Here is a 72,089-nt window from a genome sequence, read left to right as displayed (position 1 = left end):
AAATTTTAAGATACCAAGTTACCTCTTCTTCTTAATAGTTATAATTAATTTCCAATACATAACTAAAGGAATAAGAAATTATTATCTTAAGAACTTATTTTCACTTTTAAGTTATTGAAGAATGTTGAAAAGTAATTTTATATAAACCTATCTCACAATCTAATTTTTGTTTACTAAATAAAAATAATAAAATAAGCTCTTTTTTTCATGCTATATCCTATCACATGTGAAAATTATGGATACTAAACGATTTTGTTCCATAATTTTGAAAATTAAATTAATATATTCAAAATTTATATATTTAATTATTTTTATTAATATAATATATATATATATATATATATATATTTATATTTGTTCTTAACTCCATCATATTCTTGAACTTATTGGACCAACTATGAACAAAATAAATAACAAGCCAAACAATAATTGTGGAATTAGTTGGGAAATACTCTATTCAAGAAGAAAATTTTTTAAACCAATTATATTGAAATTTCTTTTGAAAAATTATAGGTTTGAAGTTATATTTAATATGGACCCATTTAACTTCATTTATTTGACTCATTGGATATTCTGTTATTTGATAATATTTTTCTAGATCAAGTTTTAAAAAATTAATATATATATATATATATATATATATATATATATATATATATATATATATATATATATAACATACAAAATGCAAGGTAAGATAATATATAGAAAAATAAATTTTAATCTAAATATATTATATCTTTTTACAAATGTTGTGTAATTAAATATTTGAAATATATAAAATATCGAATAAAAGACTAAGGATCAAACATAGAACTACCATAGCACATTAGACTCTTGCTTCTGGAAGACTAATGTATTGAATGGGCTCATGAGACTCTGCACCTGTCATACTATGTCTCTTCTCCTCTTTCTCAACAACAATAATTAAATGGAACAATCATATAAGTCATCAAGTACTGACAGGGTTAACTTCACTAGCTTCTTGAGTATGATCATCTTTCATATAATAACATCTGTCATGTGAAGTCTCCTTCAACTCTTACCACCTAGTTATCATCCTTTATATGAGTCAAATACTAGTAGACTTAGATAGTCTCACATCACAAGTCCCTTTCAAAACACTTAAACTCATCATAGATTAGCATTTCCCCTTGGAAGTAGCTAACTTAATCATCCTAACACTAAAACATTCATCTCTACTAATACATTGTTAAACAAATGGGAAACAATCATAATTATGGAAGATAGCATACAATGGAAGTCATTTAGAAAGATATAAACCAATATAGTATGGAAGAATTCACAAAATTACAGCCTAGTGGCAATGCAGCAGATAAATTTGTTTTATACAATTTGAGCATTTTCTTAACATCATAAAATCACCACTTCTAACTCACATGTTATAACAATCATATAGGCATACCACAATCTAAAAATACAAATACCAAGTCACATTCAATAAAATTATTGTAATACAAACATCCAGTCAAACATGCTCATTCTTTTGCACCCACCTTCCAAATTCACATATTTCAATCTCTTTAAATCAATATGTTTTAAGTACTTAGGGACTTGTAAGGAAAATTATCATACAATATCAAATATCAATTCCTACAACCCTACAACTCCAAACGATAGCTTTACCACAATAACACCAATGTCACACACACTATTTTTCCATCATATAGGCTAATTCTTCCATATATAGTTAGAAATTTCACATTAATACATTATCAACCACATTTACTTTCTCGGTCCAGCAAGTTCCACCATACCATCATCAAACCACACTGATTTTGAATAACAGTACCAACCACAATCAATCTATCCAAATCAACAGTTTCTCATCACATTTATAAAAAATCACAATTCAAAGGAAATAACTCTCTCCAAGACTAATTAATTACATAAGTATCCAAATTATTATTGCAAGTAACAATATTCATCAAAATCTTCGTTATCCTAAAACTAATCTCAAATTACAGCAAGCAAATAATTACAATAATCATACTACATATTTTTCTTTTAAAATTCAACAATAAGATCCTAAAGTTTTAATTAGATTAGCTTCTCTTACCTCTTGACCTAGTATTGTTCTTTTCTCCCTAAATAGCTTTGCACGCACAGTAAAACACTTTATCTACATAACATTAGGGTCTCAACGGAAGGAAATTTCATCAAGGACGAATGGAGGCAACATACTAAACAAGAAGGAGCTTGAATGTAGGAGAAAACAAATTGTTACAAATAGAAAATGCACAAATTTTCAAAGCAAAATTTCAAACCCACCATTAAAAGAAATTGAATAGGGGTTTTGGTAGAACTCTTCATGTAGATTACTCTTGGTGGTGAATCTTCAAAAGTAGGGGTGACAATGTCTGCTTGGCTTAGCAGACCGGCCCGCAAGCCCACCAAAAAAATGTTGGGCAAGCTAAAATATTGAACTCGCTAGCATGTAAAAGCTCAGCCCGCATAACTTGCAGTCCACATAAAAAAAAAACTTGCATTTGTATATATTGTATATATTGGTTACTTTCCTTCTGAACTTTTGCATGTTAGTATCAATTATACTTTCTTAATGCATAAGAAGATTTGTGCAAAAAGTGAATAATGATTATTATTTTATATATAAAACTATATATTAATTATATTTTAATTTATATGTATATGCAATATTTTTATATTATCATAAATATATAATTAAAATAGTAAAATAATTTAATTTTTGGTATTAATATATTTTAATTTCTGACTTTAAATTTCTTCTTTAATACAAATTAAAATATTTTTTCTTCAAATACATTTTGATTTTAATTTATACATTTGAAATTATTTTATATATCAATTTATTTAATATTTTTTTATTTTATACTAATAATGGTATAAACTTTTTTTATTAATTTTAACATTTTTAATTTATCAAATATATCACTTGACTCACGAATTTTCATAAACTTTCATCTCAAATATTTTTATTTACCACAATTTTTTTTTTAATCCAAACAACTATTTTTTTTTCAAATTCATTCTTCTAAATCCATCTTTCGAAACAAACATCTGAAATCCATCTTTTAATTTTAAACATTTAAAAAAAAAATAGAGGGCCTTTAAATGATCTGCCCTTGATTAAATTAATTAATTGGGTTGGTTATATTTGCTTTTATTAAAATCATCTGAAAAATTGTAAAAATAACTTGTCTTTTATGAAATAAAAATGCATAGCCACTAGATATTTTAAAATATACAAATACATTGTAATTTAATAGGTGAAAAAATGTTTTAAACATATTAGCCACATTTAAGCTTTAGGATAAACAAACAAGTTACATTGTAATACAAAGTTGCTTTTTCAATTTTTGAAGACAAAATCAAATACTTTAAAAAATATGAAAATGGTAAATCGAAACAAAAAATGAGATTGATTTTTAAGAAATAAAATCAGCTGGAAGATAAAATCTTATTTGTGTTTTTGTTGAAAAATAAAAACAAAAATTCAACTCAAGATTTTGAAATTATATATAAAAAAGTGGGGTTTAGCTTGGTTTAAATTGAATGTGATATTAAAAAAGAATTGAATTAAATAGTTTGTTGTGATTTAGTTTTTTAAAATAATGTTATTAGTATGATTACTTATTATTTTTAGTCATTAGTTTTCGTTGAAATATTTAATTAACTATGTTAGATAAGATCTTTTTTTAAATCATATATGTTATTTCATAAATTCAAACTAATATAAAAATGATGAAGATTAGGGATGAACATGGGGAATCTAATATATTAAATTTGCGTACCTTTCAAATAACAATTTTTTTTAATAAATCATAACCAACCAGGTTTTATAACTTTGGATAAACTATTATTTAATATGCAAACATTTAAAAAAGTTGAATAATTAAAATGTTGAAAAAGTTACGTGACCCTTTATTTTAAAATATTATGTTTTTGAATAATGTCTATTTTAGACTTCTCGAAACCCTTTCCTCTTAAAAAACAAAAGAGAAATATAAAACGTACACGTGAGTCTAAGAAACTAGGGACTAATGGTTCGTAAATAAGGAAACATCATAGTTTGAAGATTTTCCTCGTTTAGTAATGTCAAAGTTCATAAGAAAACAAAACACCATATGAATCCACAAATAGGAAAAATAAAAATTTCTTCTACCATATCATCTCAACTATACCTGATTGTTAAGTAATTATAGCTACACACAAAACTTGAGTCTAATTTGTCTTCATTAAAATTAATTTTCAAGTCATAGTAATTTATATGTCAATTATCTGTTTAATATTAATTATGTTAAAAATCTCATGTTAACTAAATATAACAAAAAGTTATTTTCTGTAAATTTTACACTTTAATATAATATCCTAATCATCATCATCTAAAGTGTATCTTAATTGACTATTGGACATATGTTAATATCTACTGTCAGCTTAAGATTATTTTGATATGTGTTGAAAATCTCGTATAACTTATCATCTAAAAATTAAATAAATTTAAATTATATAAATATATAAAAACATCATTTTACACACTATTTTTTATAAAATAAACTCTTGATAATATCAACATATATTTTACATTGATAGAGATGCAATTTGATTTAAAATTTCCATTAAATTTAACATATACCTTTTGAACCTGACATAATGTTAGCTTTTGCTCCTTCTATCAAGCAAAAAGTCTCAAAAGAAATCAATATCCAAACATCTAACATGTGTTTGTCCTAAAACCAAGTTTGTCGGAGGCAAAATCGATTCTCAAGATTCCCACATGTTCATGCTATTAATCTCAGCTGGATTCTCCATAAATTATTATTCAGCAAAGTCAAAGATGGAACTCAAACCCCAACAAAACCCAAATCTAGTGGAACAATAACAACATATTACAAATTGCAACAATGTTATAAGCAAAAACTAAATAGAAACAATAAGAACACATATTCATTCATCAACATAATCCAGAAGGAACATAACCAATTCAGAAAAGAGAAAGAAAACTTACTAATTTTACAGCTAGTTAAAATTTAACAAAAAAATATTACACTAAATAAAATGTAACAAAATTAAGATTACTTTCATAATTAATAATTGTTAATTATTTGGCAGATCCTCTGCCAATCATTTCCTTGTACCTCATGATGGAATCCAGCCTCTGCAGTTTGAGCTGCTGCTTGAACTTGTTGATGAAGTCGTCGGCTTTCGCGTCCACCTCGTCGTCGACGGCGGCGGCACTCACCTTCGCCTCCTTCACGGTGGCCGGGCGGCGGCTCTCCACGATATCCTCCTCCTTGAAGTGCGCGAACGCCGACTTGCTGCTGGCCGACTTCTTCATCTTCCGCGGCAGCTTCACCGGAACCTCGCCGGAAGAAGGCTTGGTGTCGGAGTGCGTCCTCGTGAAATGACCATCCTGCCCCTGCTGCTGCAATTTGCTGTAAATCTCGTCCAACGAAGAACCCTCCTCGCGCTCTCCGAGGCTGTAGTCGTAGCCGCCGTTCACGACAGGAAAGTCGTCGTCTTCCTCTTTTTCCTCGTCGGTTTCGACCACCTGGGGCGGCGGCACGTGGGGCTTGTCGGGCGCGTGGGAAAGCGTGGCGGCGTGCGGAGCGAGTTTTGAAGTGAAGGGTTCGGTGGGGAGGTAAGTGTAGAGGTTGATGGATTTGAGTCTTTGAAGGAGTGAGGGAGATCTAGCAAGTTGGAAGCTTTCATTTTCATGGGTATGGGTTTGGGTGTGGGATTCATGAAAGTGTGGGTATGGAGGGTCTTGGGAGGGGTAGAAGTTGATGGATTTGAGTCTCTGCAAGATTGAAGGGGATCTTGGGAGGTGGGGATGTGGAAAGTCATTTGCTTGATGATGTTGGGCATGGGGGTCATGGTGGTGGTGGTGTTTGGCAAGGTTGGAGATGATGAAGATGGTTCCGATGACTAGTTGGAGGAGGAGGAAGAAGACGGTGGGTGTGAACCAGCTGTAGATGGTGGCCAAGAATGTTGGGGAAGATGAAACTGCTTCCTCAAGCATGGTTTTGGTTTGAAGGTGAAGAAGGTGAAGAACAGAGGAAAAGGTTGTTGGTTGGTTGGGTTTGATTTGGTTATGTAGAGTGTGTGTACTTCTATGATGTTTTTGATATTTAGCTTAGTATGTGTGGATGGGTCACTCGGGTGTTATTGAGGGGTCAGACAGGGTAAATTATATGTACGGTCGTGAGGGGTCACTTGCATGTTGTTTAAATTTATGTGCTTTATTCGATCACCAAATATATAAATAGAAAGAAATTAACTTTTTACATAATATGAGAATATTGGAAAGGGTAAAAAGTATTTTTATTTATTTATTTATTTGTTTATTTTGTGTGTATTGAATGCTGTATGTATGAAGAGGCATGTGTGAAATAAAAGGATTGGTTGAGAGAACTCGAAGATCGAGAAAAGCGTGGTGGCATATGATGGGTCTGCAGCTAAGGGACAAAATTAGAGGGTAGATTTGTGAAACGTGGGACACTTGTTGGTTGAATTTTTGGATATTCATTTCGACCTTGACTTCAACAAAAGGGACATATTTTCTTTTTTCTGAATTCAATTTCAACCCATCTTATTAATCTAAAGGTATGGGTTATCACACCAACCACTCTTCACCTTCATTATTTTCTTTCATGATTTTTCACTTCTCTCTGAAAAAAAATTAATTTTTCAATACTCATATATTAATTTCTATCATTAAACTCTATATACAAGTATAGGTTAAATGATATATATATATATATATATATATATATATATATTATTCCGATAGTAAATATGGTAGTATAGTTAAAAATAACTACTAAAGGTATTGTGCTTTTTAAAACGTTCATTTTATTATAACTTTATTTTTAAAAAATGTCTCAGATAATGAAAAAAAATTATTTAAATATTAATTTTTAAATTATGTGAGACTATTTCGATTAAAAATATATATAAGTTGATATATATGATATAATTTGAATGTTTGGAAATTTCTATTTTGAGCATAAGGATCTGAACTTACCGAATTTAGATAAATGCATGTTACACTCTGAGTCTATTGTCTTCTGCTTTTGAAATCGAAATCATCAAAACCTTTCCTAAACACCAACTCCACATTTTTCATCCCCATTTCAAATTCTTGTTCTTCCATTATGTCACTTATAAAGATAAAAGGCAAAACTAAAATAAAATTATATTTTCTCAATATATGTTTATCTTTTTACTATTACAATCAACACTGCACATATAATGTTTTTAAAAGTTAAGAGAGCACATGTATAATGTAGAAAGAAAAAAAAGGTTAATAACTTATTGTTTTTTAAAATACATTAAAAGTTAACATGGAATTTTAAAAATACTGATAACATTATTAGAAAAATATCTCAAGAAAAGTGCAAGCGTGATTTATTAATATGGACAATTCTATTAATTTGTGCACATGCAAATCCTTATATGGTGGACTTAACAGGTGTGAAACGGTTGAATGATATAACTATTTTGGTATTAACTAATGGGTTGGTACAGTAGTGCCTTTCTATTTTAATCTAATTCTCAATTTTTTATTCATTTACTTACTCATGAATTTATGCCTTAGGTTTGTGTCGGTTTATCCTTACTACCACTTAGTTGTCACAAAATTAGAATACAAGTATACTTATTACCTTTTTTATGCTTCTATCTGTTTCCAGTTATTTAGATTAATCACATGACAGAGTTTATATATATATATATATATATATATATATATATATATATATATATATATATATATATAAAAGGAGTAACAATATAAAGGAAGCTAATAAAAATAGATGTGACATCAATAAGAACAAGCATCAGTGTATTAAGGGTTTTTTCTCCGGTTATTTTTTTTATTTTACTCGGATCTAGAACCGAGACATATTGGGGTGAGGCCAAAAGGTACTTTTGACCTCGGTTGTTACCCGAAGTCATAGATATAGTCCCTTTTCTGTCCCGGGTCCATGAGAACCGAAGCCATAAGATAAATTTTTTTTTTTTAATTAAATTTTTCGCGGCACAGATCTGAAAGCCAGCTAACATCGGACCAAAACCAGAATCCTTTCATCCCTTCAACACCAGAATCAGAACGCGAACGCGAACCAGAACGCGAACCAGATCAGAACCCCCATCCCAACAATGAACGCTAACCAGAATCCCCCATCGACGAACCACCATTGTCGCAGCGATGAACGCGAACCACCACTGCAAGCCATCATCGGCGCAGCTGCGACGAACGACGAGAAGACAGATCCGGTGACGGTGCAGATTCACAACCTCTATTGCGGTGACGGTGGCTTTCTGCAGCGGCGGAGATCTCGACGGAGGTTCCTCTAGTGGAGCGCGATGGTGATCTCGCGAAAGGTGCTGCCATGGTGGATCGCGTCGCCGCGTTGCAGATCTGGTGCCCTGTTTTCGCGTCGCAGTGGTGGTTCGCGTTCGCAATGGAGTTTCACGGTGGCTAGGGTTTAGGGTTCCCATATGGTTCTGTGCGCGCGAGGAAGAAGATGGAAAAGATGGAGAAGATGCAACAGCGTGCGAGGAAGAAATAGAGGGGTTTGCGTTTTTGTGCCCTGATTAAACTATTTGGCCCCGGTTCAGTGCCACCCGAGGCCAAAGACGTAACCTTTTGGCTTTGGGTTTGTTCAATAGAATCATATAAGCACCTTTAGGCACCGGTTTTTTTTGAACCGAAGCCTATAACCCATTTTGGCACCGGTTTTTTTTTTAACCGAAGCTTATAACCCCTTTTGGCCTCGAATTTTTCTTGAACCGAGGCATAAAAGTTGTCTCAAATTGCAAAAATGTCACCGCGTCGTTATATGCTTCGGTTCCTTGCCAACCGAGGCCTATAAGACAATGTAAAAATGCAATTATGCACTAGTGAAGATAAAAACATGAAGTAAAAAAAAATAAAAAAAAAATAGATTGGAACAAATAGATACTCATTTTATATTCAAGAAATATATTTATCTTCTACGTCAATAAAAAGAATAATCATCGATTGACTTTCACAAGTTTTTAAAATTACAAATTTTTTGTGTACTCCAAATGTTTTGCTTTTGGTGAATGAAGGTGATTATTTATATAATATGTATGAATTTCAAAGACTTAATTATCATGTACATGTTTATTAAGTGAAGCCTAAATGCTAACTCTATTTTATATCTTTAAACGTGTTTTAGCCAAATTGTTAAAAAAAGTTGTGAAGGTTATATCTTTTTTGTTTTTTAGCCAAATTGTTAAGAAAATTGTGGAGGGAAGATTTAAATTTTGAAATTTAAAATAAAATATAAAATCTTCTCTTACTTGGACAAGATTTGGAGGTGTACAAAACATTTTTTAACTTTTATTTATTCATATTTTTTTCTTACATTTTTTAACTTTTTTTAACTATTCCCTCCCTTCAATTTTGTAGAGATCTCCCATTATTTAGAAATGTGACCAAATTATGAAATATGAGTGTACAAACTTTGTATTACAAAGTTAGTTTTTAGGGTTGAGTTAAATTTAAATTTTACTTTCTAAATCATATTCAAAATTATGAGGTACGAAAGATTAATTTCAGTTAATTTTAGTACTCTCTCTTAGAGTGACTCAAATTTAAGGTTTTTGGTATAACATCAACAAAAACAAGTATGTTACTTCATAAAATAACATTATTCTTAGAATAAATACATTAATAATATAGTTTATTTAAAATTAAATTATATTTAAAATAAAAATACACATTGTTGTTTGCTTAGCAAGTTTATTAAAAATCTTGTCCAAACTTAGTTTTGTGCAACAATAAACACAATTATTTGAAAATAATAGTCGTTAACATACCATAACAAAATATATTGTTTACCTTGGATGTTACAATCATAGTTGGGTTGTTTAAATTCATATTATAGGTGACCAAATATCAGTATAGACTAAGTACTTGAAAGAAGATTAAAACAAATTTTGATCGATATAGTTAAAAGTATCATAACTAATAAATACAAACTATACAAAATATTGTTAGTCTTAAGATAAACAAAATTAAAAACAAAAAAAAAAATTCTTTGCAAAGTATATTACTTGAAAAGTAGTTTTTTCAATGGAGAACAAAAGTTGTGTGAAAAAACCACTATATTGTGACAAATGTTATTTGAGCAAACAAGAAAATATATTAAATAAAATTGTAAGAAATTTTTGAAAAAAAATAAGGACAATTAGCGGCGGCGGAGCTTGGTTAGAGCAGGCGGGGGCCACGGCCCCCCAAAATTTTCAATTTTTTTAAACTTTTTTTATTACTTTTTTAAATTATATATATTTATAATTTGTTAAATTTTTTAAGTTTTTAAATTTTTTAAATTATATGTATATTTTTAAATTAGATAATAGTATATTAAAAAATTAATGAAAATAAAATTATGTTTTTTTTTATAGGGTATAATATTTAATGTTAATGAATAATAAAATATTAAATCAAATAAAGAAAACAAATTATTAAGATAATTTTATGTTTTATTTTTATTGTCTTTTTAGTTTTTTCACGTGTTGTATTTATCTCTTACCCTTACCTGATTTCTTTTTATTATGTTACCATATAAGAACAAAAAAACGTAATTTTCTCATGTCTCACCTGTTAGTGAATTGATTATCATAATTTTTGTTAGTAATTATGTCTCTCAATTATTAATTATATTATGATAAATTACTTTTTAGTCTTAAACTTGTTTTTTAAATAGGTATATTGATGAAAAATAAAAGAATAAATTCATTTTTTAGAATTGATAAAAGAAGAGTAAAGGTCAAAACATGACAATACGGTTGTTAATCGCATAACAATGAAATGAAATGCGACTTTTGAATCGATATGTGCACATTAGAAAAATGGGAAATAAATATTTTGCAAATAATATGATTATTTATATTAAAAAAATAGCTGAAAATTTTAGTTATGATTAAATTATTTGATAAGTTTAAGAATATGAAAAAAGGATGGACAATCCGTTAGTTAGTGTAATTTGTTTTATAGTTATAGCTATACTAGAATATTATTTACTTTCATTGAATGAGTGACGACAGTAATATTAAATATGTAAATTTTAAGTATATTATTTTGGCTCCCCTAGATATTTTAGTCAAGATCCGCCACTGCTGGCATGGGTCCTATTGGTGTAAAGAAACACTTGGCACCATTTTTACCTTCCCACCCTATGGTAAGCACTTCTTTCATAGTTGTTGATATATTTGGTCATGTTTTTTATTACATCCATTACAAAGTGCATGGACAAAACCATACTCAAGGGAATATGCAGCCTTCCCAACTCCATGGCTCCGTGCTTCAAAGTTCTGGCCTACCACAGGTAATCATGCAGCTGTTTGTTTATATAAAACTATGTGTTCTGATTGAAATCTCACTTCAATTAGTGATAAGACAATTTACATTATATAAGTAATTGCAAACCTCACCTTACAAGTTAGTTTTATAGGACTAATTTAGACTTAAAGTTCACTTCTAAGATAGTATCAGAGTCATCTAAAACAACCTATCATAGCAAGATTTGTTGTATATTGGATCTATCGTGTGCTATGTTGTTGGAGCATCCATAAATATCTAGTCACACGTTTGAGATGTATACGACATGAGGAGGACTGGTTTTATAAGGTTGAGTTAGGTTTAAAGTCTAATTCTCAATACGTTCTTATGACATCCTTCTCATAATTAACCTTACCACCATTATCATCCCTTGTTTGATATTTTGTGCAATGTTGATATCTCTGCATAATTTGGTTTGACAGAAAGTAAATGCTTAGACTAACAAATGTAACATGTGTATCAGGACGTGTTGATAATGTGTATGGAGACTGCAACCTCATTTGCACCCTTCTCCCAGCATCACAGGCTGTTGAAGAAGAAGCTGCAGCCACAACATAGTGTGCTCCATTGACAACTATTTCCATTTCATGTTGTACATAAAACTCTTCCTATTCATATAGTTCTTACACCTCTTGAATATTGCTTCATCATATGTGATAATGATGATAATCCTTTCCTCTTAAGTTTCATCCAATCACAAGAAACAAAGCTGCTCCCAAGGAAAAAAAAAAGAAATCATTCACATAATTGCTGCTTCTATTATTAGGTTTAGAAATGTATTTTAGGCCTATGTATCACAGTAATGTGAAAAATAAATTTCATTCATATAACATAAGTGTAAAAAAAGAAAAAAAAAGTATTAGTTCCTTTCAATAAACAATGCATTTGCCATAATCAGTTCATAGAAATTTTATATTGTTGTGTTGTTCCGGTTGTCTCTCATCACCAACTATGACTTACTGTGTCATAGTAAACACTGTATTTGGATAAAATTTCAGAGTATAGTGTTGAATTTTTCAATGTATGTATGCAAATCTCAAGACAGTGAAAAACAAAGAATTTTGCTACTTTGAGAGTAACTATACTTCTTAAAAGAGCTGACATGCATACATGCTCTAACATGCTATGATGTCTTTTATTTAATAGATTGTATCTTTTATAATAAAATAGTTATCCTTTTAACATTTTTTTTTATTTTAAATTATCAAAGTATATTTATTAAATTTTCTAGTTTGATATTTTTTTCGAGAGTTTATTTTAAATATAATATACTGGTGATCTTAAAAGTAATATTGATTATTAAGAATTTATAATCCAAATTAACGAAAATAATATTAAAATCAGTTTTAATTTTAGGAGAATTATTGATTATTAATCTATATGTACATCGTTTAAAAATGATAATTATTTTAAATAGATGAAATATTTCATTTAACAATATTATTGATGTAGATATAAATATAAATTATTTAATATTTTAGACTTAAAAGTTCAATATGTTGATGTGATAAATAGAATTGGTAGTCTCAATCTTTGGTTAATTTCTAATTCATTATATTATTGGATATTGATTGTATACCAATTTAAATTCTCAATTTATACTGTTTTCCACTATAAGTATCTTCATAAATAAGAAGAAAAAGAAAAACAAAGAAAAAATGTTAATTCTCATTTGCCATGGTCCGATAAAGAAAATGATAAAATTTTTATATAATAAAAATTAGGATTAAATATGTTTTTTTTCTCTTAACTTTTAGTGAATTTTAGAATTAGTCCATCTCGAAATTTTGGATTAATTTAATTCTTTATCTTTCAAAATACATGAATTTAGTTATTTTAATTAAATTATTTTTTTTGATTTATTTTATATTTTGTACGTATTTCAAGATTGTATTTGAGTTGTTTTAAATGTTTGGCACATTTTCGCTTTAGTGAGTCAAATACTATTATGAAATGCGCTTGAAATGTCAACTAAACTTAACAAAATTTGATTAAAATGACTAAATCCACGTATTTCGAAAGATGAATGACTAAATTGGTCTAAAATTTTGAAATGAACTAATTCCAAATCACTAAAAGTAAAGAGACCAAAAACATATTTAACCCTAAAAATTATATTCATCTTCTACTCATACCAAGTAAGGTTTCAGTTATTTAATTTCCCTTTGTTCTTTTTATTTGACTTGTATAATATACAATTCTATATTTGACTTGTATAGTTGAACTATCTATCTTAGTTAAATAATTAGAATCGGAAAAGGCTTAAATAAGTCTCGTATTTAATCAGTGAATTGTTTTTTTTTTTTTTTTCTGTTGACTAAGCTATATAAGCAGTGGTGGAACTTCATGTAATATGTTGGGGATGTCAAAATTTTGGTTAAATTATTCTTTGGTCCATTTTTTTTGTCTAAAAATACCACTTTGGTCATCTAGTGTTTTTTAGTTTCAATTTAGTCTCGATTTTATAAAAATTAATGTATTTTTATCTTTTTTGTTAAATTTCTTGAAGCAGAACAAAATTTTTTCATCAAAATTGATACCAGGATTATGCCAATTACACCAACAAAGCAAATCATTCACAACTTAAATTTTGATGAAAAATTCTTGATTTGATTTAATAAATTTAACGAAAAAAGACAAAATTACACAATTTTTTAAAATTCGTACCAAAATTGAGATTAAAAAAAACTAGATGGCCAACTTAATATTTTTGAATAAAAATAAGAACCAAAAGAGTAATCCTAAATTTTTTAGATAAACTAGTCAAAACATAGTATTTAATTTTTTTATGATAATAAAAAAATAAAAAAATTATTATTATTATTATTATAAAATTAGATATAAATAACTTTTTATAATTTTAGTATAATTAATTTTCATTTATAATGGTTCAATTTTAAAAAATAAAAAATGATTAAATTAAACAAATAACCATTTAAAAGATAATATTAATAAAATAATTATTTTTATTTAAAAAATGTTTAAAAGATTAAATTGAAAAATAAATACTAAAAGAAAACTTTTTCTTATATATATAAATGTATAAATATTTATTAAAATATTAAATTTAAAAAAATTATTTAAAATCATATATTAAATTATATAAATGTAAAAAAAAAAAATGGGGCCATAACCCCCTTAGTTCCAACATTGTTCCCATTGTATATAAGAATTAGCATTCTATAGTTTATAAAATAGAAAAATAAAATAAAAATTAATATTTCTTCCTAGTTTGAGAGCATTTGGCCCATAATTATTATAATTAAATATAATAATATTTTATGCATATAAAAAAGTAATGCATCTAGGATAAATAGGAATATATACAATGATGCCACGTAACATCTATCCACTTTGCAAATGTTTTTATAATAGATTAAATTACTCTGTAATAACATTTTTTAATTAAAAAAGACGAAGACAATTTATTTCTCTAAAATTGGTAATGTACTTTTGCTCTCTCCAGAATTTTTAATATATTTTTATTTTTACAAAAATAATGCATCGAAATTAATTTTGATTCAACACCTACATGCAAATATTTAAAATAAATATGCAGGAAAAAAAATTTAGCATATTTTAACATTGCAGAAAAAAAAAATTTCAAGAAATTAAAAGTAAATTATCAAAATTTTAATTTTAGAGGATCAAATCATATTTTATCTAATTTAAAATTAACAATTTAATTTTATATAGGATGATATAAAACAAATTACCTAAAGTATGTTTTTTTTTCTATTCTATTTATCTAAAGTGCAATTATTTTTATGTCCCGGTCTGCGAGGATAATATGATATTCTCATAGTTTCTTTGTGTATTTTCTAATTTTTAAAATCATCATTTTACTTTTTGTAAAAGTACTTCTGAATTACTTATAATAAAAAATTTCTAAATCTTCTGAAATTTTTGGGATGGGAGTTTTTAAATAAGATTTCTCGATTGAGATTTTAAAAAAATTCGTTTTCAAAAAAAAATCTAGAATAAGTTCTTTTATTTATTTTTGCATAGTATTATGTTTTTCTCTTCTTTCTCTGCAGAGATCTCTCTGTCATCTTCTTTTCACTGCGCGGAGGCAGCAGGAGTGTTGTGCACTAAGAAAGGATATTTTAGCCTTTTTGATACTAATATGGTGTGCACTTAACAATGATGGGGTGCAAGAAGGACAAACCATGTGCGAATTCTGAAGTGGACGCATTGTGTTTGGGCAAGCCCAATCAAACCCAATTTCATTGTTAACAAAAACCTAGTTTCACTGAGACAAGTAGTGGCGGCAAACTCCATTATTATCGTTGTCACTTTCATCCAAATTCCAAAACCCAGACAAGGCTTAAAGGTATTAGGGTTTTCTTTCTCCATTATTATCGTTGCCACTGCCAGACTTATTCCTTCATTCCTCTCACACTCTCTTCTCCTCCTCCTCCACCACCCGCGTTTTGGGAAACCAGAAGAGAGCACCCTCGTTTCTCCTCCACCCACGTCAAGAAACACGAAGGCAGAGTGCAGGCCATTCACGGCGTCTCCTTTCTCCTCCACCGTGACATCCACCACGTCGCTGGCAGGGGCAGCAGCGAGAGAACGCAGCGCCACCATCGGACTGCGATTGACGGACGATTCCGACCGCCACGACCACCACGAACACAGGTTTGTTTGTAATTTGCGTTCTGGTTCCCTTTTCTTTCGATTTGTAACCTAAATTTATGATTTTCGTAACCCTAAAATTGGTTTCCTGTAATTGGAAGTTATGGTGTATGTGTGGTTGTTGTTGCTGCGATTTGCCCTTGTTTGGATTGGACCCATTCTGTGAATCATAATTGTTGTGCTGTTGTTGGTTAAATTTTCCCCCAATTTCAATTTCGTAGTTGTTGCCGTTTTGGTCTGGTGGTGATGTTCATTTCTTTTTTCCTTGTTTTTCTAGTGTTACTATTTTTTATCTGACTGTGTGATAGGCTGATAGCTGTGGTTGTTTTCTTTGTTTGTCTGTTTATCTGTAATCATGTTGGAGATATGTGGAGAACATGTATTTCATCGTTGCACTGTGATCAAATAAATACTGCCACTGTTTCATATTATTCTATCATCTTTGAGACAAAATTATGTTCTTCATTAATGATTGAATTATATGATAGAAAGTACCAAGTTGCAAAGTTGTATGTGCCGTGTTTGCAAAGCTGGGATTGAGTTGTTTGGCATTAACTTAAATTGAAATTTGCTTATACACTGCAGTATATTTGATGTAGAACTATAATGCCACCTCCTTTTTAACTGTCAAGAGTACTCTAATTTGTTTGAGGCATCTCTACCGGGGTTTGATGATGGGGAGATTTCAGAAGATGCTCCTGTTGATTTGGATGGTTTAGATGCTTCTGCAGCACATGTTGCCAAACAAATTATACGACCTCTCATCCATAATTAATGCTTCTGTTTTTTTTATGTACTTGCTTGCACTTTGGTTATGCTCCATGCCTAAAGTACTCTAATTCAGACTTGTTATTGATGTTGCAGCAGTGTCTTGATGACTTGCAGTGTCATCTATAAGGATGTTTGATTTAGGAGCCAGTTGGTGCCACCACTTTATGCACCATAACATTTACCTTTTAGGGTTTTTTCAATGAGATAAACTTAGACCCAATAATTACAAGGTATATGGAACAGCTAATGTGTATATCAACAAAAAGGAGATATCCTGTGATCATTGTCCATGGAGGATGTGTTTATAGGGTAGGGGAGAAGTAGCAAAGGGAAGAATGGAAATTGGCTAGGCATTTGCACTGGGGACAGAGTTGGCATCTTGCAACTATAGTTGCTGTCTTCTTGCCTGCTTGCCATTTTCTGTCTTCCTGGTTTCTTTTTCTAAGCTGGAATTATATTGCTGCTGTAAAAAAGTTCTCTTAGAATATCATCTATTTATTTTCATATACTACCAGTTTCCATTAGGTTTTGTTAGGTCATATCATTTAAGATTTTTTTGTTTATTTTTAAGAATCAAAAAAAAGATGTTTGAGGACCGTGAATCCTAGTAATGTGTCACAAAGGAATCGAGGTGTGCTTAACGTGAGATATATGATTTTATCTTCCTGCTCAATGCTTTTCCTTTTGTAACAACCAAGGTGCTCAGAAAAAAAAAAGCCACTTGTATCAGAACGGTTGATGATCTAGTCCTCCAGTTGTGCCTTACTAAATTGGATTTTCTATATCTATGGGAATTTTTAATACATATATTTGGTATGACACTTGTGAAACATGCATAAAGCCTGCCCCAATTGAAACTTGGTAGCTCGGGTTGTATCTTCTCTAGAATCTCACTCCCACAGGCTTGGTGGGAGATTTAGCAAATGAGAGTAGTTTTATGTAATTCGGAATGGAAATACGAGAATGGGCCCAGCGATCTCTTTGCTAACATGTTCACATCAACAATTCAAGCCTTATCATATTTATAGTACACACAAATACATAAAACTATGGTAAGATACACTTTACTGTCATTGATAAAATAGTAAGGAACTCCAAGAGATGCTTTCTTTCAATAGGAATCAATCTTTAATTTATTATACTCCATTATAAAAAAAATTACAGATTTTAACAAGTTCATGCTAGTATTACTATTATTTTAGCTGGGAACAACTTAAGAATTTGTTTTTTTGACTAATGCGGGTGGCGGGGCTTGCTTGGTTGCTCACGTTCAGTGCATGTAGCTTCTCCTCGTTGTTCCATCTTCTTGGTTCCATAATTTCATGTCCAATTGGCTGTGCTATGGTATCTTGAATCAAACAAATCCAACATATTAGAAGTAAACAACAGTTTTATGTTTGATGCCTCTGCAATTCTCGCTCAGTCTGGGAAAACTAAACCAATTAGACACTTTATCAACTCTTGCTCTATTGTTGCATAGAAATCATTCAAATAAACCATCATCTTCTCCATTCAGTTGAATCCCTGACCTGCCCTTTTAGGCCTTTATTTGATGGCCATTGTGGTTGTGGTTCTGACTTTTCTGCCAATATCGGTTGACTTTGACATCTAGTACAAAAGCCTCAACTTTTTTAACTGTTGTTTTAAGGTGATTCACAATCCCTCTGGAATGACTGAAATGTAGAACTGGAGGGAAAAATGTGGTTGTTTTGCCCTTAGGATGGTAGTTGTCCACTGCTGTTTATCACAATTTATGCTTGGAATTGGGAACTTATTCATGCAAATATGTTTTATTGACCAAATACATTTTTCTTGGTGCTAAATCATTGTCAACTTGATTTTGATCTGAGATTGATAAACACAGTAGGATATGTTGCATAATATATAATGTATGATTAAATTTTTTTCCATAATTATGCATAGTAAAATTGTTAGTAATCTTTCATGAACATTTTCCGTCGTTATTTTTTTATGCAACCTGGATGTCATAACCACTAGTAATTTGGTGTTAACATGTAAATTCTGCTGTTGAAGTTAACACTTGATTTTGGTTCGGGAGTTGTGGCATCATATTTCTCCACTACCCTGATTTTAGCTGGTTCTGAATTTTCATTTGCATTGCTTTAGTTGATGTTTTGGCATTGAAACTTGTACAGGGGTGAGATTGTTATCTAGCTAAAAAGCATGTCAGCTGGGCCTGGACTTGAGTCCCTTGTAGATCGTAAGCCATCTATAAATATTTATGTTTTGCTATGATGTTTTATATTCTATACATAGCTATGTTATTTACTGTGCTTATCAATGACAATTATTTTAGTTAATTAAGCATTGGTAATTGCTATCCCTTACTGAATCTTTGGGTTGTTGACAGAGACAATTTCAGTCATTACAAATGATGGACGGAATATAGTGGTAAGCTTTTGTATATGAACAAAATTCAGCTTTTTTGTCAGTTTGTTGTGTTTTAATAAGTGTCATTGCTCAAACTTCTAATTTCTCTGTTTTTTTGTTCAGGGAGTCCTGAAGGGTTTTGACCAGGCCACAAATATAATTCTTGATGAGTCCCATGAACGTGTTTATTCTACAAAGGTATGCTGAAACTATGCAGTTGTAGAAACATTCCTTCAAAGATTAATGAGCCATAACTTTAGTGAACTTTGATATGTAGCTTCAAAAGTTAGTTCCTTAAAATTGGACATTCTCACTAGTGAGGGTAAAGTAAGCCTATTTTTGCCATTCAATGTTTTAAGACTTAGATTGACCCTTTCCGTTATTATGAAACACATAAACCTTATCCCTCTTGCCCACTTGTTCTCTCTATTAGATGACAAGGGAGGCTATGCAGTATTAGATTCTGCATTAGGCAAAGGGAGGCTATGCAGTACTAGATCCATGTCCACCACGCCAAATGTTAGATATACTTGAGAGTGAGGCATTTTTCCATGACTAAGAAAGACCTTGCAAAACTGGTTTGGTAATTCCAACATTGGCAACAACCACAATATTTTTATCTTACTAGGAGAGGTCTGTTACATGAATTACACTACACCATTGCCTTTGGTGAAAAACCAAATTCTGAAGGATACTATTCATCATGAGACTCCTTTGAGTAATTTCCTTCTATGTCTCCCTTTACTCATTTTCACAAAACTGAATCATATGATATGCTCTCTTCATCCGTCTCTAATAGCCTTTGAAAATGTCTGTTGGTATGGCATCTATGATTTACCAAATATTTTTCCTCTGTTCCTTGTAATTGCACTATATATAATCACTTTTACACTTAATGAAAATCCCTTTGGTTCTATAATTCTCACTCCCAAAATTTAACTACTTTTTCATGATTCAACTTGTTAATTTTCGTCCATTTTTGGTTGAAGAAAATTTACTTTCTTTGCATTTAATCAATGTTCCCCCTGATATTTTTGTCTGTTTCATAGATATTTGTCTCTTATATGTTGTTTGTGAGCACTGGAATTTTCCCCTTCAATTTGAGGACAAGAACTTCCTAAAATAAAGATAAAATGCTGGAATACTTCTCCGCCTTTTTTGCATTCATTTCAGTGTTTTTATAGGAAGAGAATTCCTATCCATCTATTGGCCTTCTGCAGCAAGGAAGGGAATGACAGAATTAGTAATAATGGAATGAAAATGGAAGCTTGTTAAGAAATCTTAAATAACAAACTCAGAAAATAAATTTAATATTCTAGGAATTTAGTCTCTGAAATGCACATGTTTGGAGACATTTCTCTTGAGCCTGATGACTATTGACCCAATGAAGCTTTGGACCTTCCTTAGCATTTCCTGAATTCCTGAATTCTTCTCCATGTTGGGCTCCCCATCATATTATTGCTACTTCTATCTTGAAAATTATCTCTCAATATAGGCCTCTGCCCCGACAATGATTGTTGCATTTTTTTCTTCTATTTTTTGTTGTGCTCTTCTCTATTTTATGTATATGCTGCATCTATCTTTTTCTCCATATCTGGATCCTTGAGTACAAGTGATTTTGTGTGTAAGGGAAGTAGAATGCAAGGTGAAGAAAAATGAAATGGAAGAGGGATTGTTAGCTTAATGATGAGACTAAAAAAACTAAAGCCTTCTGTTTTTGGGGGTTCACAAAGTCTAATAATGCGTGCTTGTCTCCGGAAGCCCCATTGTGTCTTTCCTAATATACATGCATACATACATAACTATGTATATGTCTATAGATTAAAAAAAAAAGAGTAACATTACAATTTGAAATGTTATTCTCAGGCATTAAAACTTGGGACAGTAAAGTTCTGGTTACTTCCTACAAAGTGAGATTGTTCACTTTAGAAAAGTCGATCCCTAGCTTTGAGATATTGATTGCTCTACCAGGAATTGTCAATTGTTTGTTAATTCTGCTATAATCTCTCCCGACCCTAAATTTTTGTATCAGCTGCATATTTTTTCTTGAATGTCACGCTTTAAGTCTTTCCTATTTTTATGTCTTCCTGATGGTTCATGTTTCTAACTACAGGAAGGTGTACAACAACTTGTTCTTGGTTTATACATCATCAGGGGTGACAACATGTATGACCCTTACTCCATTTTTCAAGTTGTTCATCACTTAGATTTCATGTTGTGGCACTATTTACATGCCTTAAATTATGTATGATGGTTTCCCTTTGGTCATTGCAGAAGTGTTGTTGGTGAACTGGATGAAGATCTGGATTCTAATCTGGATTTATCAAAACTTAGAGCTCATCCCTTGAAACCTGTCATCCATTGAGTGAAAAGAGTGGGTTTTGCGGCACTTTATACCAAGTACGCTGTGAAACTCTCTAAGAATATGCAGATAACAGAACTTTTCTAATATTCTGATTCTATTAAGCATGTAAGTTTTGTCAAACAAATGAATGCAACAAATTTGTGACTATCTGACGTGAAGAACTGTCCTCTATTTGGTTAAAATTGATACGGAAGTTATTTACAAGTGAAAAATGTGTATGATTATAGTTATTTTAAAAAACTTATATTTTACAAAAAGGAAAAACTCTTTCTTTTTTCTTTTTCTGTGTGAATTGAGTGCAGCATGAAGAAGGCATGTGAAATTGATTATTGAGGGGGAAGAGGATTCGAATGTTAACAAACACGTGGTGGCGGCATAAGAACATAATCTTAATTGTAGAGGTGAATGTCATTTTAATCATAAATTGTTTGACTCAATAATTTTAAAAATATACAATTATATATTAAATAATTAAATAGTATTAATATAGGAAGAAGCTAGTTGTTAGATATCTTATATATCTTTTATTATTATTTTCTTATCATTATTTGTATCTTGAGTTTAGTCCAGAATTTTTATTATAAATATAGTATCTTATTTATTATAAATAGAGTATCTTATGTCTATTTTTGACATAAAAGAGATTAATTCTACATCTATTTTTTCATTATATTCAATACTAATAATGAAAAAAAGAATGAAACTAAAAATGTAGAACTGGTATAGGCATGTCCTTTATCGATATGAACAAAATAAGAATATGAAATTAAACAAAATAAAAGAGAAAAAAAAAACTGAGATGAAAGAAGCAAGACACATCATTTGAGATGCTAGAAGTATCTTCATATTATAAATGTTGAAAAGAAGCATTATTAATTATTAAATATCAAATGTCATAAGTTGAATAATCCAAAATTTTGTTGTTTTTTACAGCAGGTAAAGATGGTTCTTTATATAATATATCATCTGATATTCCATGGTTAATGCTTACTAAATTAAACCTAAATACTAAATGTAGATCCTTCCATACCTAAATACTAAATTAAACCTAAAAACTAGCTTTTCCCGGGATTTTTAGAGTGTAGTTTAATTATTGTTAATAAGAAATCAGTAACTTCATTTACCATATTTGAATTAGCATAATTAACAATTCGTAATGTTTATAATATATTTGTCGTCATATTTTGTACAATAATTAAACAAAATATAATATTATAAAATGAATAAAGTCCAATTCAACATAACTCTCTAAAAAAGTGACATAATGGAAGAATGAGGACGGGTGGTGCTATCGGTGGCTGGAGTGAAGCGGAGGAGCTAGGGTTCAGAATGAGTCGCGATTTCTCTTTTGGGGGTGCAGAAAGAAAAACGTGGGATGCAGGAAGCAGCATCCCAATCTACTATTTACACTCCCATTTCCATCCTTATATTAAGCCTAGTTAGTTCCCTTTATTACTGTATTTTATTATCATTTACCATTGTTTTATATTTTTTGGTTTTTTTGGTCGAGCTTCTTTTATTTTAAGTTCTATTTCAATTTTTATACTCGCAATACTTTTACTATTTGTTATTATATATTTTTTACATACAGACCAATTTTTATTTTTTTTAAATCAAAATTACATATTATGAAAATTCAATTAATAATATTTAGAATTATTAATTATTATGTTGAGTTTTATCTCATTTGATAATTAAAGTTTTTCTTTATCTAAAAGTTAAGTGAAACTCTTTCAAGGTAAATATATAGTAATTTTTCTAATCATGGATAATCGGTATTATGTTATGATCAAAAGAAACTAGTAGGTAGATGTATAATGTTTTTATTTTTAAACAATAAATATAAAAAACTTTTTTTTTTGTGTGTGTGATAGTAAGTCATTCAGTAGTTTTATCTTAAAATAGAACATATTTTGGGACATTTTAAAATTTTTCATTTTTTTTTTTGCCGACTTTCACCGTTTTTCGTATTCGTATATATTTATTAAAAATACTTTGAACTTTTAGTATATACATTATATTATATATACATATAAATTGAAATAAATATCTTAAGAAAAATATTTGTAATTTCCACCCAGCGTTTTTAGGAGGTATTTTTTCAATGATAATACTTTTAGGATTTTTGATAGCATTTAAACGTGTTTTAGCCAAATTGTTAAAAAAAGTTGTGAAGGTTATATCTTTTTTGTTTTTTAGCCAAATTGTTAAGAAAATTGTGGAGGGAAGATTTAAATTTTGAAATTTAAAATAAAATATAAAATCTTCTCTTACTTGGACAAGATTTGGAGGTGTACAAAACATTTTTTAACTTTTATTTATTCATATTTTTTTCTTACATTTTTTTAACTTTTTTTAACTATTCTCTCTCTTCAATCTTGTAGAGATCTTCCATTATTTAGAAATGTGACCAAATTATGAAATATGAGAGTGTACAAACTTTGTATTACAAAGTTAGTTTTTAGGATTGAGTTAAATTTAAATTTTACTTTCTAAATCATATTCAAAATTATGAAGAAGGAAAGATTAATTTCAATTAATTTTAGTACTCTCTTTTAGAGTGACTCAAATTTAAGGTTTTTAGTATAAACATAGACAAAAACAAGTATGTTACTTCATAAAATAACATTATTCTTAGAATAAATACATTAATAATATAGTTTATTTAAAATTAAATTATATTTAAAATAAAAATACACATTGTTGTTTGCTTAGCAAGTTTATTAAAAATCTTGTCCAAACTTAGTTTTGTGCAACAATAAACACAATTATTTGAAAATAATAGTCGTTAACATACCAGAACAAAATATATTGTTTATCTTGGATGTTACAATCATAGTTGGGTTGTTTAAATTCATATTATAGGTGACCAAATATTAGTGTAGACTAAGTTCTTGAAAGAAGATTAAAACAAATTGTTGATCGATATAGTTAAAAGTATCATAACTAATAAATACAAATTATACAAAATATTGTTAGTCTTAATACAAACAAAATTAAAAACAAAAAAAAAAATTCTTCGCAAAGTATATTACTTGAAAAGTAGTTTTTTCAACGGAGAACAAAAGTTGTGTGAAAAAACCACTATATTGTGGTAGATGTTATTTGAGCAAACAAGAAAATATATTAAATAAAATTGTAAGAAATTTTTGAAAACAAATAAGGACAATCAACGCCAAATAAGGATCTTTCGTGTATAATCCTGCATAATCTCGAATGTTATCAGTTCCGGTACGTAGACCAAATGATACAATGCAAGCAAAAGTTCCTAGATTCATCGAGATATAGAACAACATATAAGTTATCATGCTTGCATATCCACCATTGGAGTCTCCAACAATTATTCCAATAATTACATATCTGATATGACCTATGGACGAATACGCAAGCATACGTTTCATGCTTGTTTGGGTAATAGCAATCAGATTCCCCAATATCATGCTAAGAATAGCTAGGATTTCCAGAAGAATTTACCATTCGTTTGATGAGAAATAAAAAGGGATATCGAAAATTCGAGTGGCTGAAGCTGAAGCAGCTACTTTCGAAGTAACAGAAAGAAAAGCAACGACTGGAGTGGGAGAGTCAGAGTCGAAAAGAAGATTCCTCACTTCTTTCTCTCATTCAAAATCGTGCATGAGACTTTCATCTCGCATGACTCCTAAGTGATAAAAGAAAGAGGATGAGTTCTTCTTTCTTTTTTGATTACTTTCCTCGCGTATGTATAAGACCGAATCCTTTCTATTTTGAATTTTCAAAAGGATTACTAATCCTTAACTTTTCGAGGAATCCTTCATCAGTGGTTGTGAATGATCTATTTTTCTCAATCTCTATGACTTGTTCCTACGGAACCGAGATCGAAAACATTAAGAATAAGAAATAGAACCATCTGATTTGATTCGTTCTCAATAGCCACGAGATGATCATCTTAGGATGATCCTTTTGTTGACGGATGCTCCTATTTCGGAGCTTGGTTAGAGCAGGCGGGGGCCACGGCCCCCCCAAAATTTTCAATTTTTTTAAACTTTTTTTATTACTTTTTTAAATTATATATATATATATATATATATATATATATATATATATAATTTGTTAAATTATTTATGTTTTTAAATTTTTTAAATTAGATAATAGTATATTAAAAAATCAATGAAAATAAAATTATGTATTTTTTTTATTTTTTTATAAGGTATAATATTTAATGTTAATGAATAATAAAATATTAAATCAAATATAATAAAGAAAACAAATTATTAAGATAATTTTATTTTTATTTTTATTGTCTTTTTAGTTTTTTAACGTGTTGTATTTATCTCTTACCCTTACCTGATTTCTTTTTATTACGTTACCACATAAGAACAAAAAAACGTAATTTTCTCCTGTCTCACTTGTTAGTGAATTGATTATCATAATTTTTGTTAGTAATTATGTTTCTCAATTATTAATTATATTATGATAAATTACTTTTTAGTCTTAAACTTGTTTTTTAAATAGGTATATTGATGAAAAACAAATGAATAAATTCATTTTTTAGAATTGATAAAAGAAGAGTGAAGATCAAAACATGACAATACGGTTGTTAATCGCATAACAATGAAATGAAATGCGACTTTTGAATTGATATGTGCACATTAGGAAAATGAGAAATAAATATTTTGCAAATAATATGATTATTTATATTAAAAAAATAGCTGAAAAATTTAGTTATGATTAAATTATTTGATAAGTTTAAGAATATGAAAAAAGGATGGACAATTCATTAGTTAGTGTAATTTGTTTTATAGTTATAGCTATACTAGAATATTATTTACTTTCATTTAATGAGTGACGACAGTAATATTAAATATGTAAATTTTAAGTATATTATTTTGGCTCTCCCAGATATTTTAGTCAAGATCCGCCACTGCTGGCATGGGTCCTATTGGTGTAAAGAAACACTTGACACCATTTTTACCTTCCCACCCTGTGGTAAGCACTTCTTTCATAGTTGTTGATATATTTGGTCATGTTTTTTAAATTACATCCATTACAAAGTGCATCGCTTTCAGAGAAAAAAACAACTAGTCTTTAGTTTAATTTTCTACATTGGATGGCATTGTTCCTTTTTATTTAATAGGTAGAACTTAAACTCCTGTGAAGATAAATCATTTGTGTGACTTTGTTCTTGGTGTTTATTATCTGTTTTCAAAATGAAGATATCAACTGGTGGAATTCCTGCCCCTGAAAACCCTCAACCACTTGGTACCATCTATGTTGCACCATGGGGATCAACACTCATATTGCCAATCTCTTACACTTACATAGCTATGATGGGTTCTCAAGGACTCACTGATGCATCAAAGATAGCCATTTTGAATGCAAACTACATGGCCAAATGATTGGAGGTTTGTCCCTTTCTTCCCTTGTTCTAGTTAGTTTCATATTGTTGTGGTTTTACTTACACTTTGATTCCTACAGAACTATTACCCAGTTCTTTTTCGTGGAGTTAATGGAACAATTGCTTATGAGTTCATTATTGACTTGAGAGGCTTCAAGGTTCACTTCTAAGATAGTATCAGAGTCATCTAAAATAACCTATCATAGCAAGATTTGTTGTATATTGGATCTATCGTGTGCTATGTTGTTGGAGCATCCATAAATATCTAGTCACACGTTTGAGATGTATACGACATGAGGAGGACTGGTTTTATAAGGTTGAGTTAGGTTTAAAGTCTAATTCTCAATACGTTCTTATGACATCCTTCTCATAATTAACCTTACCACCATTATCATCCCTTGTTTGATATTTTGTGCAATGCTGATATCTCTGCATAATTTGGTTTGACATAAAGTAAATGCTTAGACTAACAAATGTAACATGTGTATCAGGACGTGTTGATAATGTGTATGGAGACTGCAACCTCATTTGCACCCTTCTCCCAGCATCACAGGCTATTGAAGAAGAAGCTGCAACCACAACATAGTGTGCTCCATTGAACACTATTTCCATTTCATGTTGTACATAAAACTCTTCTTATTCATACAGTTCTTGCACCTCTTGAATATTGCTTCATCATATGTGATAATGATGATAATCCTCTCCTCTTAAGTTTCATCCAATCACAAGAAACAAAGTTGCTCCCAAGGAAAAAAAATCATTCACATAATTGCTGCTTCTATTATTAGGTTTAGAAATGTATTTTAGGCCTATGTATCACAGTAATGTGAAAAATAAATTTCATTCATATAACATAAGTGTAAAAAAGAAAAAAAAATCAGTATTAGTTCCTTTCAATAAACAATGCATTTGCGATAATCAGTTCATAGAAATTTTATATTGTTGTGTTGTTCCGGTTGTCTCTCATCACCAACTGTAACTTACTGCGTCATAGTAAACACTGTATTTGGATAAAATTTCAGAGTATAGTGTTTAATTTTTCAATGTATGTATGCAAATCTCAAGACAGTGAAAAACAAATAATTTTGTTACTTTGAGAGTAACTATACTTCTTAAAAGAGGTGACATGCATACATGCTCTAACATGCTATGGTGTCTTTTATTTAATAGATTGTATCTTCTATAATAAAATAGTTACACTATTAGAAATTTGTCAATTACCTGCCAAATTTATTGCAAATTATTTTTATAGAAATTTGATGCAAAATTTGTTATGAATTTATTGTTACATTGTTCTTTTCTTGCAAATTTAAATTTTTAAAAAAATTCACATAAAACTTTTATATTTGTTACAAATTTTCCTGCAATTTTAAATTAGTAAAAAAATATTAAACTTTTTTACTGATTTTCGCTTGACATTTTTTTGCAGGAACTTCATGCAAATTTTACTTATTATTTATTCATTTGATTTTATGACTTAAAAGAAGCAAGAAAAGTCACATGTATTTTAAAGTTTTTGGTGCATGTTTTCTTGGGAAAAGAAATTTGCAAATAAGCTTTATAATAAATTAAAATTGGCAGGAAATCTATCGTTTTCTTATGGATATTTTTCCACAGAAAAATAAAATAAAATATAGAGTATTTTGTTTTCTCTAACAAATCAACTATAACACCTACACTCAACCAAACTTGCCCATTCTCTTCACGGTTTAGATTCGGATCGAAAGCGAATAGAGAGATATACAACATGTGAGAGTGATTGAGAAATGAGGAAAGCATTGTCAATGGGATTCGAAGGCATTAGCATCATTTCTCCGTCACCACCGCAAGCTCTCCTTTAAGAGACTCAAAGACTTCGATCAAGAAGATGCTTTTGACCTCTGGTATGAGCACTCCCCGAGGAACGCCAACACGATCTTCTCGCCAAGGATCACCAAGGATCGTTAAGGACATTGAGGTAATTTACTTTCCTCCGATTATAAAGCTTTAGAAGATTCGATACTAGATTTCGTTACATTTCTTATTTTCCGTTCATTTTTTTTGTTTTTTTTTAATTATTGTGTTCTGTGTTACAGAGTTTAGATCTTTCAAGAATTTACCAGACTATTCAATGCTCCATGTGATCTCAAGGTTTTGATGTTACTTATTGATTGTGTGTTTGTTAATTAATCCAAACAATTTCTTCTTTTCATGTGCATGAGTGTTATTTAGTGGTTGTTTGTTTGCCTCCTATGGCTGAATTGTGATTGCTTTTTAGGGTTGTCGTTCGCGGCCATTGAGCTTGTGCCGGAGAGCAGTGTGTCCACGGTGGAGGAGAGAGAAGCCAGGGGTTAGTGATAGTTGGTGGAAAATGGGGTTGATGAGTATTTAAGATGCTAAATAGCTCTATTACTTTTACAAGTGGTCGGCTATACCTGAATTTTTTTTGGATGATCGTATGCACATTTTTCTTAAGTTTTTTTAGTGAGTGGAAGCTAATTGTTTGCATTTTTATGTAAGATTTTTTGCAAGGTTATGGTATATTCTTCTTTTTAATCATTTCTGTTAAAGATGCAATATAACAACCGTTCATGAGTCTTCACTTAAAACCTTTACATTTGGGATTGAGAGCTCGTGACAATTTCAAAATGCAGAGTTCTATATCTTAATTTTTTTATAGTTCTTATGAACTTTGATAAAATGACACATGTTCAAGATTAAGCAAGGAAGATTATATTATCATTGTTTGGATTTTATTAGAATGAATTGATATTAATTTGAAGTTTGAACTACATTTGAGTGATGACATATGTCTTTTAAGATAAATTGTTCTTTGAACCCATGCACTTCATACAAACTACTGTATTTCGTTTCTCCTTTTTACTATGATATAAACTTTCTTATTTGCTTTAGAAGGGAAAAATGTGAAAACAAAGTTGGCTCTAGGTCATTTTGTGACTTATAAGTTATTTGAACTCTACTAATCTTTGTAGTTAAGGTCTCTTTTTGCATTTTTTTTTAATTCCTAAGGAACAGATGTACATATTAAAGTTAAGATGTTGCTATTCTTAAGCTTAAGCTAGAAGAGGTACAAAGGCACTTTAGCAGTTTTCTCAAAAAGTTATATCATGAGGTTTGTTTGCATGATTGAATGTAAGGGTGGAGCTTATATTTATCACTATTAAGATATTTATTTCTCATGCTTTCCTCCTGTGTTTCAACTTCCACTACCGTGTTTATAATTATTCATTTTGTATTGTATTAGATAATATTCTGGCTTGCCACAACCTATAACCACAATGGAGGATTGAAAGTGATCGAGGACTGAAGGTTCTTTGATAAATTGTGCTATTAGTTGCTTATTTTATATTGAGGATTATGTCTATCTTACTATTCCCCTAAAATATGAACTGGTTCGACATTAGACTTGTAGCTAGATATTTTTTGTCTTAATTATATTTCAATTTGAAAACTAACAACCCCTGGCATCTTGATACACATGCACACACATGTAAACAATACTTTATTATAGCATTATAAATACACAAACTATGACGCAGGCATGGAAGTTGTGAGTTTCTCTTCTCTTGGCCCAACACAAAGCCAAACACATATCTTCTATGTTGTTATGCTTAGGTTGCTATAATTGAAACCAAACAGGGGAAGGACTACTCTAAGTTCTCCTCCAAGCTTACTGCTTCCAAAATTTATGGGATAGTCTTTGCCCCACGGGAACAGTCTACAACTACTCTAAGTTGTTGTCTGGATAATGGCCAAGATTAGGGCATAATAATTAAACTAAATAAAATATAATTGTATATTATCTTCATGAGGAATTAAAAATTCAAGTTAGAGCTTAAGAAATATAATTGTTTTGGTATTTAAATCTAAACAAATTTATTTGAATATATATATATATATATATATATATTATTGTTGTTTAGGGTTTAGGCTAATCACTAGGAGTGAGATGTGTATACACTCTTCCTCTTCCTCAGTTAATTAGATATAGAGTTCTTTCCCCTCTAGTTTTATGGTCTTTATCATGTCAGAGTGATTTTCTTTCTGTAATTTTTGTTTATGCTTTTTATAAGGACATAATCTAGGATCATTCTCATATAAATTTGTACTCTATAACACTATAATTTTCCTTTTCTAGTAAGAAAGGAATTGATTAAGATAAAAGGTAATCGTGAGCATAAGGGTAGAACACCACATGAAGCTAAAAAAAGACTTAGTCTCTAACTGTTGGAGTATAGCCTGGATAATTATTATGGTTCAATAATCTAGGGAAGCAGAGTTGGTTACAGTACCATTTGGTTATAAACTTTTGTTTCAATTTTGGTGAAGAAAGAGTTAAGCCCAATACTGACATGAAAGTAGAAAGCTGATTCATAATCTTTTTGTTCACTATTCATGTTGATGACTTTATCATTTCTATATCGTGTCCTCTGTATAGCTAAGTTATTCATCTTCGGCACAGTACATTATACAACACTTCAGGGCTGCAACAGGGTGTAAGAAGCTGGAGGGGACATTATCTATTACCTTCGATTGCAGATTTTTCAAAGAATACACTTTTGGTGCATACTTGAAGAGAAGAAACCTTAAGCATCACTGTAAAATTATTGTTATATTATATATTTTCAGTGTAACCTTTTTTAGTTTTATTAAGATCTTCATACTCCAAGTCCAATTTATGAATCAATTATGATTCTTTCATATAATTTATTTGGTTATGGAAGTGAATTGTTTTCAAGATTATTTACAAAAAGCCTACTCTTTTTTTATCGTTGATCTAAAGTATTCAAATAACTTGTTCATAAAATGAAATATAAAATATGTTTTATTTTATATAAAATAAAATATAGAATTTATTCAATTAAAACTACAAGAAATATTTTATTTAATTAAATTGTAAAATATAAAATATATCAACATATACAAAATTTAAAATAAAATAAAATTCCATTCAAAATATATATATAAAATATATAAAGAGTATAATAACATCATTAGTCCCAAAGAATAATATTATATATATATATATATATATATTTTTTAAATTTATAAAATGTTTCTTGCGAATTTTCTTGCAAAATTATTGGTAAAAAATTATATTTACAAATTCATTTTGGCAGGAAAAATTATTTGCGATATTTTTATAAGAAATTACTTGCAAATATAAAATACATAAGAAAATTACTTGCGAAACATAAATTCGCAAGAAAAAGTACCTGCGATTTTTTAAATTAATTTTTTCGCAAGAAAAATTGCTGCGAATTTTTTTCATAAGAAAATTTGATGCGAATATTTTTTATAAAAAAATTTGCAAGAAATTTCCTGTGAATTTTTAAATTCCACGGTAACTAATTACCCACAAAGGTATTACCTACCGATCAAAATTCATACAAAAAATGGCAAGAAACTCTTTTCCTGCAAATTTTTGTAAAAAATCTGCAAGAAAATTTGCATGAAATAATAAAAATTCTAGTAGTGTATCCTTTTAACATTTTTTTTTATTTTAAATTATCAAAGTTTATTTATTAAATTTTCTAGTTTGATATTTCTTCGAGAGTTTATTTTAATTATAATATATTGGTGATCTTAAAAGTAATATTGATTATTAAGAATTTCTAATCCAAATTAACGAAAATAATATTAAAATTAGTTTTAATTTTAGGAGAATTATTGATTATTAATCTATATGTACATCGTTTAAAAATGATAATTATTTTAAATAGATGAAATATTTCATTTAACAATATTATTGATGTAGATATAAATATAAATTATTTAATATTTTAAAAGTTCAATATGTTGATGTGATAAATAGAATTGGTAGTCTCAATCTTTCTTTGGTTAATTTCTAATTCATTATATTATTGGATATTGATTGTGTACCAATTTAAATTCTCAATTTATATTGTTTTCCACTCTAAGTATCTTCATAAATAAAAAGAAAAAGAAAAAATGTTAATTCTCATTTGCCATGGTCTGATAAAGAAAATGATAAAATTTTCATATAATAAAAATTAGGATTAAATATGTTTTTTTTGTCTCTTAACTTTTAGTGAATTTTGAAATTAGTCCATCTCGAAATTTTGGATTAATTTAATTCTTTATCTTTCAAAATACGTGAATTTAGTTATTTTAATTAAATTATTTTTTTATTTACTTTATATTTTGTACGTATTTCAGTATTGTATTTGAGTTGTTTTTAATGTTTGGCACATTTTCGCTTTAGTAAGTCAAATACTATTATGAAATGCGTTTGAAATGTCAACTAAAATTAACAAAATTTGATTAAAATGACTAAATCCACGTATTTCGAAAGATGAATGACTAAATTGGTCTAAAATTTTGAAATTAACTAATTCTAAATCACTAAAAATAAAAAGACCAAAAACATATTTAACCCTAAAAACACTACTAGAAAATTGTCAATTACCTGCCAAATTTTTTGCAAAATTTTTTTATAGAAATTTCATTCAAAATTTGTTATGAATTTATTGTTATATGATTTTTTTCTTGTATTTTTGAAAAATTTCACATAAAACTTTTATATTTATTACAAAATTTCCTGCAAATTTAAATTAGTAAGAAAATACTAAATTTTTTTACAGATTTTCGCTTGACATTTTTTTTCAGGAACTTCATGCAAAATTTACTGAAAACTTATTTCTTTTTTATTTAAATTTGCACGTTAAATAAAAAAACAAGAAAAGACGCAGGTTATTTAAAGTTCTTTATGCACATTTTGTTGGGAGAAGAAATTGGCAAATAAGTTTTACAATATTTTAATAAAATTTGGCAGGAAATTTACAATCTCTTTATACGTGGTTTTTTATGCATATTTTTTCCCAGAAAAGTATTATAAGCATTTTATTATTATTATTATTATTATTATTATTATTATTATTTAACTCATTTACTTTATGTATTTAAACATGTAAAATATTTTTAAAATATTTTTAATCTTAAAATTTACTTAATCAAACTTATATAACCTTCATTTATATTTTTAATGTTTTTATTAATAATTATCATAGACTATAAATATCATTCATTACGAGAAAAATAATTATTACTTAAAATATTTTCTGCAAAAATTTATTCATAAAAAATACATTTATTTTAATGGTTAAATTAATTATTTTCATATAATTATTAGTAAAAGATTATTTTTAAAATATGAAAAGAAATTAAAAAAAAATTGGTGCTCATTCAAATTCAATCTTACTCTCACTCCTTTCTCTGAAACTACTCCTTCCATTCTTCTCTTTACAGCGTACTTTCATTTTTCTTTGTACTGCCACTTTTTACATTATACAATAAAAAATTAACAGTTCTCTCATTTTATTCTTCATTTCACTTCTAATTTGCAGTTGTTCAACATCCCTATTAATATTTGCATCTGAACCTAGACTCTTTCATCTCTCTCAGCAGTGCGTAAAGAATGAGTAGAAGCATCTGAAGCGGGAGCTGTTGTGGGCGCAAGAGGTGGTGAAGCAAATCCATTCAGTGTCGTTAGTGATTGGCAAGTTCATGGAGATGGTGAATCAGAATAACAGCATCATCGGATCCGCCATCGAATCCTCAACACCATCAACCTCGAGCTAGTCAAACCTTCTACCTCTGTTGCACTCCACCGCCACTCCAATGCGCTCGTCGACGTCGTCTCGCCGCCGGAGGCTGATTTCAGTATTTCGCTCCTCAGCCAGTTTGAGATGCTTGACGTCACTTATAATGTCAGTTTTTTTTGCGTTTTATCGTTCTCACTTGTCGAGTTTAGGTGAATGATCATACCTAGGGTTTTTGGCTAGTGTTGAATTAGATTCTTTCACTTTTGATTTTCCCTTGCAGTTTGGTTAGGGTTTGTTGAGGCTACATCATTCCTTTTTGGATCGGAAGTATACAATATGGCTTGATCTTTCCCAACCATGTATTTTGTGTTGAGGGAACACGACTAATAATTTTCATGTTTATGCAGATTCAGTTTTTTAAGGTGCTAGTAACGGTGTGTCCTAAAGGACTTTTTTGCTTTAGAGCCTTACATGTGATGAGAGGTTCTTTTCTTGTCAATTTTAATTGAATTGTTGGTGGTATGGACAACAAAAATGTAGGTTTGTGGGAGACATAATTTGAGGATGATAAAGCTTGTAGCAAAAGTGGCAAAAAGTGAGTTCAAATTTCATAACTATTAATTCCATCACGGTCTACCTTGCTATGTAGTGAGCCTTATTTTACTTTGGAGCTATGGCTAATATAGGAATTAATGTTCCCAAACAAACCAAATGATAAAAGAATTCTCTGCTTAAATTTTCACATGGGCATTTTCTAGCCAATATTGTTTATCATTCTTAAAAAGTGGCTTGTCATTCCAAGTCTCCAAGGAAAAGATAAAACAATTAGTACAAACTGTTAAATAATTAAGACTTGTATAATCTATGTTGCTAACTTTTTGCTTCTTTATAGCTAAGCTATTAATCTTCGACATAATACATTATACAACACTTCAAGATTGTGCAACAGGGTGTAAGAAGCTGGATGGGACAGTGAAAAATGTGTTCACAACAGGGAAAATGACAATGGATGTGGTATTTGAGCTTGGATCCACCAATGGTTTCCGATTTATATAAATCAGGTTCCTGGCATTATATTATTTAGTACAATTTTGAGTAGCCCTGTCAAAATTTTAACTATTGTTTCGCAATTAGTGCAATGTCGCACAATTTTCTGTTTTATTTAATGAACTCAGTTTCAAAATACCTAATTTTTAATAAATTTTAGTTGATAACAAAATTTGTGTTGGAAGAAGTTTGTATTTTATAGTTGTTGTATTCTTTTTATGCAGGCACAAGATTACTTATTCGTTCGAGATTTTGTCCCATTTGTGGCTAATGTGTTGATAAAAGCTCGGAAGGAATCAGATGCGAGTGGTGACATGGAAGTAATATTGCGGGTCATTGTTTCCATGAAGGACTAGATATCATGATTTAAGAGAGAAGCTAGCAAGTGGGGTATTTCACTCTCTGAAGTTGTTCCTCAGCAAGCAAACCAAAAATACCATGAGTAGGTTTCTTAATCTTCTGTCATCATATTCTGATCAATGTATTGTAGGCAACAAAATTTTCTCATATTTCTGTGGGAGATTTAAGAAATGATTGAGTTTTAAAATGATCAATTATGCCAAGGTTTAATGAACTATAGACTAGATTTTACGGGTTAGATCCTTCCTTAGGTGTACTCTAATGTAATAAAACAAAAACCCCTCCTAGACATGGATACATGGAATGTTAGACAAATCATTTGGTACTCTGGTCTGCCAGGTTGTTTGTATTGTAACATATGAACATTGTGACAGGTTGTTGGAAAGTCTAATGAGTCCAGACGTGGAATATACTGTAGCTATCACAGCATTTTGGGCCATTGAAGCAGTGTATCAGTAGAGCTTTTTTTGCTGCATTGCTCACTGTATCAACATAAAATAAATTTCAATTTAGATTTGGCTTGGGCATTTCATTAAAGTTTTAAGATTTGGGGAGTTGAAAGGAGCATGGGCAATGATTGAACAAGTTAAAGGTTTTCATATTCAGTTTTTTCTCTTCTTGGTGCAAGTCCTTTCCTTCCAACAACATATTCAGTTGCTTGGCATTGGCTTAAAAAGTGAATTAGAGGTACATTGCTTTTTTGCTTATTCAACATTTGAATTTTATTTTTCGTGATGGTTATCTAAATAATGCAAGTGTATTGATTGCTATCTTTCCCATTAAACTTCAATAACATTATTTATTACCTTCAATTGTAGATTTATCTCTCTACACAGTTTCAGAGAATACACTTTTGGTGAATACTTGAAGAGAAGAAATCTTGCACATCATTGTGATTATTGTTGTTATATATTTGCAGTGTAATTTTTTCTAGTTTTATTATGATCTTCATACTCCAAGTCCAATCTATGAATTATGTTATGATTCCTCGATATAATTTATTCTAGTTATGGAAGTTGATTGTTTTCAAGATTATTTCTACTCTTTTTTTTTTTGTATCAAATAGCGTGTTCATAAGATGTAAAATATAAAATATATTTTCTTTTATAAAAAGTAAAATGTAGAATATATTTAATTAAAACTACAAGAAATATTTTATTAATTAAATTGTAAAATATAAAATATACCAGAATATACAGATTTTAAAATAAAATAAAATTATATTCAAATAAAGAATAAAATAACATCATTAGGCTCCAAAGAGTAATTATATATTGTTTAAAATTTATAAAAAGTTTCTTGCAAATTTTCTTGCAAAATTATTGGTAGAAAAAATATACTTACAAATTTATTTTTGTAGGAAAAATTACTTGCGAATAATTTTTGGCAAGAAATTACTTGCGAATTTAAAATATGCAAGAAAATTATTTGCGAAATGTAAATTTGCAAGAAAAAATACCTGTAAATTTTTAGTTTGATTTTTTCGCAGGAAAAATTGTTGCGAATTTTTTTCGTAAAAAAATTTGATACGAATATTTTTCATAAAAAAATTTGCAAGAAATTTCCTGCGAATTTTTAAATTCCACGATAATTAATTATCCACGAAGATATTATCTATCGATCAGAAAATTTCGTAATAAAAATGGCAGGAAACTCTTTTCCTGCAAATTTTTGTAGAAAATTTACAAAAAAATTCCCAAGTAATATCGAAAATTCTAGTAGTGCAATTATATTCATCTTCTACTCATACCAAGTAAGGTTTCAGTTATTTAATTTCCCTTTGTTCTTTTTATTTGACTTGTATAATATACAATTCTATATTTGACTTGTATAGTTGAACTATCTATCTTAGTTAAATAATTAGAATCGGAAAAGGTTTAAATAAGTCTTGTTAGGGATGGCAACGGGGCGGGGCGGGGACGGGTTTCACTATCCCATACCCATCCCCGCATAAAAAATTCATCCCCATCCCCATACCCAAACCCAACGGGTATCAAACTTTTTTCCCATCCCCATCCCCACCGGGTAACGGGTATAATCTCGTACCCATACCCGTACCCATGTTCTAACTACTTCAATATTAATTTTTATAAAAGAAAAAAAATTACGGTAAAGAAAACATAATATTATGAAATATTCAATATTAGAAGGATTTTCTTCGATGCCAAATACATTAAAATAAATTATAATTGTTTATATTTTATATTAGAATACCAAATAAAATTTCATGTGAACCAAAACATTTATTAAATTTGCAAACTACAACATTAATGAACTTAGTTGATAAAATTAAAAAATATTTCAAAAAAGTATAAAAGGAAAACAAATATTCAAATTAAAATATATTTTAAATGTTTGTTTACTTCAATTTTTTAAATTCTAATAAATCTCTTTTTTATACACTAATAAAAGTTATAATATATCACTTGATCAAAATGACACAAAGAACAAATATTCAAATTAAAATATATTTTAAATATTTGTTTACTTCAATTTTTTAAATTATAATGAATCTCTTTTTTATACACTAATAAAAAGTTATAATACATCACTTGATCAAAATAACACAAAAAACAAATAATAAACATAATAATAAAATTTTGACATAGATTTTGTATCTTTTGAACTTCAATATATGTTGCATAGTGACAAAAAAATATTCATAGAAATTACATTAAATTTTTATATTGTAGTAAATAAAAGTTATTTATACAATTAAAGTAAAAAAATTACAGTATGATTAATAGTGAGTTATAAAATAACAAATAATTAGATAGAATATATCGAAATATTTTATTCTACATGATGAAAATAAACAATAAATAAAAATATTAAAAAACTAACAAATGTGTGTTTTAGAAATAATTTGAGAGACTATCGAAAGAAATCGCACAAAGGAAATCAAATGTATAATTAAGGTATGATAAAATGAAAAAAACCTTAGAGAACTAATTATTAAATTATGTTTGAAGTGGTTAAAAATAAATAGAAATATCATTAGTGACCAAAAAATTTATCATTAAATTACAAATAAATTAGTAATTAAATTGGTCACTAAATCAAGTACCGATTCGATCATTGAATCAGTCACTAATTTAGACAATAAATCAACTACTACCACCAATGACGAAAAATAGTGACTGATATGGGTTACTGACTAAATCAGTCACCATTTCATTTTTTCTTGTAGTGAATTATCATATACTATTCCTAAATATCATTATATATATATATATATATATATATATATATATATATATATATATATAATTTTAACCACTTCAAACAGAATTTAAAGTGAAACAATTACATTATGATATATTATTCTACATGATGAAAATAAAAACAATAAATAAAAATATTAAAAAACTAACAAATGTGTGTTTTAGAAATAATTTGAGAGACTATCGAAAAAAATCACACAAAGGAAATCAAATGTATAACTAAGGTATGATAAGACGAAAAATATCTCAGAGAACTAAGAAAACTTTTCAAATATCAACATATATACTTAATGGTTGAAAAATAACGAAAATTACTTTAATGAAACAAAAGAGTTCTTCAAATTAAACAAAAATTAATAATAATAATAATAATAATAAGTAAAGAATTTTTTTTATATTACCTTAAATTGAGAGTATAAACATTCTCATGTGAAAGGAAAATTTATAATAAATAAAAATATTAAAAAATAATATAAATATTCAAATGTAAGGCATAATTTTTTTTATTAACATACATTATTTTAACATAATTACATAAAGGTTATGATAAGATAAAAAATATATTGGAGATGAGAATGAGTTTAATGACAAATGAAATAATTAAAAGAAATAAAAAATAGAATATATATATATATATATATATATATATATATGGGTTACTTGATTAATTGTGAATATTTTAATAATTTAAACGAGAATGAAGATATGGCGGGGACGGGTATTATGGCGGGTATATGTACATCCCCATACCCATCCCCATACCCAACTGAAAAAGTCGGGGATTCCCCATACCCATACCCATACCCAGTCAATGCGGGGATTCCCCGTCAAAACGGGGACGGGTTCGGACAATACCCACGGGGACGGGTTTATTTGCCATCTCGTATTTAATCAGTGAATTGTTTTTTTTTTCTTTTTCTGTTGACTAAGCTATATAAGCAGTGGTGGAACTTCATGTAATATGTTGGGGATGTCAAAATTTTGGTTAAATTATTCTTTGGTCCATTTTTTTGTCTAAAAATACCACTTTGGTCATCTAGTGTTTTTTAGTTTCAATTTAGTCTCGATTTTATAAAAATTAATGTATTTTTATCTTTTTTGTTAAATTTCTTGAAGCAGAACAAAATTTTTTCATCAAAATTGATACCAGGATTATGCCAATTACACCAACAAAGCAAATCATTCACAACATGTGTATCAGGACGTGTTGATAATGTGTATGGAGACTGCAACCTCATTTGCACCCTTCTCCCAGCATCACAGGCTGTTGAAGAAGAAGCTGCAGCCACAGCATAGTGTGCTCCATTGACAACTATTTCCATTTCATGTTGTACATAAAACTCTTCCTATTCATATAGTTCTTACACCTCTTGAATATTGCTTCATCATATGTGATAATGATGATAATCCTTTCCTCTTAAGTTTCATCCAATCACAAGAAACAAAGCTGCTCCCAAGGAAAAAAAAAGAAATCATTCACATAATTGCTGCTTCTATTATTAGGTTTAGAAATGTATTTTAGGCCTATGTATCACAGTAATGTGAAAAATAAATTTCATTCATATAACATAAGTGTAAAAAAAGAAAAAAAAAGTATTAGTTCCTTTCAATAAACAATGCATTTGTCATAATCAGTTCATAGAAATTTTATATTGTTGTGTTGTTCCGGTTGTCTCTCATCACCAACTATGACTTACTGTGTCATAGTAAACACTGTATTTGGATAAAATTTCAGAGTATAGTGTTGAATTTTTCAATGTATGTATGCAAATCTCAAGACAGTGAAAAACAAAGAATTTTGCTACTTTGAGAGTAACTATACTTCTTAAAAGAGCTGACATGCATACATGTTCTAACATGCTATGGTGTCTTTTATTTAATAGATTGTATCTTTTATAATAAAATAGTTATCCTTTTAACATTTTTTTTTATTTTAAATTATCAAAGTATATTTATTAAATTTTCTAGTTTGATATTTTTTTCGAGAGTTTATTTTAAATATAATATACTGGTGATCTTAAAAGTAATATTGATTATTAAGAATTTATAATCCAAATTAACGAAAATAATATTAAAATCAGTTTTAATTTTAGGAGAATTATTGATTATTAATCTATATGTACATCGTTTAAAAATGATAATTATTTTAAATAGATGAAATATTTCATTTAACAATATTATTGATGTAGATATAAATATAAATTATTTAATATTTTAGACTTAAAAGTTCAATATGTTGATGTGATAAATAGAATTGGTAGTCTCAATCTTTGGTTAATTTCTAATTCATTATATTATTGGATATTGATTGTATACCAATTTAAATTCTCAATTTATACTGTTTTCCACTATAAGTATCTTCATAAATAAGAAGAAAAAGAAAAACAAAGAAAAAATGTTAATTCTCATTTGCCATGGTCCGATAAAGAAAATGATAAAATTTTTATATAATAAAAATTAGGATTAAATATGTTTTTTTTCTCTTAACTTTTAGTGAATTTTAGAATTAGTCCATCTCGAAATTTTGGATTAATTTAATTCTTTATCTTTCAAAATACATGAATTTAGTTATTTTAATTAAATTATTTTTTTGATTTATTTTATATTTTGTACGTATTTCAAGATTGTATTTGAGTTGTTTTAAATGTTTGGCACATTTTCGCTTTAGTGAGTCAAATACTATTATGAAATGCGCTTGAAATGTCAACTAAACTTAACAAAATTTGATTAAAATGACTAAATCCACGTATTTCGAAAGATGAATGACTAAATTGGTCTAAAATTTTGAAATGAACTAATTCCAAATCACTAAAAGTAAAGAGACCAAAAACATATTTAACCCTAAAAATTATATTCATCTTCTACTCATACCAAGTAAGGTTTCAGTTATTTAATTTCCCTTTGTTCTTTTTATTTGACTTGTATAATATACAATTCTATATTTGACTTGTATAGTTGAACTATCTATCTTAGTTAAATAATTAGAATCGGAAAAGGCTTAAATAAGTCTCGTATTTAATCAGTGAATTGTTTTTTTTTTTTTTTTCTGTTGACTAAGCTATATAAGCAGTGGTGGAACTTCATGTAATATGTTGGGGATGTCAAAATTTTGGTTAAATTATTCTTTGGTCCATTTTTTTTGTCTAAAAATACCACTTTGGTCATCTAGTGTTTTTTAGTTTCAATTTAGTCTCGATTTTATAAAAATTAATGTATTTTTATCTTTTTTGTTAAATTTCTTGAAGCAGAACAAAATTTTTTCATCAAAATTGATACCAGGATTATGCCAATTACACCAACAAAGCAAATCATTCACAACTTAAATTTTGATGAAAAATTCTTGATTTGATTTAATAAATTTAACGAAAAAAGACAAAATTACACAATTTTTTAAAATTCGTACCAAAATTGAGATTAAAAAAAACTAGATGGCCAACTTAATATTTTTGAATAAAAATAAGAACCAAAAGAGTAATCCTAAATTTTTTAGATAAACTAGTCAAAACATAGTATTTAATTTTTTTATGATAATAAAAAAATAAAAAAATTATTATTATTATTATTATAAAATTAGATATAAATAACTTTTTATAATTTTAGTATAATTAATTTTCATTTATAATGGTTCAATTTTAAAAAATAAAAAATGATTAAATTAAACAAATAACCATTTAAAAGATAATATTAATAAAATAATTATTTTTATTTAAAAAATGTTTAAAAGATTAAATTGAAAAATAAATACTAAAAAGAAAACTTTTTCTTATATATATAAATGTATAAATATTTATTAAAATATTAAATTTAAAAAAATTATTTAAAATCATATATTAAATTATATAAATGTAAAAAAAAAAAAATGGGGCCATAACCCCCTTAGTTCCAACATTGTTCCCATTGTATATAAGAATTAGCATTCTATAGTTTATAAAATAGAAAAATAAAATAAAAATTAATATTTCTTCCTAGTTTGAGAGCATTTGGCCCATAATTATTATAATTAAATATAATAATATTTTATGCATATAAAAAAGTAATGCATCTAGGATAAATAGGAATATATACAATGATGCCACGTAACATCTATCCACTTTGCAAATGTTTTTATAATAGATTAAATTACTCTGTAATAACATTTTTTAATTAAAAAAGACGAAGACAATTTATTTCTCTAAAATTGGTAATGTACTTTTGCTCTCTCCAGAATTTTTAATATATTTTTATTTTTACAAAAATAATGCATCGAAATTAATTTTGATTCAACACCTACATGCAAATATTTAAAATAAATATGCAGGAAAAAAAATTTAGCATATTTTAACATTGCAGAAAAAAAAAATTTCAAGAAATTAAAAGTAAATTATCAAAATTTTAATTTTAGAGGATCAAATCATATTTTATCTAATTTAAAATTAACAATTTAATTTTATATAGGATGATATAAAACAAATTACCTAAAGTATGTTTTTTTTTCTATTCTATTTATCTAAAGTGCAATTATTTTTATGTCCCGGTCTGCGAGGATAATATGATATTCTCATAGTTTCTTTGTGTATTTTCTAATTTTTAAAATCATCATTTTACTTTTTGTAAAAGTACTTCTGAATTACTTATAATAAAAAATTTCTAAATCTTCTGAAATTTTTGGGATGGGAGTTTTTAAATAAGATTTCTCGATTGAGATTTTAAAAAAATTCGTTTTCAAAAAAAAATCTAGAATAAGTTCTTTTATTTATTTTTGCATAGTATTATGTTTTTCTCTTCTTTCTCTGCAGAGATCTCTCTGTCATCTTCTTTTCACTGCGCGGAGGCAGCAGGAGTGTTGTGCACTAAGAAAGGATATTTTAGCTTTTTTGATACTAATATGGTGTGCACTTAACAATGATGGGGTGCAAGAAGGACAAACCATGTGCGAATTCTGAAGTGGACGCATTGTGTTTGGGCAAGCCCAATCAAACCCAATTTCATTGTTAACAAAAACCTAGTTTCACTGAGACAAGTAGTGGCGGCAAACTCCATTATTATCGTTGTCACTTTCATCCAAATTCCAAAACCCAGACAAGGCTTAAAGGTATTAGGGTTTTCTTTCTCCATTATTATCGTTGCCACTGCCAGACTTATTCCTTCATTCCTCTCACACTCTCTTCTCCTCCTCCTCCACCACCCGCGTTTTGGGAAACCAGAAGAGAGCACCCTCGTTTCTCCTCCACCCACGTCAAGAAACACGAAGGCAGAGTGCAGGCCATTCACGGCGTCTCCTTTCTCCTCCACCGTGACATCCACCACGTCGCTGGCAGGGGCAGCAGCGAGAGAACGCAGCGCCACCATCGGACTGCGATTGACGGACGATTCCGACCGCCACGACCACCACGAACACAGGTTTGTTTGTAATTTGCGTTCTGGTTCCCTTTTCTTTCGATTTGTAACCTAAATTTATGATTTTCGTAACCCTAAAATTGGTTTCCTGTAATTGGAAGTTATGGTGTATGTGTGGTTGTTGTTGCTGCGATTTGCCCTTGTTTGGATTGGACCCATTCTGTGAATCATAATTGTTGTGCTGTTGTTGGTTAAATTTTCCCCCAATTTCAATTTCGTAGTTGTTGCCGTTTTGGTCTGGTGGTGATGTTCATTTCTTTTTTCCTTGTTTTTCTAGTGTTACTATTTTTTATCTGACTGTGTGATAGGCTGATAGCTGTGGTTGTTTTCTTTGTTTGTCTGTTTATCTGTAATCATGTTGGAGATATGTGGAGAACATGTATTTCATCGTTGCACTGTGATCAAATAAATACTGCCACTGTTTCATATTATTCTATCATCTTTGAGACAAAATTATGTTCTTCATTAATGATTGAATTATATGATAGAAAGTACCAAGTTGCAAAGTTGTATGTGCCGTGTTTGCAAAGCTGGGATTGAGTTGTTTGGCATTAACTTAAATTGAAATTTGCTTATACACTGCAGTATATTTGATGTAGAACTATAATGCCACCTCCTTTTTAACTGTCAAGAGTACTCTAATTTGTTTGAGGCATCTCTACCGGGGTTTGATGATGGGGAGATTTCAGAAGATGCTCCTGTTGATTTGGATGGTTTAGATGCTTCTGCAGCACATGTTGCCAAACAAATTATACGACCTCTCATCCATAATTAATGCTTCTGTTTTTTTTATGTACTTGCTTGCACTTTGGTTATGCTCCATGCCTAAAGTACTCTAATTCAGACTTGTTATTGATGTTGCAGCAGTGTCTTGATGACTTGCAGTGTCATCTATAAGGATGTTTGATTTAGGAGCCAGTTGGTGCCACCACTTTATGCACCATAACATTTACCTTTTAGGGTTTTTTCAATGAGATAAACTTAGACCCAATAATTACAAGGTATATGGAACAGCTAATGTGTATATCAACAAAGGGAGTATATGTCCTGGGATAATATTCCATGGGGAATGTGTTTATAGGGCAGGGAGTCAGTACCAAAAGGGTGAATGGAAATTAGGTGAGGAAATGGTTAGGCGTTTGCCTTGGGCGACAGAGATGGTGCCTTGCATTTCTAGTTGTTATATTCTTTTCTGCATTGCTATTTTCTGTTTCCTTGCATTTTAAATTCCATAGAATTTTGAAATTATCCATATAGAACCTTTGCTACTTTGTTAAATTTTGTAATGAAATAGATCTAAATAATTTATGTGAATGAATTCTTTTACAAATGAAGGTATTCAACTATTAACAATTCAGCTTGCTGTTATTTTAAATTCCTCGGAATTTTCAAATGAATAAACCCTAAAGCACAGGCACATGGCATTGAAATATCACTTTTTCTTACAATTTCCTAGAGCCCATCTTTTTTCCTGCTTTGGGGATGACTAATCTTAATCCTAACCATCCGAATTGCCTATATTGTCGAATAGGTCCCTGACTTGTCTAGAATGCCAACTTAATTCGGAGGCAGTTTCACTAATTCAAAACAGTGGTTTGACAGACTTGTTTTGTTTGAGTTTGATCTGCCTTTTTATTTTACAACCTTATTCTTTGCCTGTCATTGCTAGTTTGTTGTTTTCGACAAAACACTTGCACCACGAATCTTATCTTAGTTGTGACGTACTTTCCTTTCTTTAAATAGTTATACCTTTTTCTTCAACTCAAGTGAAGAATTTCAATGGAGAACGGAGACATCCCTGAAAATGCCAATGAGCGTATGTATATGCATTTCTTTTTTGTTTCTGGATTTTCACTTTTCTAATTTTATATATACCTATGAATATCATTGTTTTGTATTTTGTATCGTGTCATTTACAGATTGCCCAGGCCCTCAGTCTGAATCTGCCGGAAAATCTGATGCATGTGAAGGGTGCCCAAATCAGCAAATTTGTGCAACTGCCCCCAAAGGACCTGACCCTGGTACTCTTATTCTTTTATACTTTCCAGCGGCTATCAATTTCTAAACAATGACATGGTTTATTTATGGAAGCCTGTTCTAGGTTATTTAGTATATACATTGCTTGTATATGATTTCCTCCTAGGCTTTGTTATCACTCAGCTTATTTAGTATACATTGCTAGTAGATGATTTTCCCCTAGGCTTTGTTGTCACTGCTTATGTGGATTGACTAGTGCGGGAAGGGAGTGAATCTCTTTCTTCAGTCATTCCCATGTCAGGGATGTGGAATTTTTTGTGATGGCATTGTTATGTCAAGAAATTTCAAGCAAGGACTGGGGAAACATTCGAGGTGTCATTGCTTTTGCTTAGTTTACTTATTGTTTAATCTAACTGGTCGTTAATTCCGTGTACTATTGGATATAGTTAGGAGTAATTAAGTATAGTTTAGCTTCAAATAAACTTCTTTTCTGATTGTCCTATTCAAATTAATAGAGTCCATTCCGTAATATTGATTTGATTCTGATGCATAGGGATTTCAGAATATTGCTTCCTGAAATTTGTTGGTATCTCATTCTCTTTGTTTAGTGCTGTCTGTTTTAGAACCTACGTTAGTGTTTGTTATTTCAATGTGACCACCTATCAACGTAAAATGCATTTTGAGCCTCAGTGCCAGCCTTTTCATATTCAATTTCTGAATTTGTAGTTCTAGTGTTGTGTGTAGTTGTAGCTGTAACTTTTTATACTGTAAAAACTAACATAGCACTAAGTACTCAGTTCCTTCATATAATCTTGTAGAAGACTAAAACATATATTTGTTCAACCATGTGTTGGAGTTGGATATCATTTAAGTTTAGACATAAATTATTCTTAATTAAGGACAATTGACATGATAGCAACCTTCAAACGGAATGCGAGACCCATACCAAAATGGTTAAGCTAGCTATTTAGCAAACACAATTAGGCCTGTGACATTTAAAAGGTTAAATAATAAAATTTACAACGCAACACAAACAGAGAAGAAAAAAAAGTGCTTAACAGGTTTTAGATATTCTTGGGTCCTCACAACAAGATATTGACTTGAGCCGACTGGACAGAAAAAAAGTGCTTAATATGTTTTATATTCTGCATTTTCTTCTCGGTCTTATTTTCCCTTCATTTGATGGTTTATAGTGATAAAGCATTTTTTCTTAATGGTTAGACCATGTGCTCCCTTGCTGTTTTTTCTGTAGTACTCTTGGGTTGTGTTGGATAGGGAATTTAAAAACGTTTAATAATTTAAAATGTTGAGAAATTGATTTGCCTTCATTTTTGAAAAAAATTTCCCTTCTACCATTGTTTTTGCAGATCTGGTTCCCATTGCAGAAAGAATGGCTACTGTGAAACACAAGATATTGGTCTTGTCAGGAAAGGGAGGAGTTGGTAAGAGCACGTTCTCTGCCCAGCTGGCATTTGCTTTAGCAGCAAGGGATTTTCAAGTAGGTCTTCTTGATGTTGATATTTGTGGTCCAAGCATCCCAAAGATGCTTGGCCTAGAAGGTCAAGAGATACACCAGAGCAACCTTGGTTGGTCTCCTGTGTATGTGGAGTCCAACCTTGGGGTCATGTCAATTGGGTTCATGCTTCCCAACCCTGATGAAGCTGTTATATGGAGAGGCCCACGCAAAAATGGACTTATCAAGCAGTTTCTAAAAGATGTCTACTGGGGTGAACTTGATTTCCTAATCGTGGATGCTCCACCAGGAACCTCAGATGAGCACATTTCCATTGTTCAATGCCTTGATCCCACTGGAGTAGATGGTGCAATCATAGTGACCACACCTCAACAAGTCTCTCTAATTGATGTGAGAAAAGAAGTGAATTTTTGCAAGAAAGTTGGCGTGAAAGTTCTTGGGGTTGTAGAGAATATGAGTAGTCTGTGCCAGCCCATCACAGATTTCAAGTTTTTGAGAATGTCTGATAATGGGGAGCAGAAAGATGTTACACAATGGGTTTGGGAATATATGAAAGAAAAAGCACCAGAGATGCTGAATTTGATTGCTTGCACTGAAGTATTTGATAGCAGGGGTGGCGGAGCAGTGAAAATGTGCAATGAAATGGGTGTACCCTTTCTTGGTAAAGTTCCTTTAGATCCACAACTTTGTAAGGTAGCTGAAGAAGGTACATCCTGCTTTACTAATAAAGATTGTGTTGTTAGTGCTCCGGCATTAAAGAAGATTATAGAGGAGTTGATTGAAAATAATGGGTGGTCACTGTTATTGAGTAATGGAGCTTAGGAGATTTTGATTTATGGTGATCTTTGTAAATCAAAATATGATTTGTGTTTGAGACGTTTTGGTATGTGAAGTATCGGTTTTCTAGGCTCGGATGTAGTTACAAATTATGTTACAATGAAATAAGTTCTCACGTTTTATGTGCTCGAATTCCGTATGCAATGTTTGTTTCTTTTTTTTTGTTATTCATTTTTAAAGTATATTTCTTACCGAAAATGATAGTAACACTTTTTTCTCTTACAACCGTTGACAACCTGAGTTGGCATGGGACATGACAATAATTTTTCATTTTTTTTTATCGAAAATGATATTTTGACTATTTTTTTATAGTGTCTACGTGTCGTTTATGAATTTGATTTTCTATTTTTTTTTGTGATGCTCATGTGTGGTATTGGGGCAAAAGTTTGTCTTTGGCAGAGAAAACATATTTAAAAATGGTGAAAAGTCGGGTATTTCTTCATCTTCTTCATCAAGGCATTCCTTTGTCCACTTCTTAGAAATCATTGACGTTTCTTCCATTGGTGGTTCGTGTACTGTCTTCTTTTAAAAATTTAAAAATCGGTTCGATAATTGCGCGTTTTTGAGTGTGGGGTGTTTTAGGATATTGAGATCCTTGCGAAATTGAAAGTATTGTACGTTGTTTGAGTGTGAGTTTCATCTACTTTACATTTCTTGTTCGATTTTTCGTGGATGTGTTATGTGTGCACGGTATCGTTAGTTAATATTTCTCATTCAATTTTTTGTGGGTGTGCCTTGCCTTCTGTCCCAAAGAAAATGCATCAACACCATCTTAAATTACCAGTTGCTATCAAACATATGTGAGAAACTGAATGTAAATAAATGAGGAGTTGCGAAGGACTTTTTAAACAAGATTTCAAAAATTTGGAAAATTACACACACCATCATAAATATACTTCAAATGAATCATAGTAATTAGTTTTAAGTGTTTATGAAATCCAACTAATGACATGCCTTCACTACTATCTCAACAAATTTCACTGTAGCTATCAAATATATGTGGGAACAATGTAAATAAATGGGAGCTGCAAAGGATTTTTTAACAAGATTTCAAAAACTTGAAAAATTATACACATCATCTCAGATATACTTCCAATAGACCGACCATAGTAATTAGTTTCAACTGCTTATGAATCCCAACTAATGAAGTATCTTTACTATTGTCCCAAAAAAAATCCATTACAGCTACTGTTCCAAAAAAAAATATACTGCAGAAATATGTGGAAAGTCCAGTACAAATGAGTGGAGAGTTGAGAAAAACTTTTTGAACAAGATTTCAAAAATTTGAAAAATTGCATACACCATCTCAAATGTACTTCAAATAGATCATAATAATTAATTTTAAGTGCTTATAAACCCCTACTAATGAAGCGCCTTCGCCTTCACTACTGTCCTAGAAAAGTTTCACCGCAAATAAAAAGTTAGAGTGTGAAAATAAAATTTGAACATTAGGTTGGTAGTAAAAAAAATATGAGTGATAAGAATATGAAAAATTGGGTGCAATTAAAATAAATTAGGTTTATATTATTTTTTAACAAAAGTTGGGCCACGAAGATGGGCTCAAATGACTTTTTTGTTTATAAATCCTAATTAATTATTTTTTATTTACCATTATTTTTGAATTTGTTTTAAAAATATATTTTATTAGGTCTTGACAACAAGTAACTATATTCTTTTTCTTATTTATTCTAAATTATTAAGGATTTTATTTAAAAGAATCAGGTTTTAGACAACATCATGTTTAAAATAAAATTATCTAATAAATATATTACACCCTTTACATAAAAATTGGAAAAATGAAATAATCAAAGATCATCTAATACTAGATGGAGTTTGTTTTGCGTTTTTGGAAATATGCTTGATCCTTCGGTATCATTTCATCAATGAGTATATATATTTTTTGTTCTAATGTTATTAACTTAATCAAAATAATATTGTATTCAACTTTTTTTTCTCTAATTATTCATTATTATTATAATTATTATTATTTAATCAACACTTACATATATTTCTAACATTATTTTTAATTAATCATTATATATTTTAATTTCAATTTTTCGTTGAATTATTAATATTAATAATATGAATATTATTTAATATTACCATTATTTAAATAAATAACTATAATTTGTTTTAACTTGTTGGTTTTAAATCTTTTAAATCTATATATTTGTAACTAGGGATTAGGGATGACAACGGAACATGGGATTTGGCTATCTCATATACATTCCCATAAAAAAATTCATCGACATCCGTATATTTCAATAGGTATCAAACTTTTGTCTCATCTCCATCTCCATCGAGTAATGAGTACATTTTCGTACCCATACCCGTATCCGTTTTCTTACTGTTTCAATATTAATTAATTAATTTTATAAAATAATAAAAATTACGGTAAAGGAAAGATAATATTATCAAATATTCAATATTAAGAGGTTGTTTCTACAATATCAAATATTTATAAATAAATTATAATTGTATATATTTCAAATTAGAATACCAAATAAAATTTAATTTAATGAGAACCAAAACATTTATTAAATTTGCAAATATTGATGAAACCTAATTGATAACATTTTAAAAATATATTTTAAAAAATATAATAGAAAAAAAATATTCAAATTAAAATATATTTTAAATGTTTGTTTACTTCAGTCTTTTTAATTCTAATGAATCTATTTTTTATATACTAATAAAAGTTATAATATATCACTTGATCAAAATCATAGACAGAACAAATACTAAACTAATAATAATAAAACTTTAACATAGATATGGTATCTTTTGAACATCATTATATGTTGGATGGTGATAAAAATAAATTAATGGCAGTTACATTTAATTTTTATATTATAATAAATAAAATTTATTTATACAATTATAGTGAAAAAATTACAGTATGATTGATAATAAGTTAGAAAATAAAAAATAAGTATATAAAATATATCAGAATAGTATTCTAACTGATAACAATAAATAACAAATAAAAATAATAAAAAATATCAAATGTGTATCTTAAAAACAATTTGAGAGATTATTGAATGAAATCGCACAAAGAAAAACAAATATATAATTAAGGGTAATATAAGATGATAAATACCTTGGAGATCTAACAAATTTTTTTAAATATCAACGTAGTCAATGATTGAGAGATAACGAAAATTGTGTTAGGGAAATAAGAGTTCTTCAAATGAAACAAATATTAATAATAATAGAGTAAAGAAGATAATTTTTTTTATATTACTTAGTAAATGAAATACTCATGCTATTAAACACTTAAATTGAGAGAGTATTAAACATTCTCATATATATATATATATATATATATATATATATATATATATAAACTTAATTAATTAATTATAAATATTTTAATAATTTAAACTGAATATTATGAATAATATCTATAATATAATAAATGATTATGTTATTCTTAATAAAAAATTATATTTAAAGTAAATAAATTTGTTATATGCTATCTTTATTTATGGATTCAAAAAGGCTATATGAATACAACATACATTAGTCATACATTAGTCATTTTCTTTGATGTCAAAAGAATCTTTTATATGTGATTCTTCACTTTGTTTCTCTTCAGAATATGAAACATTTTCATCATGAGATAACAACTCAGAAATTTTAATATTGAACCTATGAAATAATATGTTAGGGTGTGTTTGGATTGAGAGTGGGTATGATAGCGAGTGAATAGATGTATTTGAGAAAATAATTGTGGTGTTGTTTGAGTTAAGAAGTTTGAAGGGATGAATGAAAATATTTAAATGAAAATTTTATGAGAGTTTATGAATAATGTTATATGTGTAAGGATGGCAACGGAGCGGGGCGGAGCAGGGACGAGTTTTACTATCCCAGACCCATACCCGTAAAAAAAATTTATCCTCATCTCAATACCTAAATCCAACGGGTATCAAATTTTTGTCTCATCCCCATCCCCACCGGGTAACGGGTATAATCTTGTACCCATACCCGTACCCGTTTTCTTACTACTTTAATATTAATTTTAATTAATTTTTATAAAATAATAAAAATTTACGATAAAGGAAACATAATATTATCAAATATTCAATATTAGGAGGATTATTTGTTTCTTCGATATCTAATACTTTAAAATAAATTATAATTGTTTACATTTTATATTAGAATACCAAATAAAATCTCATGAGAACCAAATCATTTATTAAATTTTTCAAACATTAATGAAACCTAGTTATAAATTTAAAAAATATTTTTAAAATAATATAAAAGGAAAAAAATATTCAAATTAAAATATATTTTAAATGTTTGTTTACTTCAATTTTTTAAACTATAATAAATATATTTTTTATACACTAATAAAAGTTATAATACATTACTAGATCAAAATGACGAAAAGAACAAATAATAAACATAATAATAAAATTTTAGCATAGATCGTGTATCTTTTGAACTCCAATATATGTTGGATGGTGGTAAAAAAATATTCATGGCAATTACATTACATTTTTATATTGTAGTAAATAAAAATTATTTATACAATTATAGTGAAAAAATTAAAGTATGGTTGTAATGAGTTAGAAAATAAAAAATAATTAGACAAAATTTATCGAAATAATATTCTACATGATGAAAGTAAACAAAATATAAAAATATTAAAAAATTAACAAATGTGTGTCTTATAAACAATTTGGAGATTATTGAAAGAAATCGCACAAAAAAAAATATATATATAATTAAGGGTATGATAGGATGAAAAATATCTTAAAGATCTAATAAAATTTTTCAAATATCAACATATATACTCAATGGTTGATAAAAAATGACGCAAAAAACAGATAATAAACATAATAATAAAATTTTATCATAGATTTTATATCTTTTGCACTCCAATATATGTTGGATGGTGATAAAAAAAATTCATGGCAATTACATTAAATTTTTTTATTGTAGTAAATAAATTTTTTTTATACAATTATAGTGAAAAAATTAAAGTATGATTGTAATGAGTTAGAAAATAAAAAATAATTAGATAAAATTTATCGAAATAATATTCTACCTGATGAAAATAAAAAAATAAAAAAATTAACAAATTAACAAATGTGTGTCTCATAAACAATTTGAAGACTATTGAAAGGCATCACACAAAGAAAAACAAATGTATATTTAAGGGTATGATAAGATGACAAATATCTTAGAGATCTAAGAAAACTTTTCAAATATCAACATATATACTCAATGGTTGAGAAATAACAAAAATTATTTTAGGGAAACAAAAGAGTTCTTCAAATGAAACAAAAATTAATAATAATAAGTAAAGAACTTTTATTTTATTTTATATTACCTAGTAAATGAAAGGTTTATGCTGTTAAACACTTAAATTGAGAGTACTAAATATTTTCATGTGAAAGGAAAATATACAATAAAAAAATATTAAAAAATAATATAAATATTCAAATGTTAGACATAAAAGTTTTTTAATTAACATACATAATTTTAATATAATTACATAAAGGTTGTGATAAGATAAAAAATATATTGGAGATGCGAATGAGTTTCATGATAAACCAAATAATTAGAAGAAATAAAAATTAGAAAGTATATATATATATATATAGTTAGTTAATTAATTAATTATGAATATTTTAATAATTTAAATGAGTATGGAGATATGACGGGGACGAATATTATAGCGGGGATATATACATCTCATCCCCATACCCATACCCATACCCAGTCAATGCGGGGATTCCCCGTCAAAACGGGGACGAGTTCAGACAATACCCACAGGGACAGGTTTATTTGCCATCTCTATATATGTGTGATAAATTAAAAAAAAATGTTTTGATTGATAAAAAAAATATTACCACTTTACCCTTGTGTAGAGATGTGGTATAAGTTTAAATGTAAATAGTGAAAATTATATTAAAGTAAAGTTGAATTTGTTATTTATGATAAAAATAATTAAAATTTGAAAAATAAATTTAAAATTTATAAAAGGCATTTGTAGGAATAAATGTCAAATACATTATCTTAAATAATTTATTTTATATAATTATTAAAATCATTGTCATTATTAATATTAATTATAATATTATAATTTGTTAAAATTTGTTGTTATTAATATTAATTATAATTATAATAAATTATAATTAAAAAATAACTATAATAAATTACAAAAATTCATCGTACACAAATATATGATTTTATTTCTTCATACTATGAAAATTAATATGAAATTATGATTTATCTTTTATTTAAAATTAATTTAACTAAATTATGATTAATATATTTGTTACCTAAATTAAATTAAATTATATAAATAACCTAATTAAAGCTGTACATACCAAAATACTACCATAACCGATTGCAGGATGATTTATAAAACCATGGAATCGATTCCAGTCTCATTATTTGATGAGAATCGATTCTAGTTTACCCTCACTAATACAGAACCGATTCTTCCACCTCCATAATCGATTCCACCATGCTGAATAACTTAAAGTAGGTTCAGACAAACAGAGAATCGATTCCAAACCCAACAAAACACCCCATAATCAATTCCATTAACATAGCATCACCAAAAATTGGTTCCTTCTTCTTATAAATCAATTCCATTAACACCCATATAAACAAAAAAAACAGTAAACTGAAACAATGAAATCTGATTGACCGGTAAAAGATTTTATACTTGAAAAATGAGATAGAGATCATATATATATTTTTTTTCATCTGAGAAAAAAGTTATGTATGCCTTTCGTGTGCCTGCAAAACCGTTCTTTTAACGTATAATATGTCTACAAAACTGTGGTCCATTTATTTTATTCTTATTTTTGGTGGCATAAGATTATCTTGATTTAATTAATGTTGGAATTGAATTGATAGATTATAACTCATTTAGATTAAAATTTTACCTAAATAATTCAATATCGCTTTCTACAGCGTCAATAAAACAAATTCCCCGTCAAAAGTCCAAAACTGACGTAATCATAGAATAAAGTAAAAAGAAATTGTAAACTCATCAAAGCTAAAGAAATGAAATAAAATCATACCTATTTAATTTTTGAAATTAAATTATAATTTGTTAATTGTATTTTGGGTTTAAACGTGGATATTAGTAACATGGTGTGAATGTCTTTATTCGTTGAGATGCTACCACAGTAGTCGGATAGTCGGTTATGAATTCTGTTTCCTCCCAACGACGACGTTCACTCTCACTTCATTTAAGTGCTCCCACCACAGTCCACACGCACGGCACGTGCTCCCCTTGTTCCAACCAAAGCCATCTTCTTATTTCTTTTTCATTTCCCCCAAAACAAAACTCACACAACAGATTAAATTCCCACACGCTCCCTTTCTCCATGTTTCTAATTCAGGTTTCTTCTTCGTTTTCTCTTTTCCACTTCTATCACTTCCTTTTCTTATCCATCGCCCTTCTCTTCTTCTTCTTCTTCATTTTCAGGATCTCTTCTCCCTCCCGCGCCTCCACCACGTCTTCTCAGGTACTCCTCTTCCCTCAATCTTCCAACCTATTTTCATCTTCACACCTTATTTTTTCACCACACTCCTCGTTCTGCTTCAATTCCTGCAATTAAAATGCAAACTCCTAATTCAAACCACAAATTACAGTTTCCTCGTCTTAATGCACCAAAATCTTCAATAATTAACCTAAAACAATAAACATCTCTCATTTTACTTGCTAATGCCTCAATTAAATCAACAGGTACTTCATTTCTCGAATTAAATCGATTCATAAGCTGATATTAATGACTGAATTAAGCAGGAAAGTAACAACGAGTGCATATATATGTGATATATATATGATTTTGAAAGAAAAAAAAAAGTTAAAGAAATGAAAGAGTCTAATAAACGGTTATTAATTCGGCTATTTGATTGTGTTGTATTTTCTTGAAGCAGAATCGGTTTTGCAGTCTCTAAGCGAGTCGGTTACGAGTTCGAGTTGCAAAAGCACGGAGTTGGAGCAATGTCGCGACGAGTCAGCGGCGTTGGTGTTGAAATTCGTGGCGATGGCGTCGATTTTGTTGGCCGGATTTGGAGGGGTCGCGATTCCGCTGGCGGGGAAGTCGCGGCGGTTGCTGCGGCCGGACGGAGATGCCTTTACGGCGGCGAAGGCGTTCGCGGCGGGGGTGATTCTAGCCACGGGGTTTGTGCACATGCTGAGGGATTCGTGGGAGGCGCTTGGAGACCCGTGTCTGAGAACCTACTGGGGCGCGTGGGCGAAGTTTCCTTTCACCGGTTTTTTCGCCATGGTGTCCGCGCTCTGCACTCTCCTCGTTGACTTTATGGCGACTGCGTACTACGAGCGGAAGGAGGAGCTTGGGCGCGTGGAGCGTGCGAAGGTCGTAGAGTGTGGGAGTGACGAGGAGGCGCTGTTGGAAACGGGAATAGTGGAGGTTAAGGACGTTGGGGGAGAGGGAAGTCACGCGGTGCAGCAAACACACTCCCACTCGCACCACCGTGATGATGTGGAAAGTACCGTTCGGCACGTTGTGGTCTCACAGGTAATGCATTTACTATTCCTTGTTTGTTTGTTCAAGTAATATTGGTTACAATTTACTAAAATTTAAATATAATGAGAAATTTCTTAAATAAGAAATAAAATTTACAAAAGAAAAATGTAATTTTTATTAAATTTGAAGTAGTAATAAAGAGTATTTTTTAAAAGAGTGTGTTATAAGATATGGTGGTAAAGTTTTGCCTTTTAAATATGTGTGATTTCGGGAAAATTAAAAACAATAACCGGTCATGTTTTAGTTTTGTAGTGTTGATCTAGATGGTTTCTTATGGATATTTGCTTGCTTTTCTTTTTGAGCAACAGTATATTGATATCTTAATTTTATTTATACTTATTACATATTCAATTTTTATTTTTTTATTACATTATATAACTTATAAATCTATCATATTTTTATTTTATATATACAAGCATAAACCCACTTGTTATAAGAGTGTATATGATTTTTTAAATATACATAATATTATATTAATAGATAATAATATTGTAATATTATTAATTTAATATATAAAATAAATTTATATTTATTAAAAGAAAGATATGTTTATATGATTTTTTAAATATACATAATATTATATTAATAGATAATAATATTGTAATTTATTAATTTAATATACAAAATAAATTTATATTTATTAAAAACAAAATAAAATGAATAGAAAAAATGAAAAAAATAATTATAGATGAATAGATAAAAAAGGAAAGAAGATAATTTTATGAAAAACATGTAGTTTTTAAAAGTTTAACAAATAATTATATTAATTATATTATAAAGAGTAAAATTAAAATTATGAGATGTAAATATATTTTTTAATTCCCATGAATTATTTTGCTTCCTCTGTTTTAGCAAAAAAATAGCTTGGTACTTCAAAATTAAGTTGGAGGGGATGGTAGATGGTGCTTTTGAATAAAAGTATTTTACGAATTGAGAGATGTTTAAAGCGGCACAAATATTAGATGCCATTCTCAAGTAAGTATTATAGTATTAATAATCTTATGGTACATCATACTATGTAAATGAATGAGATTAAGAAAATGAGAAGTGTTAAATTTTATTTAATACATTCTTTTACACTTTATTATTAGAAAAAAAAGTATTGAGAATTACAAAAATGTAAGTACAACTTATTATTTAGAAGTTGTTACACGTGATTTTATCATTTTTAAATAAAATTTGTTTTGAAGAGGAGTGTATTACTGTCATGAATGTACAATATTGTTGCTAATACTACTCATTAAAAGGTATTTATGTTATTAATCTGTTTTAATTAAATTTAAAGTTTTAGTTTTAAATTGATTTTGTTTTTGAATTTTTTTTGAAAGAAGTAAAAAAATTAAAAAGACTTGCGGTAAATTAAAAATTTTATATTAAGAATTTGTTTTCATACTGGTAGCAAAATTCAATTTTTGTTTTCAACTAAACAGGCAGTTTTAAGATTAAAAATATATTGCTTTTAAGAAAAAAAATCATGTATAGTTGCAATTATTAAAAACGTCTTATTTTAATTTATTTTTGTTTTTTATTTTTTCTGAATTTAATAAATCATCTTACATATATAATAAATGATTTTTCTATTGAAAAAGTGATACTTTATATATAAAGAAGAAAAAAAACTCAAACAAACTCACCCAAAATTTCAAGCGCATGCACAAGGAATTATTTTTAATTATATAATAGTTGCTAGTATGACACTTTTTCAGTAAATGTTTTATTATTGGCTAATATTTATTAAAAGTTATAAAATCGAAAATATTTAGTTAAAGTTAGAATAAAAAATTTGTGATTTTAGTAAGTTTTATAATAAAAATGCTTCAAAAGAATATATTCCCTACATTTTCGTGAAAAAATAAGAAATTCAAGCACATAGTTATTTAGTGGTTACTAATCATTCATTGGCATTGCGTAGAAGAATCATTTTGTAGAAGAATCATTTTGGATTGCTTGGTCTATAAGTGCATCGAGTCCTAAAAGTTTCGTCCATCAATTTTTGGTTACTTTTTTTAATACAAAAATGGATGGAGCAGCCGGTGTGGACCTGTCAATGGAATCAATTATTATTTAGCCGAACTAATTTGGTTTGAAGCTTTGAAAATAAACTCATTCATCTACCTTTTCTCACACCCTTTTACTATGATGTCTAAACCGTTTTTACATTTGCCTTTATACTGTTGTCTGCTTATATTTTTAGTATAATGTTATTTTTTTATACCTTACATTTTACACTTATTAAATCATCTAACACTTCTCTTTATCTTATCCTTTTCTTTCTCGTATCACCCATTCCATATGCCATTCTTGTTCTCTCTTCCGTACCACCCATCCTTACATCAAAAGCATTGAAAAAAAAAATGATTTTTCGCTACAGTTTGATTTTTGTGCACTCTTAATTTAAAGAATTTTGCAGCTGTCAACTAGGCAATAATCACCAATATATGACTTTTCAAATAATTATTAAAAACTTAAACCATTTCATGAAATATGGTGAGATGTACGTATACGTCTTTATTTTAATTAATTCTTTTTAGTTTAGTATGAAAAATATTAGACACGCTCTCTGTCTTAATACACGCTATCTTTAACTTCAATTTGTTAAAAAATATCGTAGAAAAACTGTGGGTTTACTTTTATTTAATGACCCTGACTTAAAAGTTATGTAGTTTGTAAAGTAGTAATGTGCCTCTTCTCGTGTAGTGTCTGCTAGTAAAATACTATGAATTTTCTAAAATTTCTGAAATAAAGGGTCCATGAAGATTGCTTAAAGTTTATTTTGATTAATAATAATTAACAAATAACAAATTATGCAAGCTTCTGACGTCCAACTTGTATTTAGGTATTGGAACTTGGGATTGTATCTCATTCAATGATAATTGGGTTATCTCTGGGAGTTTCGCAAAGCCCTTGTACGATGAGACCCCTAATTGTGGCATTATCGTTCCATCAGTTCTTCGAAGGATTTGCACTTGGTGGATGTATCTCCCAAGCCCAATTCAAGACCTTGTCAGCAACACTAATGTCATGTTTTTTTGCACTAACAACGCCCCTAGGTGTTGCCATTGGGGCTGCTATTGCTTCAGTTTTTAATCCTTACAGTCCAGGAGCACTCATCACTGAAGGCATCTTGGACTCTTTATCAGCTGGGATTTTGATGTACATGGCTCTAGTCGACTTAATAGCTGCAGATTTTCTCAGTAAGAAAATGCATTGCAACTTTAGGCTTCAGATCACATGTTACTGCTTGCTTTTCCTTGGAGCTGGATTGATGTCTTCACTCGCAATTTGGGCATGATCCTTCTCAATCTTGTAAATTATTTTTCAGGTAATATCCATGTATAGTTTATTTGTTTTTATTGTTCTCATATACCTATCTATAACTAATTAACTCTAGAAAAAGACAGATAATTATAACATTACATCATGTGTGGTTCTACTTGTGAGCCCACTCAAAATATGTCACAACTTAAAGCATGCAACTGTACTTAATTATTAATACTGTGGGATGATATCAGGCCTCCATCATAATAAAGTATTGTGGCATTTCAATACTAATTAATATGAAGGTTGTTAGCTTCAGGTTCACATCACCTTCATCCCCACATTGGTTGCATTTATAAAAGTCAATGCAACTGCTATTTGGGTTCTTTCATCATCCTGAAGTATTGATGTTCAAGATAGTTTTACTTGACTTAAATAAGACTAATAAATTATAATACTTTAATCTTTTGAATATTTTAACTAGTTAATTAAAATTACTTCTTAACCTCGTTTGCTGTCGTTTTTGCAGCTGGTAAAGTGTTAATAACAGGCAATAGCATGTAGTAGTGTTCCGATGAAAGGTTCACTTATAAAAGTCAAGTTATTCTTGTGTCACTCACTGTGATGCCTCTCCATTAATTGGCCTCACCAACAATGCGTGAGTGTACCCTAACAAAATTAATCAAACATATCTATATTTACTCTCGTTGAAAAAGAGTAAATATCTTTTCATATATATATAATTTTTTTTTCATAATCTCTTTATAGAACATTAACAAAATTTAAATGCAATCAGGGTGCTTTTAATTTTTTTTGTTTGTGATTTTAGTCGTCTTATTTTCTTTATACCATTTAATCTCCAGATTTTAGACAATTCATTATTTTATTCTAATTTTTCATTTTGTATGCATATATACTATTTCTTCTATTGTGATGAAATAAAACACTAAATTTAGCATATTCATTGGTAGTATCATTAAGAAAAGTCCTGTTAATTAAAATATAAAAGAAATCACATCAATTTACGGATTGACCCAAAATTGTAATTTAATGTCTGAGGACTAAATTTGTGAGAAAAAAATCACGTATAAATTTGTTATTTATATAAAAGAGTAATGTTACCATGACACATATTACATTGACATATGTTGAAGGGATAATATTGTCATAAAAAAATTTATATTTGTAAAGAAAAAAATAAATAAAGAATGATGAAAGGTAATATGAAATGATCGTAGAAAAATGTTCTGTGTCATCGCTAAATTTTTTTACTATAAACTAATTGATTGTCTGAACATGGTGAGTACCTAATTTGCACTCTCCATTTCTGGCTAGACCTTCTTTAGAGTCTGGAGTCTTCTCCATTCAAAGTTTGGTGCCAAGGGAGAGTGAAGAAGTTGATATAAGTTGAGAAGAAACATAATGAAATCTTGTTAGATTTAAAGTTTAGGAAAAGATATGGTTGTGACAGGTAACTCAAGCAAGATAGAGACAGGAGAAACTCATAAATCATGTATTAATCACGCAAAGTGTATTTATTCACGCCTTATTTATTAAATATAGATTTGTTAATTCAAAAATTTGCATAGTTTAATTATATATAAAGAGTTCATAGCAATTAAATTAGATTTAGTAGTTTGAAAAATTAATAGGTTAAAAGAGATTATGATTTAAATTAATTGGGACTATCCATAGTTTGACTTGTTTAGCTTGTGGTTTAAATATATTTAAGATTGATATCTAAGTTTAAGAATAAATCTATTTATAAACTAATAAATTATATTTTTAAGTAAAATTAATTTTATTAATATGATTTAAATTTAGATATATAATTTTAAATTATTATGATTTATTTACTTTTTTAAAATAGAGTCACACCAATCCATTTCAAGCTTATATAGATCCGAGGTCCATGACCCAATTTTTCTATTTTTAATGTATAGTAGTTATTGGGCTTAAGTTTTCTAACTTGGTAATTGCTTCTTGTACCCAATAAAAGGTTTTTCGAAAATATTTTCATTAAAATGAGGAAATGTTTTTTTTTTTTAAAAAAGAAATTTCAAAATTATTTATTGTTTTTCGAAAAATAAATTCCGAAACTAATGAGGTGAAGAAAGAAAATTACCGTGCAGAGAGTAATTCCCCACTATCAGTACCCTGTTACATCTTAATAAAGTTAATCTATTCGACTTTTGCTTTCTGCATTCTCAAAATTATTTCTGGACCTCTAAACTAATAATGAAATTACAAAATTACCCCATAAACATTTATACACACATGCAAAATATTATTTTTAATATGTCATGCTTTAATAGTTAATATAATTTTGCCGATAAAAAAATAGTTAATATAATATTATTTGAGCGAGTAACTATTGTTTAAGCTTTATACATATTATTATGCTTCTTGAGAAGAAAGAATTACTTTATATTTATCTTTATTTGACTAGGAATAAATAGTTTGAGTGATACAAGGCATGTCAATAGGATAGATAGGGTATGGGTAATAACTTTTTCGTACCTTACTCATTTGATAAATATTCATCTCATACTCGTATCTATATCTGTTGGATATCCGTTATGCGGGTACCCGCATAATTTTTTAATATCCATGGATATCTACGAATACTTGCGGATATTTACAAAAAAAATAAAAATAAATATTTAACAACATATTTTAATGGTAAATTCAAATAAAATACAACACATAACCTTCATAAATTTCAAACAAAGTCCAAATAATTATTTAAATAGCATTGAATAATAGTTTACAAAGAAATGATTTTTTTAAAACTAACTGATAAAAAAATAACTTATTCAAAATCAATATATTAATATATTAATATTTTAATCATTTTTTATTTTTTAATTTAAATCAAAGTATAGCGGTACAAGTATCCACGGGTACAAATACTATGATACCCGTACCTGCCCCGTTAACATACAAATATAAAAAATACCCGTACCCCCGTTACCTGTCGATATCCATTTACAATATTAATTTTCTATCCGTTGTGAGTTTTATCCGCAAATACCTACCGGTACAGATTTTGTTGACATCCCTAAATAAGAGTAATGTTTGAGCAATATGTCACTTTGTGCTCAAGTAAAAAAAAATGTAAAAACCAATAATTACATAAATTTTATACGTGATATTTCAATGTCAAATTAATTATTTTCTTTATTCAAAAAAATTTAAAATACTTATTTACATTCACTAAACATCCAAACCAATTACTATGCTGGAGGCCTAGTAAAGGACCTTAATAACCAAACCAAATAATCTCAAACTTGAATCTCCACCATTTCAGCAAATTCAATATTCAATAACTTTTCATTCCACAATATCAAATTCATGAATAATCTAAAATAACTTCTTTTTGTTTGGCAAACAATATGAAAATGAAAATATATGCACCAATATTTAGTAATTGTCGAATATTTAGGAAATAAAATGAAAAACTACTTCAATTATTTTAAAAAGGTAATAAACGAAAGGATCTTAAAAAAAAAAACTTGAGAATTAGAAGAAATAAGAAAAAGAAAAGAAATAAACAATAAAGGAAGAAGGATACGTTCCTCAAATTAAACATCGTAAATAAATCTGATTTATATAAAATAAATATCAATACTCGTTAAACATTGTAAAAAAATAAACATTCTTTTTTAGAGTTATTTATTTATTTTTTCCTATTTACACTTTTTGAGCTAAAATATTCGAGTATCGTTGATCTTTTTATAATCCATCATGATTTTCATTATATTATAATCAATTTGATTTAAGATGATTTATCAACCTATATGTAAACGGGTTGAAGATACAATATAATATAACCTAAGAATAGACAGTTTTTTGATTTGGAATCACAAACTCATATCATGAACCACAATATTTTTGTTTCTATATTACTTTGAGCATTATCTATGAGTCTCCAACAAGATTTTAGTGATAAATGAATTAGTATACGTTCTTAACACGGTTCTGTGTGTATTCTCCTTCATAATCTTTGAAAGCAAAGAAGAAAGACGAAGCCGTATAAAGCCAAAGAAGCAAGAGAATGAAGAGATATGAAAATAGTAATGTATGAGATTATATATAATTTATATGATAAAGAATGAAGGTACGTGTGAGAGATAAGAGTCACTCCCTGTGAGTGATGATAAGTGATGTGAAGGGTTTGTCTCTGAGTGTAAATGCAAGTGGCACTCTTCATGTGGGTTTATTTCAAGCTACCAAAATCTAATCCTTAATCATAATCTATGGATATAACACACTTTCTTATCTCATCATCTTCTTTATTCAATTATTAAACATTTATAACATATATATGTATACTTTACAAGGATTTTGGCATTGATTTTTATAGAACACATGTTTTAATAAAGATGAAAAATTAATTATTATAAGGGTATTAAAGTAGAGTATTGCAATTAACACATTTGAAGAGATGAGTAGGGCATAAGATTGAAGGTCATTTTCAGTGTTTTTGGTAAGAAGAATGTAATCATTGCTTCTTCATGACTAGTCTATCGTACATAAAAGTAAGTAAAATAGAAATGGAAAACAAATTATGTAATAAATAATTGATTTTGTTTTTTGAATATATTTTTCTTGTTTTTGGTTGTTCAGAAAACATGGAAAAGAAAAGATGAGAAGGGTGCGAGGGTGTCTGTGTCAGAGACGTGGCTTAGTGGCAACGTTGAATGTTTTGTTGTAGAAACATATATCTCTTGAGATCTGCACAATCTTCATCCCTACTATGCCTCCAAAAACATCAACACTTCATAGTTACTCACTAGAGCCGGAGAACTCAGAATATATCAATTTAAGGAAATACACATCAATATTAAGTTTTAATATTTTATATTCAAAATAATATTATTAGTTTTTATATAAATAACTCATTGTTTATTGTTAATATTCTTTTTTTTAAAATTACATATTAAATAACAATATTTTTTTGTTGAGTATTCGTGGATTTATGCCTTAAGGTGTTGGACTTGATTAAATTTGTTGGGCACTTTTATTTAAATTTCTCCTCTTATTTGTAGGGGTGTTTATGCTCGAAAAGATTATTATCTTGTGTGATTTCCAACAGTGGTATTAGAATTAGGTTCTAATCAAGGAAGGAAGAGGAACAATTTGACATGCTGACAAGAATCAATAGTGTGTGTTGCGTATTTGGAAAGAGATTCCCTTTGAGTATAGGTAAGTTGCTTATAATAATGATGTGAAAATTGCCGACAACTAATTTGATTGTACAAGGCAACGAGAGTTGATGACGAGAAAAGATTGTCGTCGTTAATGAGTTCAAGCTATTAGTAGTGGTGAAAGTGAGAAGATTTATTGATAGCATGTCAGATGTTTGTTCCTCAGTATTTGAGACTTTTGGTCAAAGGATGATATATATATATATATATATATATATATATATATATATATATATATATATATATATATATATATATATATATATTTATAGGGTTTGGCTCCTAGGGCTCTCGAGAGTTGTAGAGAGCACCATGGCAGCCAGAGGAAACTTCCCACAGAGAGAAGATCAAAGCTTCGAAAGGGAAAGCTTGTGCTGGAAAGGAAAAGGTAAGATGTTTCTCTATTAATTTGTTGTATAATTTCTTATACAAAGCAAAGGAAAATCCCTATCTTAAATAGGGTTTCCGAAAACCTAAAGGCAGAAAGGGGGAAAGCCAAGAGGAAACAAATTACTGCTTCTAAGCATTAATCCCTAACTATCAAAACGACTCAACAACCTCCCTTCAAGCTGGATAGTGTATATTTACCAATTCGAGCTTGGAGACGATTGATCTGTTTTGAACACAATGAGGGGACTTGGTGAAGATGTCAACAAGTTGTTCCTTTGAGCGAATGCAGAGCAGATGAAGAAAGTTAGCTTGGATCTTTTCACAAACGATGTGGTAGTCAAGGTCAATATGCTTCATCCTTTCGTGAAAACTTTGGTTGTGGGCAATGTGTCTGGCCGATTAGTTATCGTAGTATAGAGTAATTGTGGTGGAAACTTGAACGTGGAAATCTTAAAAGTAACCAAGAGTTCTTCTAATTTTGGTTTATCTTTTGTTGTTGTGATTTTCAACAGAGGTAATGCTTCTGTTGTTGACACTTTCTTCATTTTCAATGGGCTCGAGTTGCTCAGTTTGCCCATCATTATCATTATCAATCTCAACAATATGGTTTTGTTTCAGTAGTAACATAACCATTTAGAAAATCATCAACGAAAACATTCTAACCTTCTTTGTTACATGAGGTTTCAATATTATTGTCAAAATTCTTATAAAGGGAGATATCTTCATAAAAGACAATGTTCTTCATAAAGGAGGAATTGTTTGGAATATTAACAGATATAGGTTTTATTTTATAGAAAGTAACAAAATAATTTTTCTCATGGGTAGCATGATCAGTGGCCCTTGTATCTATAATCCAGGGAAGGTTACTTATTTTTCTCCTGGTGTGTTTTTTTGAACTTGATTGATGTTGTGCGAATGTGTCCCTTTGTTAGTATTTTCCAACATCTTTAGCAGTTTTTGTATTTGTTCAGGAGTGAAAGAATTGAGAGGATTGTCAGTATTAGTTTGTTTCACATTTTGGGTTTATGTGGAAACAACAAAATCTTCTTTGCAAGCATTTGCATAGCTTCATTCATTATGTCCTCCTTTGTCTTGGTTATTGTGATTGTGAATCTTCTTATACCATGGTGGAAATCCATGTTTGGAGTAGCATTAATCATAATGTGGTTCGTCTTGTGGCATTAGGAACATTGCTTCCCATAATTGGGATTTCTTCCCCTTCCTCTTCCTTGAGCACGTGAGCCAATGCCACGCCTTTGGGTTCTCCAAGTCTAGTCCTCTTTCCAATTATTTTGTCTATCAACAGTGTTGGCTAAAATCTTTGTTTTAGTGGTCTGATGAGTGACTGCAGTGACTTGTCGTTCTTTTTACATGATGAGAGAAAATACCTTATTCTATTGAGAACCGAGGCCATGTGTGCCTCTGTGCATTTTCAACCTTCCATCTTCTCCACCAGAAACCCTAGGTAGTCATCATGGTTCCACCATAACTCCGTCAGCCACCGCAATCTTCTCCTTCACCGTAAGAGCAATTCGTGAATCGTGTAACCACCATGGAACCTCCATGTTCTTCATACACGAAAACGTGAACACCGCACTTACATAAACGCAAACAAAAATCACAAACCCTAAATCGCGTCTCCTCCCCCAAATCACGAAACCACCTCCGCCGCAATGATAAGTTTCTTCACGCTGTCGCCACCTACATGTCTCGCCACCATCAACGGCAGATTTCCATCCATGCACAACACCAATTTGCCACACATCTGCAACAAAACGAACTCACGCCCACTTCGCAAGCCCCAAATCGCACTTCGCCAAGCCATAACGCGAATGAGCCAAATGTTGAGTACTCGCGAGTGGCCGGAGCGCAACAGCAGCAACATTAGCGGACGTGGGTGAGGGAGAGAGAGAATGCGCACGCGGTTCAATTTTTGTACCCTAACGAAACTTTTGGCCTCGGTTCAATTTTTAACTAAGGCAGAAAACAATTTTTTGCATTAGTTCTATTCCACCCGAGACAGAAAACGGTTTTTGGCCTCAGTTCAATTTTTAACCAAGACAAAAAACAATTTTTGGCACCGATTCAATTCCACCTGATGCCAAATATCATTGCCCTAGTGGCATTTTTGAAACATTAGCCAACTTTTAGGCTTCGAGTCTTCAAAACCGAGGCATATAAGATCTTTGGGCACCGATTTTCTAAGAACCGAAGCAGAAAGACATTTTTTACTTCGGGTATATGTTGAACCGAGACATAAAAGTTGAAAAAAATTATAAAAATGTCACCGTGTAATTTTATTTTTCGGTTAAGTCATAAATGAGACTTATAACGCAAGTTAAAAATGACAAAACTGCACTGGTGTAAGCTTTTACATAGTAGATACTGTAATTGTTTCTTGCTTCTTAAGCATTCAAAAACTATTACTTCTGGAGTAAATAATGTAATTTAAAATCATTTGATTCGATTTAAATTTCAATTTAAGGTATAACGGTTTAATATATAACCAAATATAAATTATAATACATTTACATGTTTAAAAAATAATATTACTATTTTTTTAAATATATTTTTTTATAAAATGTCTTAAACTTATTTAGGCCCGTACCAAAGAGAGCTCTCACAAAAAAATTATCCAAAACAATTGAAGTCATAATTGTTTAGTTTAGGTGACATTTTTAGAAAATTTTCAAATGGTTAGTCAATTTCCTAGAAAATTTAGTAATGAATATCATAAAAAAATCTTATATTTATTATTTCAAAAATTTTAATCAGATATATTATCAATCCCTTATATTCATTCCACTCATGTTTCATTTTTATAAAATTAGCAGGATTAAATATGTTTTTCTCTCTTAACTCTTGAAGTGTAAGATGAAATTAATTTCTCTTTGAAATTTTGACCTAATTTAATCTTCCAACTTTAAAATTGCGTGAATTTAGTCCTTTTAATCAGATTTTCGTAACTTTATTTATCATTTCAAATGGATTTCATGGTAGTCTTTGAGTTGTTTACACAGTTTGACATACTTTTATTTCAACGTTAATTAAGAAACTATTATTAAACACGTTTGAAACGTCAAATATACTTAACAAAATTTGGTTAAAATGACTAAATTCATGCATTTCTAAAGTTAAAAGACTAAATATGGTCAAAGTTTCGTAGGGTGACTAATTATAATTTTCACGAAAAGTTAAAGAATCAAAAACATATTTAACCCAAACTAATATTATAACAACTCTACAACTAATTCATTCCACCACCTCTAATGACCTCTTTTGTTTATATATAAAGGTATATATTTTCTCTTTTTTATTCAAATCAAAACCCCAGTAGGTGTTATTGAAAACACACGATTCTTAGCCATCACAACAAAGCAATTAAAGGAGAGAAAGAGTGATTATTGGAGGTATTAATTCAAAGCCCTTCATGATTCTCAACATTATTTGAAAGTTTATGTTCATGATCATCATCAATTTGTTGAAAAAAAAAACCATAAATATTTAGTATATAATTTGACAGGAGGAGAGAAAAAGTGCAGAAATGGTTGATTTTGTCTCTTGTTAATGTATTTTGTTTTTGTATGTGAAAGTAATCACGTGAATGGGTTGCAGCAGACAAGTCTTCTCTTTTGAGCCTCTCCTTGTGTTTATAAGAACCCTACCACCCTATGATATCTCTCTTTCTCATTCGTTGTTATTTCTCTTCTTATTCTTCTTCTTCTTCCTTCACTGTCTCTTATTTTCTCTCCATATCCATGACTCCTTATTCAGCTCCTTCCTTACAACCTCAAACCCAAATCTTCATTTCTCCTAATAATCAGGATTGCCCTACCTTTTTTAACATATTTCATGCAAAACCCACACAAAATTATCAGCAGGTAACATTTCATATTCATATATTCATATATTCAATATATTCAACCTTCTGCATATTTATTCTTTACCATTTAATCACACCCTTCTTGCCTATTTTAGCTTTATCATATATCTATCCACTATACAAATATATAGTAGCTTAATTTCATCATCTTCATTGATTAGGTCAAATTTATTCTTCTTAATGATAATTATGATCACAAAAACAATAGAGTTTCAATGAAGTTCAGATTCTCTGTTAGAAGATTTTTTGATTTTGATGTTCGTTGAGCATTAAAAATACACTATATCAATATTTTATAAGTTTTTTTAATATATTTTAAAATTTTAAAATTAGTGATCATCAATAAATTTTGAAATCATACCTAAGAGAGAATCCAAATTCGTTGTGATGATAATTCAAATTTATTCATTTTCAATTTTCTTTCTCTTTCTATTCCCTTCTCTAGTGTCTCTCTTTTTCTTTCACTTACCTGGGTATTAATCTAACACATATGTTGATGTTGAATATTAGGATGAGACGATGGTACTGCATGATGGATCATCAAGCAATAATCTGAATTCAGGTGATCCAATTAGGAACAGAAATGAGGGTAATCTAGGCTGGTACAAAACGGAGGAGGAAGACACAAAACATAGTCACGGGTCTGGGAAATGGATGTCTTCAAAGATGAGGCTAATGAAGAAAATAACGAGTCCAACCTCTGACAGATTCAACCCTCGTAATAACACCACTAGGGTTTGTTCCGACTGTAACACGACCACTACCCCACTTTGGAGGAGTGGCCCTAAGGGTCCCAAGGTTAATCAATCTTTTCCCTTTGCAACAATTAACAACTTTTCAACACTACCACTGTGCAAAAGTGTTTTACTTTGAACATGAATTTATTAACATGCAACATTTTGGTGGTGCAGTCGCTCTGCAATGCCTGTGGAATTAGACAGAGAAAAGCAAGAAGGGCAATGGCTGAAGCTTCTTCAAATCCAATAAACTCAGTGTGTGCAAAGACAAGAGTGTACAACAAGGAGAAGAACAAGTACAAGAACAAGTACAAATCCACTACTACTACTACTGCTTCTTCTGCAGGTTCATCTGAAGGGGTGAGAAAGATTGAATGTTTCAAAGACTTTGCCATAAGCTTGAGCAGTAAAAAGTCTTGTTTCCAACAAGTGTTTCCACGAGATGAAGTAGCTGAGGCAGCGATGCTTCTGATGGAGTTATCTTGTGGTTTTCTCCACTCATAATTAACTATGTCTATATCTAGTTAGATATTTTTGGCATTTGCTTTTGTTTTTTTACTTTTATATAGAAGCATCTCGTAATTATTTTTGTCTGGTTCTGACTTTTGAGCTGTGAAATCGAGCTGGTGTATTTGCAGCAGAACCAAAACATTGTCGGCTTGGTGTTAGTGATATGATACAGTACTACTGTACCAAGATTTTTTCTCTCAGTATCGTGGTAATCCTTGTTGTATGTGGTGCGAATTGTCCATGATGGAGACTAAGTGAGCTGAGTTACAGTCGAATCGTGGCGTTTGGACTGTTACACTTTTAAGTAAAAAGAGTTGTGCCTTGACTAATGACTATAACTTTTGATTTAGCGAAAAATGTTTGATGTAAGTCGAGTTACAATCGAATCATGGTATTTGAACTGTCTTCCTCAATTTAATGTATATATAAATATGATAATACTTGTTAGTAAATAATTTTCAAAACAAATTTAACCAGTGTATATGTTGTTGATATGATAAAGTTTGATGACAATTTCTGTATATGAAGATAATAAGAGAAGAAAAAAGTATGTGATAAGTGGGATGCAATATGGAAATAAGGGACGTTAAAAGAATTGTTTTATAAGGTATTTTGTAGTTAACTAGTTTGATATTCTCTGCATCCAAACAAAATTAATTGGTATGATATTTTGTAGCTTGAATTCATGTGTTAAGGAAAAACGACAGGTGTTGCAATTGCAGCATGTTAACTGAACAGAATATAATTTTAAAATTTACTAGAAAATTTATTAGTTTAATGTAATGGAATATATATATACC

At 29.2% G+C, this 72,089-nt stretch overlaps 5 protein-coding genes across 14 annotated transcripts; 4 read left to right on the top strand and 1 right to left on the bottom strand.

Moving 5' to 3' along the window:
* Positions 1–4,925: 4,925 nt before the first annotated feature.
* Positions 4,926–6,203, bottom strand: LOC114193443 (pathogen-associated molecular patterns-induced protein A70-like). The gene has a single exon (XM_028083246.1). The coding sequence runs from the start codon at positions 6,020–6,022 to the stop codon at positions 5,102–5,104; it is 921 nt and encodes a 306-aa protein (XP_027939047.1). The 5' UTR covers positions 6,023–6,203; the 3' UTR covers positions 4,926–5,101.
* A 9,445-nt stretch (positions 6,204–15,648) lies between these two features.
* LOC114194343 (sm-like protein LSM8) lies at positions 15,649–21,820 on the top strand. 2 transcript variants are annotated; one of them, XM_028084503.1, is made up of 6 exons: positions 15,649–16,018; positions 18,943–19,007; positions 19,158–19,198; positions 19,301–19,375; positions 21,291–21,343; positions 21,452–21,754. In XM_028084503.1, exons 2-6 carry the CDS (start codon positions 18,971–18,973, stop codon positions 21,540–21,542), a joined length of 297 nt encoding a protein of 98 aa, XP_027940304.1. In that variant the 5' UTR covers positions 15,649–16,018; positions 18,943–18,970; the 3' UTR covers positions 21,543–21,754. The 2 variants fall into 2 exon arrangements, with proteins under 2 accessions (XP_027940304.1, XP_027940305.1); XM_028084504.1 differs by lacking the exon at positions 15,649–16,018 and adding an exon at positions 17,026–17,838 and having other exon boundaries at positions 21,452–21,820.
* A 22,260-nt stretch (positions 21,821–44,080) lies between these two features.
* LOC114194106 (cytosolic Fe-S cluster assembly factor NBP35) lies at positions 44,081–48,920 on the top strand. 5 transcript variants are annotated; one of them, XM_028084166.1, is made up of 5 exons: positions 44,081–44,183; positions 44,296–44,491; positions 46,232–46,304; positions 46,408–46,509; positions 47,833–48,920. In XM_028084166.1, exons 3-5 carry the CDS (start codon positions 46,268–46,270, stop codon positions 48,759–48,761), a joined length of 1,068 nt encoding a protein of 355 aa, XP_027939967.1. In that variant the 5' UTR covers positions 44,081–44,183; positions 44,296–44,491; positions 46,232–46,267; the 3' UTR covers positions 48,762–48,920. The 5 variants fall into 5 exon arrangements, with proteins under 5 accessions (XP_027939967.1, XP_027939966.1, XP_027939965.1 ...); XM_028084165.1 differs by adding an exon at positions 45,356–45,489 and having other exon boundaries at positions 44,097–44,491; XM_028084164.1 differs by adding an exon at positions 45,353–45,489 and having other exon boundaries at positions 44,097–44,491.
* Positions 48,921–55,943: 7,023 nt separating this feature from the next.
* Positions 55,944–62,088, top strand: LOC114193043 (zinc transporter 4, chloroplastic-like). Of its 3 annotated transcripts, none has more exons than XM_028082740.1 (5): positions 55,944–56,146; positions 56,233–56,272; positions 56,688–57,292; positions 60,138–60,623; positions 61,895–62,088. In XM_028082740.1, the coding sequence occupies exons 1-4, from the start codon at positions 55,949–55,951 to the stop codon at positions 60,591–60,593; spliced, it is 1,299 nt and encodes a 432-aa protein (XP_027938541.1). In that variant the 5' UTR covers positions 55,944–55,948; the 3' UTR covers positions 60,594–60,623; positions 61,895–62,088. The 3 variants fall into 3 exon arrangements, with proteins under 3 accessions (XP_027938541.1, XP_027938540.1, XP_027938539.1); XM_028082739.1 differs by lacking the exon at positions 61,895–62,088 and adding an exon at positions 61,089–61,268; XM_028082738.1 differs by lacking the exon at positions 61,895–62,088 and having other exon boundaries at positions 60,138–60,772.
* Positions 62,089–66,047: 3,959 nt separating this feature from the next.
* Positions 66,048–71,614, top strand: LOC114193858 (putative GATA transcription factor 22). 3 transcript variants are annotated; one of them, XM_028083821.1, is made up of 3 exons: positions 66,048–66,157; positions 70,553–70,840; positions 70,954–71,614. In XM_028083821.1, exons 2-3 carry the CDS (start codon positions 70,562–70,564, stop codon positions 71,281–71,283), a joined length of 609 nt encoding a protein of 202 aa, XP_027939622.1. In that variant the 5' UTR covers positions 66,048–66,157; positions 70,553–70,561; the 3' UTR covers positions 71,284–71,614. The 3 variants fall into 3 exon arrangements, with proteins under 3 accessions (XP_027939622.1, XP_027939621.1, XP_027939620.1); XM_028083820.1 differs by having other exon boundaries at positions 66,048–66,501; XM_028083819.1 differs by lacking the exon at positions 66,048–66,157 and adding an exon at positions 69,746–70,040.
* The last annotated feature ends 475 nt before the right edge of the window (positions 71,615–72,089 follow it).

The sequence above is a fragment of the Vigna unguiculata genome, chromosome 8 (assembly GCF_004118075.2).
Source record: "Vigna unguiculata cultivar IT97K-499-35 chromosome 8, ASM411807v1, whole genome shotgun sequence".
Taxonomy (NCBI): domain Eukaryota; kingdom Viridiplantae; phylum Streptophyta; class Magnoliopsida; order Fabales; family Fabaceae; genus Vigna; species Vigna unguiculata.
The sequence above is the reverse complement of the archived record's forward strand: the minus strand, read 5'-3'. Positions and strand labels throughout refer to the sequence as shown.

What these genes read in the sequence shown, in the direction of transcription:
- LOC114193443 (XM_028083246.1), bottom strand. Translation starts at nt 6,022, where the DNA reads ATGCTTGAGGAAGCAGTTTCATCTTCCCCAACATTCTTGGCCACCATC.
- LOC114194343 (XM_028084504.1), top strand. Translation starts at nt 18,971, where the DNA reads ATGTCAGCTGGGCCTGGACTTGAGTCCCTTGTAGATC. An exon ending in ACTTGAGTCCCTTGTAGATC is followed by an intron (nt 19,008 to 19,157) that starts GTAAGCCATCTA and finishes GGTTGTTGACAG; the next exon opens with AGACAATTTCAGTCATTACA. An exon ending in AACGTGTTTATTCTACAAAG is followed by an intron (nt 19,376 to 21,290) that starts GTATGCTGAAAC and finishes TTCTAACTACAG; the next exon opens with GAAGGTGTACAACAACTTGT.
- LOC114194106 (XM_028084166.1), top strand. Translation starts at nt 46,268, where the DNA reads ATGGAGAACGGAGACATCCCTGAAAATGCCAATGAGC. An exon ending in CCCTGAAAATGCCAATGAGC is followed by an intron (nt 46,305 to 46,407) that starts GTATGTATATGC and finishes TGTCATTTACAG; the next exon opens with ATTGCCCAGGCCCTCAGTCT. An exon ending in CCCCAAAGGACCTGACCCTG is followed by an intron (nt 46,510 to 47,832) that starts GTACTCTTATTC and finishes TTGTTTTTGCAG; the next exon opens with ATCTGGTTCCCATTGCAGAA.
- LOC114193043 (XM_028082740.1), top strand. Translation starts at nt 55,949, where the DNA reads ATGAATTCTGTTTCCTCCCAACGACGACGTTCACTCTCACTTCATTTA. An exon ending in TCTCCATGTTTCTAATTCAG is followed by an intron (nt 56,147 to 56,232) that starts GTTTCTTCTTCG and finishes CTTCATTTTCAG; the next exon opens with GATCTCTTCTCCCTCCCGCG. An exon ending in CCTCCACCACGTCTTCTCAG is followed by an intron (nt 56,273 to 56,687) that starts GTACTCCTCTTC and finishes TTCTTGAAGCAG; the next exon opens with AATCGGTTTTGCAGTCTCTA.
- LOC114193858 (XM_028083819.1), top strand. Translation starts at nt 69,831, where the DNA reads ATGATATCTCTCTTTCTCATTCGTTGTTATTTCTCTTCTTATTCTTCT. An exon ending in CCACACAAAATTATCAGCAG is followed by an intron (nt 70,041 to 70,552) that starts GTAACATTTCAT and finishes GTTGAATATTAG; the next exon opens with GATGAGACGATGGTACTGCA. An exon ending in GTGGCCCTAAGGGTCCCAAG is followed by an intron (nt 70,841 to 70,953) that starts GTTAATCAATCT and finishes TTGGTGGTGCAG; the next exon opens with TCGCTCTGCAATGCCTGTGG.